Genomic DNA, 72,089 nt, shown 5'->3' on the forward strand with positions numbered 1-72,089 from the left:
AAAATTATCTCAAGGAACTTGGCATCGAACACCAGTTGACCGTACCGTATAATCCACAACAGAACGGAGTTGCGGAACGCAAGAATCGATCCTTGACGGAAATGGCCAAATGCATGCTGTTAGACGCACAACTCGAGAACCGTTACTGGGGTGAAGCTGTCACGACCGCCGCCTATCTTCAAAATCGTCTGCCAACAAGAGCCATTGACGTAACACCTTATGAGCTTTGGAGTGGTTCAAAGCCACGTATTGGACACATCCGTGTATTCGGAAGTAAAGCCTATTCGTACATTCCCAAGGAGAAACGAGTAAAGTTCGAAGACAAAGCTTTTAAAGGAGTCCTGGTCGGATATGGCTTAGCAACGAAAGGCTATCGTATTCTCAATCCTGAGACTGCCAAAGTCCACTTCAGTCGTACTGTCACTTTCGACGAAGGAACAGGAGACAACACCTTTGAAGAAAGCATCATATCAGAGCCAGAAGGGGAAAAAGAGACTAATTCAGCTGACTCCTTGATCACGTCACATCCGAAAAAGGAACAATCAGAATCATCATCTGATGGAGAACAAGAATCTGAAGAAAGACCATCAGTTCCTATTCTTCCAAGACGATCGGAAAGGGATAATAAGGGCATTCCACCAAAGAGATTGACGTACAAGGCAACGGTTCAATATCCTCGCGAACCAAGCTCATGGGAGGAACTCGCCGACTTAAATCCGAGAGAAAGGAAGAACTGGACAGATGCTGCTAAAGAAGAAATATCATCTTTGCATGAAAAAGGCACCTGGGAGTTAACAGACCTACCACCAAATCGAAAGGCCATTGGTTGTCGTTGGGTTTTCAAAGCCAAACATGATCAAAATGGATCACTCAGCAAATATAAAGCCCGATTAGTCGCCAAAGGCTATTCTCAGAAGTTTGGCGAAGATTTTGACGAGACGTTTGCACCTGTCGTGAAGTACGAGACCGTACGACTTCTACTCAGTATCGCCGCAGCCAAGAACTTACCGGTCAAACACTATGACGTCAAAACCGCATTCCTGCATGGAGACATAGTCCAGGACCTGTATATGGAACAGCCTCCGGGTTTCATCCAACCTGGAAATGAAGAGAAGGTCTGCAGACTCAAGCGCAGCTTATACGGATTGAAGCAATCTGCAAGGGCCTGGAACGCCAAAGCCAATCGAATTCTACTTGATGAAGGATTCAATCGTAGCAAAGCCGATCCAGGACTTTACTCGAAATTGGAACAAGACGGTACCTGGACGTATATCCTACTATACGTAGATGATCTGTTGGTGTTGAACGAGAATGAAGCCACCATCAACAATCTGTACGAGAAACTAAATAAGCACTTCGAGCTAAAGGACCTAGGAAACGCCTCGTATTACCTCGGTATCCAGATTGAGCGAGGAACTGACGGAAGCATTACAATCCATCAAGGAACTAAAATAGCGTTCATGCTCGAAGACTTCGGCATGCAAGATGCGAAGATATCCAAAACACCTATGGATCCCTCTTATCCAAAATTGTCTGGAGACGAAGATATTCTACCTAACAACAACCGATATCGAGAAGCAATAGGAATACTTCTACACATCGCTACCGTTTCACGACCAGACATTGCAGTTAGCATCAGCTACCTATGCCGAAGAGTCTCAAAGCCGAGAGAAAGAGATTGGACGGCCGTCAGACGAGTAATGCGTTATCTCAAAGGAACACAAGAGGTCCGCCTTCATTTCCCAGCTTTGAAGGAAACACCAGAACTTGTCGGCTACGTTGATGCAGATTGGGCCGGTGATCATCAAGACCGGAAATCAACGAGCGGATACCTATTCCAATTCGGACAGGGAACGATCGCATGGTCAAGTCGGAAACAATCAACTGTCGCGCTCTCATCGACAGAAGCCGAATACGTCGCAGCAGCTCATGCCGCCCAAGAAGTCATTTGGCTACGACAGCTTCTCGAAGATGTTGGATTTCCGGCTACCACGCCAACCTACTTATTTGAGGACAATCAAGGATGCATCAAGATGAGTCTTTCCGAACGGATCAGCGCTAGGACGAAACACATTGACGTACGATACCACTTCCTCAAGGATATGAGAGAAAACCACATCATCGATATCACCTATTGTCCAACCGAGGAAATGACCGCTGACATGTTAACCAAGCCTTTAACCAAAGAAAAACTAAAGCACTTGATGTCCAAAGCCGGATTATCCGATACTCGTCGAGAAGGGGTGTTGGAGAAAGCGACTCCTATCTACTCGGAACATATTAACTCTGTAATTTAATTAAGGCGATATGTTTTTTAACCGGTTAATATCTTAATACTGTTTTTTTAGTAACTACTATAAATAGCAATGTTATGTTTTAATTTCTATCAGTCTCACTTCACTCACTCACTCGTGTAATAAACAGTTTGTTAAGTTTATTTGGTCTCTCTTCCTTATGGATTATTTCTTTAATATAAGTTAGCTACAGGCTATGAAAATCTATCAGTAATTAATGTATTTCTTGTGTAGTAATTAATGTATTTCTTGTGTAGTAATTAATGTATTTATTTTGTATTTAATGTATTGTTTTGCAACTTAATGTATTTCTTGTATTTGATGTATTTCTGTTGTGACTTAGTTTAAAACTTAATAATTTTGTTAATTTTGTAATTTTGTACGTAAAAAAAAGAAAAAGAAAAAAAGCTTGATCGAGGTCCCTTTGTGAGGGGGAGAGATCGCTGGCGCCAAGATTCCGCGATAGGAGCCACCGCGTTCCTCCGGAATGCACACAGGTGAAGAAAAGGGGTAAAGCCTCAGCGATCTCTCCATGCCCATATAAGGAAATTTTGCCGTAAGTCGTTGGGTTTAGGGGACCATTATTGGTCAGCACTAAACCACGCTTTTTCAATGATAAAAAAAAGAGAAGAGAGACTCTTGCAGTCGCCAATTTTTCAGATCGCTCTTGGCTCCCTATGAGTTAAGACGGCTCACGCAAAATAAAATAAAAAATAAAAAGTAACAAAAAAGAGTACGTTTTACTTAGAAAAAAAAAATAAGTTAACCCTAACATGAGTTTTTCAGTCGGTTCAAGTTAGAAGTGAAAGAAAATAAATTAAAAATTAAGCTCTCCCAACAATAAGAAAAAAGGAACTAAGCTATGCGGTCATTTCAGGCTCCGTTTAGCGAAGCTCAATCGCGTAGCGAACATTCCTAGCATAGAAGCCCTCTCCTCTGAAGTTGTTTCTTATTTGGAATAGTCGAATATGTCTATTTGAAGGGATCTCGTGAAGCGCATACGCCATCATGAATGAGATTTTCTCTAGGCTGCAATGAATCGGGCTGAAGACCTAGACGTAATTAATATGAGTTCTAAATATTATGATATCATGGCCCAAATAACAAAATTTTCAAACCGCTTCTCCTCTTCAAAAGACGCGAGTTTTCTCTTAACGGGAGTGGGAAGTGGAAAATAAAGTGAATTTTTTTAGTGATTCTTCTACCACTATGCATAATGAAAAATTCAGGAAATACCTCCCATTGATTTTAATAATCAAATTAGGTTAAGATTTTAAGAATAATTTCAAAAAAGGAACTCCGACCAATCCCGTAACGCCGTGCCTTTTCGTTAACAAAATTTTCGTGGCACACTCCATGTCTCGCGCCACAATTGTCACATCGTGCAAATTTTTTCAAGTCTCGCGATAAATTTATTCAACACGGAGCGTGCCAAGAGAAAATTGTTGATAAAAAGGCGGGGCGCAACGCGATTGGTCGGAGATCCCAATTTAAAATTATCCATGAAATTTCAAACTAATTGTCGTTTAAAAATCGTTCGGTGTTATTTCCTGGATGTTTCACGATGTAGATTGGTCTTATAGAAGAATTAATAAAAAATTACTTTATTTTCCACTTCACCATCTCTTTAATGAACGTCTGATTTGTTTCAAAGTATTGCGCCAAAAGACCAATCATATATATATGCATAAAGTGTCATAACATCTAACGAGCATTATTACGACAAAGATTCGATACTCGATTATGAATTATCGCCAATCTAACCAAGTTTGCCAGATTTTGAATAAAGGCTGATTACTCGTGACCTATTCATCCGAATTGAATTTGGTGAAAACTTTTCAAATATGAATCGACCCCAAGGAATCCGAAAATCGCATTTATATCCTCGAGAATCCAATATTGATAATTTTGACATTTCCGGTTTCCGGTATAAGTACGCAAAGGACAACTTTGGAACGGGTAAAATATGAAAGAGAAATGCAAAACTTTTATAACGCACTGTGTGGCTAAAAACACTGAATTAGGATAGGCAATAATTGTATACACTGTACATGATTCTGTTGGTTAAAGGTACAATGTGATAATTGCCTCATATTAAATATGGGCAATTTTAACTATGGAGATATTGTAACCAAATATATCTGGAACAAAAAGAGGACCATGCCTATCGAATAAATTGCCAAAAGGTGAGCTCCCCCTTCCCCCAAAAATATATATCGAAACTAGGTCACAACACGCTAAATTTCCCCAGTCCATAATAGCTTAGCATCGAAACTGTGGGGTAGGACGTTTTAGAAAAGGTGTACGGTATTTCGAAATCCAATTTAATTTCTTCGGATTTCACTTGATTTCAAAATTTGATAAAATCCGACGTGATTAAGACGGATTTTGGGATATTTCCCTTGATTTCGTCGGATTTTGTAATGGATTTCGTTTTTTCTTTACTGATTTTATGATTTCTTTACTGATTTTAAGATTTCGTTGCTGATTTCGGATTTTTTTATGGGATTTCGAAATCAGCAATGACCGACCCCTCGATCGAAAACACAGCCAATGCAAAGCACCAACCACGCACTATAGGTTGTGTCCCGAAAAGTGGCTTGGCCCGGCCAATTAAGACCATTAAGTACGCCGTGATTTAATATCGACCCCCCCAACCTTTCCCTGCGTATTAATGACTCCGATATATCTTAATTAGATCTAGAATAGCCTTACGCGTACGTGTACGCCTAAGCACATACACTACACTACAATTCCAATAAATGTACGGAGGAAGAACAGGGTTTATACAACTTTTCGAAGAAAACAAATTTCCCAGAGTTTTCCAGGCTTTTCCCGTATATGGAGTATCCTATGGAGCAAATGTTAACGAACGAGAGTGGTGGGCAAATAGGACTATTACATACTCAGAGGGCATCCCCGTATCTCTATTATAACCAGAGTTATAAGCCTTCAAAGTATAGTGTAATGTTAATCCTATGGAGGGTATGTTTGTTTACGTTTTGCTTAATTACTCGGCCCCTGTTAGTCGTAGCCCTACGTTTTTAGTATGGTTGGATGGGGGTCAAATAGGGCTATAACATAATCAAAGGACATTGACGTATCTCTAGTAGAACCAGAGTTATGAGCCTACAAAGTTTAGTGTAATGTTAATCCTGTGGAGGGGAGTATGTTTACGAACATTTTGCTTAATTACTTGGCCCTTGTTTGACACAAATTTCCCTGATTTCCCTCAATTTTACTAAGAAATTTTAAATTTCCCTGAGTTTTCCCTGAGGTTTTTGTCAACTATTTTTTTCCCTGATTTTTTCCTGGTTTGTATGAACCCTGAGAAAGTATGTTCCAAACACAAAAGGACACGCAATTGCGCTATAGAGAAACTAGGGAAAGTTTCAAGATGATATACCTATAGTTATTGAATATATTCAAGATGGGTTTTATCGTAGAACAGAATTTCAAGTGACTCAAATCAGGGATATTAGATGTTTTAAATTAAGAGGCATTATAATTTTAAAGGGAGAGGGAAATTGTGGAAAGTTATCGGCGTGTGCTCTGTGCCATCGCCTTATTTCACACGCTGGAGGTAAGGGTAAGGTAGAGCATAGCCAACTCAATCACGTAGGGGTAAGAGGTTCTATTCAGCAGACGCCATGCACTAAACCAATGGAGGGTGGTGCAGTAGTCCTTGATTATTTTAAACCCTAATTAAATGTACTAATTATAATTTGTAATAAGAGATCATAATTATTTTAATTTGAATTAGTTTTATGTTTATAATAAGACTGTTCCTTTAAGGTTACTTAAACTATCCCTTTAAGAAAAGACAAAGGGACATTATAAGATGGAGGCTTATAAAACAAAGAGCTACTGAATGAGGAGGTCGTTCAGGTATAGGCTAAAGAATGACGGGCGGTGCAGCTAGGGATTACCGCATTACTGTCTGTGTAATGGTTTTCCATTATTATAGTGAAGGATAAGCTTACGAGCTCACAGGTATGCGACGTTACAGAGAAGACAGTTCTACAGAAGATGCATGCGTCATGGACTCATGGCTGCTGATAAGGATTGCAGTCGTTACCGAGGAGGATTTGCCATCGAACTGTAATGAACATCACTCTTCTTATAAGGAAGGACCAAAGAGGAACTACGTTATACCTTTTACAAAAGGTGCCATGGAATTACAAATACTGAATTATCAGTCTTGAGTTTATTAAAGGTTTAGAGCTTAAATTATTACTTGATCTAAACCCCTCTAATAAAACCACTAAGTCATAATAGAACGTCAGGTCATGATGTAACACCATAAGTTCATGTTCCATAAGTTTGTTTAATTAATCTCTGGTAACTTAGAAACTCAGCTTGTAATTTTGAAGTGAGTGAGTGAGGTCATAAGGTCATAGATTCGAGGATGTAAAGCGAGCGATGGGAGCCTGGTGAGTGGGGCGCTGCTGTCAAAGGCCTAATTAGTAATGCAGATACTAAATAGGAGGACCTAGATGGAACTTGGTCCTGCATGCAAAAAAATTAACCACTTGCACAGAGTGTAGTAAGGACTTCAATTGAGTTCTCGCTTAATTGTCGTTCTCCTTCTCGAACTAGTTATCATCTCGAGCTGCTGTAAGTCTCTCAGTAGCATTACTTAGCATTGAAAGTGACATACTTATGGAAGGAACAAATCACTTATAAACTTATGGTAACACCAATTTAACTAGTGCCCTATAACTAGAACGATCATGTTGAGGATAATATGGAATTAAACTTCCTCTCTCACTTGTTTTTACTTTTGCGCTCCTTGAGAGCTGCAAAACTATTAGCTGGTCACCTTCCGGCTGGGAACCTATACCCCCTTTCTTCCCCAGTTTTTGGTGTGACCTTCTGCACCATATTTAAAGTCCCCCGTATTTCAAATTTCCCGCTCAAAAAACTGCATATAGACCTAGGTGGCTTCACAAATTTTATTTCAAATTAAATTTATGTATCGTGATCCCATCGCAGGTAAAATTTGGGTCTCTGATAAAATACTCGACTCCGTTCAAGATACCAACTCCTTCTTTAACTCTCCAAGGATTTTAAAAACAAATACATCTGGATGAAGACCCGCTCACACGCCATTTAAGAAAGCAGCTTAAACTTTCAGATTCAAATTCCCAGCCTACTTGTTCAATGACCATGTCAAGAGTGCATTATTTGTTAAAAATAATATTGTGTTACAAACAAGTTGATTCTACATTTCGAAAAAATGCTGATTTAACAACGTTTCTGATAACTCGTAAAATCCTTCAAGGTCAGTTTCTACTACGTCACGCCGATCACGCGTACTTTTATAAAACCAGTCTCTTTGGTACGTGCACTGAACGCCCCCTGTGTGACGTCGACAAAAATAGTAAACCAATGAGTAAAACTATCAGCTGCCCAAACAATTCTACGAAGCGCAGCTAGATGGGCAACTCCCGTTTCAATCGAAAAAATTATGCATAAGGGGTTTCATACCGTTTCCCCCTGTGTTGCCAGGCGGTTGGTGAGTCAATAGATTGCATAGTGAAAGGCTAGCAGTTCAGTTTCACTCAGAGCAACCTGACTCGCAGAACTAGGGCCTAACAACACCGCACTGAAGTTTAAACCGAGAGAGGGGGAAGAACTTTCCACAGCCCCTTTATTGAAAACTATCAATGCCGCGCCAAATTGGTAAGTTGCTGTCTGTTCGTGTAACCGCGGCTTAGAAATAAATTCTAGATTTATTGGTTCGTCCAGGGACACCAGCTAAAGGAAATTTGTTGACTCCGTAATTTTTAGCACGGGTGTCATTTATATGGACTCTTTGTTTTAGGCGAGATTGTCACGCCTAGCTTCCTTCCAAAGTAATAATAAATGAAGCATAATTACTTTATAGTATTTTGAAAAAACCGAGGGGACAGACACTGCGAACGCTTAACCCAGTTCACCCTGCAAAACCGCCTTTCAAATCGCTAGCAAATGAACTAATGCCCTATTACTAAGATAGCCAGTGAGAGCTCCTTTTGAGACCCTGTACTTGAACTCGAAACTTAAAGGACAAGCTCAGGTAACATAATATTATAGCCGCGTCAAGCCTATTTTATTCAGATTCGCGCGACATTATTAGTAGACTCGGGAGTCTCGGGCGCTCACGCTTGGCTTCCGTCGTTCTCGAACTAGCTCGAGTAAGCCTCTAGCATTACGAAGTATAGGTAGTGTCATCCTTACGGAACATATCGCTTCTAAACTTAATGGTGTCTACAATCATAGACGGGAAACACTTCCCGGTATTCAGATCCTTATAAGACCGAGTAGACTATCGATAATATGAAAGCGAACGAGAGACAAAAGCGGGGTCCATGACGTACCGCTTGCCAGGCGCAATCGTCACACTCAATTGTTGAAAGTGCAGCTCAATGTCGATATCTTTTCAGGGTGACCTAAACCTTAATCCAATGACCAGATCGTATTTTACCGCAACACACCGTGATGGCACCCCGTATTTTTCGGAGCCAGTTATGTACGTTGACAATTACTTGTGGTCTGAGCGTCACGAGAAGGTTCAACGGGTAACGCCGGGAGCCTTGAACGACCTCGGATTGCTTTCTCCCGTGGTATGTCATGCCTCATCTTGGAGGAAAGAGTTATATGGACCGAGGGTATCTCTAACGTACTTCCATCAATGGCAATCATGTCCTATCCAGAATGCTCGTGGCCCCAACCCCCCGCAAGGTCCTCTGGGAGACGTTCATCACCGCGTTGTCCACCAACGAGTCTACTACGTCCCACTCTTTCCTCCTAGGTCTCACTTGACAAAAAACTAAAGGCTTCCATTCCGCGACCGCAGATCTGGTGGGGTGTCATCGTAGCCTGCTTCGCCATCACGGCCGTTGAGACCATCCAGAGTGGATTAAGAGAACTGAGAATCACTCCTCATCGCATCTTCAACAGTCTATCTCTCTACTTCGGAGCCCTCTTGGCGAAAGGTAGCGTATGGCGTTTAAACGTATCAATCCTCTAACCATGGACCTTGTCGGCAACTTGACCCTCAAAGTATTCGCGGCGTTAAAGGGAGGGTCAAGTAGAAAATCAAGTGATTTTCTCAATGTTAAGGCATTTCCCTATTTTTGCGTCGCTCAGCCTTATCCGGAAGGTGATACAATTAGGCCAATAACAACGCTAGGGTCGACGGTTCTAGCAAACGCAGCCGGGGTCTACGACTATTGGGAGTGCGCGCTGGGGAGATAAACCGGATGTGAGGAAGCGCTTTAGAACCACGAAATAATTCCTCCTTGACGCGTTTTACATTAGCCGCTGACGTCAAGTACTATTAGAGCCTAGTAGGTATAGGTAATAGAATGGCTAGGAGGCAGGTATGCAGGTATAGCGTTTCGGACAGAGGAAATACGGGTTGGACGTGCTCCTTCCTTCTGAACATGCACGGCGTATCAAAAAGCACGAAGAACTTATGTAATGTAGCGAGCGGCGTTGCCGGCAGTTAGATGCATTCATTAGTATATTCATTTCCAACCAAATATTACATATGGACAAACAAAAGCCGCAGTTGGACCAACAGGTTCTTTTCTGCCTTTGTATTTCACTCAAATCTGACTAACAAGTACTAGGCCTACAAAATAAATGGAATTATGATTGTTTATATTCCACAGAATGCTGTCAATAGCCTAGATTTTGAATTACCAGGGATATATTTAATTTGAGAAGTAGGAATGGAGAACAGAGTAATATTTGGACGCGCGTCAAAGTACCGGACCCCCTTCCATGGGACGGAGGGGGGGGCGTATGAAAGAAGAGGCGGAAGGGTCATAGCGATAGAGGAAAGAAGAAATTTCGTCACTATTTTTCGACGTCCCCGTCAGCAACGTCATCAAAACGTACCTGTTTAAGTGAGCCAATAAGATAAAAGATTCTACGAGGAAATCGGCTGTATAACGGGTACTGGGTAGACAGTTTCTTCGATCAGCGGTTTCTGGCAATTCGAGTACGCTGTTGAGACGTAAACGAAAGCCAATTTCTCGTCAAAAGCTTGAAAAAGCTCGAGGACATTTTTCGTCCCGATGAAGTTGATGGCCAGGGCCTTTCTACAATAATTCAAGGGATTAGAGCGCAACACGCTCTCGAGTAATAAGAAGTAACTTGAGCGGTTCGTTGAACTTTGTGGTGGCGGCCAAATGGAAGACGATGGAAGCGTTTCGCCGTAACATCTCCCTGTCCGACTCGGACAATCCGAGTCCCTCTTGCGAGACATCTCCCCAGACGGCAACTACCTTGGACAGGGCTTCCGGTCTTTTCTCTCGAAGACGGTCGTAGACCTAAACGCGAGCAGGCACCACCACCACCACCGTCCGTTATACGCGCGTCTTACAATTAGGGTTGAAAATGCGCCTTCATACCTTCGATTTGAGCAGATTTTTCAGGCGATCTTCACCCACTGGATCGGTGGCTCTGGAACCTTTGGGCCGAATTAGAACGTAGGCGTTCTTGACAAGAGGACACGAATAGAAAATCTTCTCCAAAAAGATCTAATCGAAATGAAAACATCTTTTAATCGAAGTACAATCGATGGTGGCCGAGCGATAACGCGTCACTCTATCGGCATCATCGCGAGTGAAGGGATCAGGTTACCCCGAGTTGGGAAAGATTATGATTTTCTTGGCGAGAAAGCCAGTTACCCCCGTGATGAATACTCCCTTGTTGTCATAAAAATCTAGTACTCCTTGCCTCTGTCCGTTCATAGCGAAACCAAGCGGAGCCGTGACTAGGAAAGGCGATTAATTAATTAACTAATAATTATTTATATTATGGTTAATCGCCATTAAGAAATACGGAGAGTTCCACGCGCAGGACATGATACTACTCGGAAAAAGCCAGATGCTCGGATTCCTCGACGTTATTCTTAAGTTGAAATTTCGAAAAGAACTTTCATCATTTTGGAAATGTATCTTTTACCGCGTTTTCATCAATTGATTTCGACATTTTTACCACCGCGTTGACGCGTTTCTCGGTTTTTGTACTAGGGTAATGGCAGCGCCTGACCGAAGGCCTTACCTTAGACTGCGGGAAGATTACGTCGAGTGTCAAGACGCTTTCTCTCCAAGCTCTCAATCGAAACTGAACTTGTAATATTTTTGGGAGAGAAAGAGATTCGGGGAGAGGGTTCGAACTTCGAAACGCCTTGCAAAAAATGCAAACTACGTTTAAACGTAATTACTAATTTCTTCATACTTTTTGCCAAAAGCGAAAATTCTTTTGTCTGTCAGAAGTCAATCATTCGACGTAAATAACTAAAGTTTCGCTTTAAATTCAACGTTAAAAGTAAATATCTCGAACGAGAAGTATGGCGCGCGCGTTACGTCAGCTTCAACTTTCGAACTAAATTTCTTAAATCTTTTTTAATTTTGAATATAATCATATAATAGATAATAATTAGAAAAAGTTCTAGGAGGAATTAACCTTGAAGGCCTTAGGCGCTCTTTTGTGGCAGCAACAGCCAACCGTAATTAAGCCAAATCCAAATAAACCTTAATTACTGATAATAAGATGGATGGGCGGCGTAATACGGCGTCCAACCTTTGACCCACGATACTTCTTGATATCAACAAAGATATTAAAATTGGAACTAACTGAAATTATAAGTGCCGCGAAGGGCTTGGGAGCAATCTGACGATCACGTAGCCACTCGCGTACCAAGTCGCCAAAGAAAGTACCGGCGATCTGACTGATTCTGGAGGATTACTCGGTTCTATGAAAATAATGGAATGTGGTTTTCCATTACACCGGTCACTTTGAAGCTGTTTATTGTTGGGACACCGATTTTACCTGAAACGTCCCACTCCTCTACCCGTCTCCCATTGTTAGCCCGTCTTAATTTTTCCAAGGTTGGCAATTTCTCGCGAGACCCGCTCTCTATCGCGTATCCGACCCCTCGCTTTGAAAAAAAAAAGAAAGAAATGTTTTGAGAAGAGATTGCAATCTAGTTTAGTCAAAGGTCTTTGTGAAGGGTAAAACCCGAGGGGCCCGTCACTACGCCTCCGTGGTGGTCATCCCCAGACGGGCCCCTCCTCCCATCATACACAAAATGGATAATTTAAACCTCCCCCGGGTTTTTCAGGGGCGAACCCCCAGCAGCATCAGCCAGCGCGTGGCGCCGAAAACAAGATAGAGAGAGACTGAATGTAATAAGTCAGTCAAGGTCCGGGATAAGATTAAAATAGGGGTGGTGGTATTCCCTTTACTGCATGGTTGTTTACCAGGTAGATTTTTGAAAAGACGCTTTACAAGTGGAAAAGTACCCCGCTCCCTCTATACAGAATGTAGCCCGAAATCTTATGTCGCAATGAAATATAAACTGCGAAAGTTGAGGGGTTTGGGGGGGAACTACTTCTCATCGACTATTCATTTGTGATTTTCTCTCGTGTTAGGAAATTCTTCCACGAGACGTGACAGTCATTTCAAAAAGGCGGAAGATTCCTAATTGCAATGCAAATTATATCCAGGATACCTTGAATTAATTAAATAGTAATAATTAGGCTAGGGAATTTAAATATGGACTAAAACGTTAGGAAGTTTGATTTCTCGGGTTGACGAAAACAGCAATCATGAAACTGGTTTAAGCGCGGTGTTCCGCTTTACGAGAAATACCAGGAATACGTATTTCTTGAAGAATCGACTTTGTTCATGACAAATCATATCCTTAAAATCGTTGCCATTTATAACGTTCTTTTGTTATAGGCTTAAAAATATTATGGGAAAATGTAAGGAAATCATCTGAAAATATATAGTTTTAAAAGTAAGCCGCGGGAACTTGAAGATCTGAAAATTGATTTAAGATTTAATTCATCATTGAGTCGCTTTCAATGTTCGCCTATTTATCAAAAAACCCACTGTTTTTTTACAATCTTTCTGGAACAAAGCCGACTTAACGTGACGCAATACTCTAATTCCGAGTACATCCCTTGATGGGAAACTTCCGTTTTCCACCTCCCGGATGTGTCATCCATATCACTCGTACACGAGACGCGAACATTTGTCAGGCTGACGCGATCTATCTAGTTTAAAAGCGGCTGTCTTTCTAAATTTCAACTCATTTTAGACAGTACAATGTTGCATTCCATCATTTGCGTCTTGTTCCTTAGCTCCTTTCAACTCTTAAACGCCTTGAATCAGACGGATAATTATTTCGTAGGTTTCGTTTAGTACACGCTGACGTTGGCGTTTAAATTTAAAGGTACATTTCAGGATGAATCGAAATACGTCGAAGAAGTTCGACGTCACATGCAAGAGGTCAGAGACCAATTTGGTGACGAACTGAAGGACACCTACGAGCGGGACATTACCGATTATATTCGTCGACGCAAAAGATCGAGTAGTACGAGCACTTCGCTTTCCCACGCATTTAATCACGCATAGTTTATCGGTACCAATACCTCAAAGTAGCTATAGTTACCATTTTGAAAAGAATCTACTTCTAGGGATTGGGACCGATCAACGAGTCGTTGTTGCGCGACATAATAATAATCTGGCTAAAGACGAATTTCTTTTGTCAGTTGGCAAAGGTTGCGATTTGCCTAAGCAAATCGGTATTAACGACGCTTGCATGGGTCAATCGGGACCTCACAAAACCATGGTCGAGTTGGAAATGATCAACGGAGATATATCCGGCAACACCGTAAATCAAACGAAAGATAAACTCGGGAAACATATTTTAAATCATTTCATTCATTGATATATAGTTGCAAATACCGTGGTGCATTTCCATCGACAGATGCAGCAGTTCTTGCTCTTTACCCACGCACAAATGCGTCGCCGTCGACAAAGAGATGGTCAAAGTACCGGTAAGTACGCGTCTTCGAGTCGCGACCTTAAAAGGCCCGGAAGGTTTCCATTCTAAGTCCCACCCAAAACTTAGATGGAAGTCAATTAGAGACAAATATGTCCGAGAAAAGAAAATTATGAACGGACAGAAATTGAGCGGCAGTGGTTGTTCGAGCAGAGAGGTATGGGACCTCTACGAAAGCCTTCATTTCCTTAAAGACTCGATTAGCCACAGAAAGTTCGTGAATACAAGAAAAATAAACAGCTAGATTTAACGATTCTTGTTTCCACGCAGAACAATTAACAATATGTCTCAAGCAAATAAAGACGAGGCGGCCGATAAGAATCCTGATAAGCCAGAAGATAGTCATGAGGAAATGGTTTTTGAACATGAAGATGAGGACTTCATTATCGAGGAGCCAATTAATGAGGCGGCAAATGCGCTGTCCGATGCTGACCAAGGAAATAACAGTTTGCCTAAGCCAAGAAAAACCAGCTCTACGTCTAGCTTGAGTGCAAGTGACAGTCGGCCCAGTACGTCTTCAAGCAAACGTGAAAGTGAAGAAACATTTATGAAATCAGCCAAATATAAAAAGCCAAAACAAAAGGTTGATGCCTATGAACAAACGCTCCTAAATATTTGGAAAGAAAATACAGGTAAAATCAATGCTAGCTCCTGCAATGCCATCCCAGAGGATCCGGATCGTTTATTTCTGTTGAGCCTAGAAAAGGATTTTAAATCTTTAAATGATAAAAACAAAAGAAAAGCAAAACATGCACTCATGCAAGTGCTCGATGATTTGCTTGAAGAGGAAGAACGTGACAAATTGGCAGAGCAAATTAATTAATAATCTGTATTTTCATAATAAAATCATTTTTATTAAACGAGTAATCTTTAACGTCCTTGGTATTCCATTTTACCATTAATAGTAAAATATTCCTTATAAGAATCTCTTATCTGTATGGCTCCTCTTCTACCTCCTTGCCGAGGAAGCCCGGTCATATTACTGTTATGGTTAAGTCTCCATTCCCCTTTGACCAAATTTCTATGTTCATCAATATGGTCACCGTACTTGATTGGACAATACAAACGCCTATCAGTTTGTTCTTCCTTCGTCATCAAGAAGTTGTGCAAACATACTGCAGCTTTTACAACAGCCTCAGCATTCACTGGGTCAAGAGGTATAGGGCTTTGCAAACATCTAAATCTAGAACTGAGAATCCCAAATGAATTCTCAATGGTCATCCTAGCACGAGACAATCTATAGTTGAAAGTGTCTTGATCAGCTGAGAGATTTCTGCCAGCATAAGGGCGCATTAAATTGGGTTTAAGAGGAAAGGCAGCATCACCAACAAAACAAAACGGAAGTTCAGGCCCATTTTCTTCAATTTTTCTTGGTTGCGGAAAGAAATTTTCATCTTCAATTGCTTTCCCCAACTCTGAACCACCAAAAACACCTCCATCACTTATTCCACCGAAATTTCCAATGTCTACAAATGTAAATTTATAATATGCGTTGCACACTGCCATCAACACAATACTGTAGGTTCCTTTGTAGTTGAACAAGATGGCCCAAGGGCTGGGCCTTAATAGTAATTTTACACGGCTCACGTGACCCCCCGTATAGTTGATCTCCAATAAATCGTACAACTAAAAACATTTCTGAAACGCAATCGTGTATCCCCTTAATTTCTAATAACGTCACATTTCAAATAATATTAATGAAACTAAATTGTGCACCCCACTAAAGTATAATTTTTTAAAACCATACGAATCAAATAATGTATCTAAAACAAAATCCTGGATCCCCTAAACCAGAAATCACTATGACCGTAAACCGTCCCCTCTATTTTACGAAACCTAACCTAACCATTCAGCATAATCTCTGATGTATCACGCGCACAAAGTGCAGCAGTGCACGAAAATTATCAACTTGTTTCTTTCACTCAAAAAAGCCCGCGAGATTTAAACTACCTTTCTTTCCTCTCTCTCCTCTCCGAGCGGGATGCCCCCTCTCCCTCTTCCCCCTCTCACTAATATACCAGGCAGGCAGCGGAGCTTCGTTTCCCTCCGATCTGGGTTCCATCTCTCTTCGTATCGCCATCGCGTACGCTAGCGATCTCTCTCTCCCCGCACCGTTTTCCCTCTCTCTCTCCCATCGTAAGCGTACGCGAGTAAGCGTACGCGAAACCGGTTTCGCGGACGCGTCCGGCACAGGGGATTGGTGCCAGTCTTGGAAATAAGGATTTTTTTGAAACTAGTCCTCGGGACCAGTGACCCCCAGCGTCTACAATATTAAACTGGTTTTTGGGACCAGTGACCCTATCCCTAATTTATTTTTTACTAATCCTATTAAAAAATTAAGGGAGTATTTCGTTGACGCACAGCCCACTCGATCGGGCTATAGAAGCAAAATTAAGTCAAAAATCAGAGTTAACTCTTAACATTGCCGTCAATAGGAAGAACACCGTTTTTTGGTCCTAATTTTGAAAATACTGGTTGAAATCTCTTAAAATTTTAATGAGATTTGCAAAATAGAGTTTGCTATTTTTGTGCAAAGTTTTTCCCTTGCAAAGCTTTTAGTAAGAACATTAAAACGAAAATTTACCATAATTTAATGGCATAGTCTCAAACAGTTTAAATTTGTTTCCTTCAGTTTCACTGGTTCGAGTCTCTTGAAATTTCAGTGAGAGGCATATTGAAAGGTTTTAAATTATCGTGCAAAATTTCGAAGTTTTAAAACGAATAGTTCTTTTCCTAAAATTTCCCTAAGCGACAAAATAGGTTGTAGGATTATGCACAAACAAAATTTTAATGAATTTTTCGGAAGTGAATTGTTTGTTTAAAAACTTTGAAACTTTGCATCATAATTTAAAACCGTTCAATGTGCCTCTCACTAAAATTTCAAGAGATTCGATCGAGTGAAACGGAAGAAACTTATAAAACGGTTCGAAGACAAAGCCCTTTAATTAGAGCTTATTTTCGTTCTAATATTTATGCAAAAAACTATAAAAGGGAAACTTTTGAAAATTTCCAAAAAATAGCAAACGTTGTTTTGCACATCTCTTTAAAATTTCAAGAGATTTGAACCAGCAGTTTCAAAATTAGGGCTAAATAACTGTGTTCCTCCCATAGCCGGTCATCTTAAAAGCTGGCTCCTTGGATTTGTCGAGCGAAAAAGCCCCAAATTACCAACAGTCCAACACGCGCTTTTACATAGGAAAAACATTGCGTGGAAGGGCTTCTATAGCGTGTGAAGCCAAAGCGTGATCGAGTGAGCTGTGGTTGTAGCAAGGAAGGCAAGAATGAGATCCAGTCAAGGCTAGGAGTCTATATCCGTGGAGTAGAAATTTATAATGACTAGAATTTTTAAACTGGTCCCTCCTGAAATTTCATAAATATTCTCAATTAATAAACTGGTCCCAAGGACCAGCAACCCCCGGATTTCGAATAAAAAAACTGGTCCGAGCAATTAATAAACTGGTTTTTGACCTGTGGACATGTGCTATTTCCAAGACTGATTGGTGCCCTTTCTTAAATTTTAACGGAATAAAATTCCGTGTAAAATTAAAAACATAGAGCCAGAATTAGGAGGTGCGACCAATTCAATTTGTTTTCCGTCCAAGGAGCCAACACAATTAGGGAAATTCCACTTTTGAAAATAATTTAACGCGGATGTCATCATTGCTTTTTTAGTCATTGGTGGAAGATATATTGGCTGAACTGCATTCCATATGACGTTACAAGTCTTTGGTACAATTTTAGCAACGGTTGATTTACCAATTTGATACGCTAATGACAAAGTTCGATAGCTATCTCTAGTTGTCAAATACCTATAGAAAAGCTAGTAAATTTACAACCAATTCAAATAATTAAACATAATACAAATATTACCTCAATGTGATGTAAAGTCTTTCTTTAGCAGATATGGCTTTTCGGTAATGGGTGTCTTGTTTAGTTAAATTATCTTTAACGAGACTCAATAAATAATCAAATTGGCTGGGTGTGACTCGAAACACTTCTCTGTACATATTGTCATTATGATATTCATAGCAAATTCTCATTTTCGGTATTAAATTGTGGAAGTCACCATCTACAGGTCGGTCCTGAAACACTTCTCGTACCCATATTCTTCTCTTTTTTTATTCGATTACGGTGATTTAATATCAGAAGAGAAGCTATTACATTATTATTGAAACTTAAAATATTCTTCTGTTTGGAACACACAGGTGCCATGTTTAATTCCTACAGGAAAGAAGCAACCTCGATGACGAAATCATTTATGACGTCAAAATATAAGCGTACGTTATGTGTTGATCCTTTGCGAACAACGCAAAACTTGCAAAAATCTTTGGCACGCCAAAGAATTTTGCTCTCTTCGCAAGCCTCGCTTAGTAGACGTTTTTTCTGGTGTGAACGAAACGCGACGGATGAAAGCGAACAATGCGAATGCGGCGAACGTGGCGAAAGACGCGAAAACGGTTGGTGTGGACGGGCTATAAGTCCCACCCAAAACATGCAAGACGAATGCAGAGTCATCGAAGTTGAAAAACACAAGAAATGCGATTGCGTTTGCGCTCTCAGCGAAGCCAACTGTAAAGAGTTCGAAGTAATTGGTCTAGTCCTAACCTTTTCTCGCGAGTATTTTAGCTAACTAGTTCCCGGTGTCGTCTCTCTCAGATTTTTAACAAGAACACTTGTAAATGCGCCTGCAAGATTAATCCTAGCATGTGCGGACCGAAAATGAGACCGAATTACCGAGAATGCAGATGCGACTGCAAAAACAACAAAGAATGTTCCAGCGGTTCCCTATTCAACACCGATACTTGCGAGTAAGTTAATTTTAATATCGGGCACGCCCATAAATAGACCGAACAACTTAAGCGTGGATTTATATCATGGCAGATGCGAAGAAGAAACTTACGAAGACTATAACAGCGTTTAAATTGCAGCCTTCTTAATAAAAGGAGGCTTTCTATTTGTTTGCCTCAAAATTTCTATGGGGGGTGGGGGAAGGGTCCTTTTCCGATAAAAATATTTTGGGACAAAACTTGCGCGAGAATCGCGTGTTGTAAATGCTGGAAAACATCTCGAAAAGAATAAAAAATTGATTGGAAAATTTAATAGAAATGTATTTTTCTGTTTACTACGCTGCATCCCACGGGAAAAAGGCAAGGTGCGCTCCTCTAGATCCGCCTACAAATACAAAGTTCGCCCTCCTTTAAACTAGAGTTTATAGCTAGAAACGTTAATCCTCTGGCAAACGACTAAAAGCTTTTCGACGATTCAGGTTATTTTTAATCGTTTGGCTTATTGTTTCTGTGAGTGCTTTAAGTGGCACGTCATGCTACTTAACGCGTGCCTACAGAGTAAACCTTATTCCGATAATAAAGCAGTAGCTCCGATTGTCGAATCAAACTTAGGTTTTAACGAATGAATGGTCGATGTCACAATCTGACTCTGTCGGTAGCCGCTATCGATGTTAGTCAATTAAGTAATCGAATCTGTCCAATTTCTCGCAAGGTAAGACTAATAATTAGGTACTGTAGCCGTGCGCGTGGTTAACTGTCGCGGACATGGGGGTTATAGGTACTAACTACAAAAATGAGTCCTCGTTTGTAAAATAAAACAAAACTTAAGTTTATTGGCAAAAGATTGAATTTAAAGTATCTCCATTGAGGAGTTAAAGAAGAAGCGAACTGCACTGCTTCTTTACTAAACAAGAACTGCCTTTCTCAAGCGAGAAAAACTAGCCCCTCTACTTTAAGGGGATTTCCCTTTTTACAAACAGGTTTTGGGGTCTCTTGGCCACCAACAGCGCCAGCCCGCCTTATATAGAGGCTTGGTCGAAAAGTAAAAAGGGGTACAGCAAGGATACATATGTGATAAATATGTTGACAGAGAATGGACAAAATCTGGCCGTTACAGTACTATCCCCGAATGAAGCACAACGCCTTCAAACTGCGCCACGTCCTTTCAACGGAAGGCAATTCGACGGTAGTCGGCCTGAAATCCTCGAAGCTCTGTCGCGAAAATTGCGATTCCAGTGAGGATATAAGCTCCGTTATCCGAGGGACTAGTCATTCCGCGTAATAGGTGGACGGACGCAATTTCAGAGCATTTGACTAGTCGCTCACTCGCTAACTTTGAACACTTAACGAAAACTTATGTTTATAACGCAGGTACCGGCTTTCAACGTCGTCCAACGGACAGTGGGGTTTCTGCGACCAAAACATGCCGGGAAACCAGTGCTCGGGACTGATAGGAATGGTGGCCCGAAACGTAAGATGACTTAGATAGATGTCCCCCCACCCCCTTTATGACCACGCATATCGCTTTAAACGCTGAATAGGAGGTTAACGTGGGCATTTCAACGGTGACCCCGACTCCGGAACGCGGTCGCTTCGTGGACTTTTCCTTCCCGTACGCCTACGACGAAATTACCTTCGTCACCAAAGAACCGGAGTCGCGCGATTTGGTCAACGACCTCCTTTTCACCAAACCCTTTCAAGTTCAAGTACAGACTGTTAAAGAAGTCTTTGCGCGTTGCGTTTTTCGCACATATTTTACTATATTTCAAAAACTATTAGAGCTAGCGCTCTGGAATAAAGTGCGTTATAAAAGTTTTGCATTCCTCTTTCATATTTTACCCGTTCCAAAGTTGTCCTTTGCATACTTATACCGGAAACCAGAAATGTCAAAATTATCAATATTGGATTCTCGAGGATATAAATGCGATTTTCGGATTCCTTGGGGTCGATTCATATTTGAAAAGTTTTCACCAAATTCAATTCGGATCAATAGGTCACGAGTAATCAGCCTTTATTCAAAATCTGGCAACTTTGGTTGGATTGGCGATAATTCATAATCGAGTATCGAATCTTTGTCGTAATAATGCTTGTTATATGTTATGGCACCTTATGCGTATATATATGATTGGTCTTGTGGCGCAATACTTCGAAACAAATCAGACGTTGATTAAAGGGATGGTGAAGTGGAAAATAAAGTAATTTTTTATTGATTTTTCCATAAGACAGTGAAACATCCAAGAAATAACACCGAACGATTTTAAAACTACGATTAGTTTGAAATTTCATGAATAATTTCCAATAAGGACCTCCGACCAATCGCGTAGCGCCCTGCCTTTTTATGAACAATTTTCTCTTGGCACGCTGCGTGTTGAATAAATTTATCGCGAGACTTGAAAAACTTTGCGCGATGTGACAATTGTGGCGCGAGACATGGAGCGTGCCACGAGAATTTTGTTAACAAAAAGGCACGGCGTTACGCGATTGGTCGGTGTTCCTTTTTTGAAACTATTCTTAAAATCTTAGCCTAATTTGAATATTAAAATAAATGGGAGGTATTTCCTGAATTTTTCATTATGCATACTTGTCTCAGGATTAATTTCCTTTTCCCCTCCCTTTAAGAGAAAACCTGCGTCTTTTGAAGGAGAGAAGCGATTAGAAAATATTGTTATTTGGGCCATGATATCATAATATTTAGAACTCACATTAATTACGTTTGGGCCTTCAGCCCGACTCATTGCAGCCCAGTGAAAAACTCATTCGTGATGGCGTATGCGCTTCACGAGATCCCTTCAAATAGACATATTCGACTATTCCATATAAGAAACAACTTCAGAGGAGATGGCTTCTATGCAAGGAATTTTCGCTACGCGATTGAGCTTCTCTAAACGGAGCCTGAGGTTGGGCTATAGCCTCCCGCGTTTACTGCAAATGTGAGACCAGGGATAGATTTAGTTTTAGAAGTGGAAATAGAGAATAGAGTAATCTAGGGGCGCGTCAAATTCCACGGAAAGGAAGGGTATGAAAGGAGAGGCGTGTCAAAGCAACAAAGGTAAAAAGGAATAACGTATTTTTCGCCGATCCCGTCAACAACGTCAGCAAAACGTAGCTTAAGTGGGCAATCAGAAAATTTAAACTTTTCATCACTCGTTAGAGGGAGGGCTCTATACTGGGCAATGAGTCGGACTGAATTAAACGCTAACCGTTCTCCAATCCTACTTCTAAAATGAAATCTATCTCTGTTGAGGCTTAATAATAAAGCCGACCGCAACCAAAGCATAGGCAAAGGCGTATTTCACAACTGACGTTCAAAGCTACCGATGGAAAAACCTAAAAATTAAATAAAAAAAATGAATGCCGGTAAGAATGATCACAACTGAAAATAACAGCAAACAGCTAAAACGAACCCGAACGGTAAACACTTGAAGTTGGTCTCTCTGCGCTGCTGGTCTGCTACTCCTTTCGTTTATTTTCTATGGTAAAAATACTAACTTTGGGAGGTATTGGGATATTAGGCCATTTTGTGTTTTAAGACTTTTATTGTGTAGGAAAGATAACTAGCCTTTTTAAAGAAATTTTGGATAACCACTAATATCATTATTGATAACTAGTTAAAAGTTGAAAAATATTTATAAAATTTGGAGGAAAATTTTCAAATAACAAGACTTCCTTCGAGTTTCAAACTGAAGAATGCTCGTGTGCTTTATTGAACTATTTTATACAAACAAGACAGTCACTTTCAGCTTGAATTTTTGCTTGATATTTTATTGGACATACCCTAGCCCTTAAAGGGAGGATGAAGAGGAAAATAAAGTGATTTTTTATCGATTCTTTTTCTAATTATAAGACCATTTTTGCATAGTGAAACATCCAGGAAATACCGTCTGCGTTCTTGAACAATTTATTACAAACAAGACTGTCACTTCCAGTTTCAATTGTATTTTACTTATCCTCCCTTAGCCCTTAAACACATTTTTAATCTTTTATTAAATGACAGACATAAACGCTAACTCGGGATCAAGTCGGGCGAGAGAGCGGGTCAATTTAAAGCTTCAATTTCTTCGTTCTCCAGAAATCTTGCAACCAGTCGGGACGGGCAATTGTCCTGCTGAGCCTGAAACCATACACTAAAACAGTGTTTTAAGTTAGTCAAGAATAATAATCAGGTTATTAATATTAATACCGGTCACGACGTGGGCTGGTTACTCATACGGAGAAAAAAATACCAGCGAACAGGGCGGATCTCTATTTTTAATATTACAATGCTTCACCTCCTAATTTCATTAGAGTTTTTGTCTGTCTTTTAGAATACGATTAAGAATGTGTTTAATGGGAGGGTGAAATGAAAATTCAAATAATTTTTTTATCGATTCTTCTACAAATTATAAGACCATTCTGCATAGTGAAACATCTAGGAAATATCTCCGAATGATTTTGAAATTCCAATGAGTTTCAGATTTTATGGATAATTTGAAATAATGACCTCCGACCCATGGCGTAACGCCCTGCCTTCCTATTGACAAAATTCTCGTGGCACGCTCCATGCCGAATGAAGTTTATCGCGAATTTTGTTTTCATTTAATTTTTAGGCTTTTCCATTTGAACGTCAGTTGTGAAATATGCCTTTGCCCATGCTTTGGTTGTGGTCGGCTTTACCATTAAGCCTCACCAGAGCTAGATTTAATTTTAGCATAAGTGGATCATATTACAGCTCCCTATAAGTACTGGACGTAGGTTATGCTTTTGTAAACAGCGTTTTCTTCCAAGACATCCAAGCCCGCCATCTATAGCTCAGTTTTACAAGTATAGTTTGCCCCGTTTGCCCACTAACCCGGATCTGGAGTTTCTTTAGACTACGGAAGTTCCGGTTGATGGTAGCCTAATGGCTGTCAAACCGCCGTCAGTGTTGTGATTAGAGTGAAGCTTGTTATCGCGCTATAATTTTGATTTAGAATGGCATATGTTTCTTTGCTAATTAGGAAAAACGTCTAGGACCAATGTAACTAATTACAATCGTCGCATGCCCAAATGAAAGACACATCTGAACACAATTTATATGTGATATTAAAGTCACATAGCCGTAAGCGACTAAAACGTTTTGTAAACCTGAAAAATATTGACCAGCGCATCTTTCGCGAACGGAAAAAGTTAAAGCATTGAAAAAATTTGTCAGACTTAAAAAAGGAAAACAAATTTCTATGTCGACGCACATAACCTATAATTCGTAATAAGTCGGTCCAACTATCCCCGCTAAAAACCTATAAATCGGTGGAAACTCAGTGCTGTATTAGGGATGCACTAAAAATGTTCTAGCATGATGAATTTTATTTTGAACATTTGAATTCATATTAATTTCCTTTTCAACACAAGCGTTTAAAAATTGAGCGAAATACCTATAGACCGCCAATTATTTTTAAAAATCGTAAAAACAAAGTGGACTTCTAGTATTATATTTACAACGCAACACTATGTATGGAATAACTTGTTTCCTTCCGCGCTCTTCTCTCTCAAACCTTTTCTCGTTGGCTACTACGTACTTCCGTTTTCTTGCCCCGCTTTTTAAAAATTTCTTTCGCGCCAAAATCATTCCTCTGGTTTAGTTCACAAATTCGCCGCTGCGTTTCGCATATACCCTCTTCATTTCAGCGCTGGGAGACAATGCTGATGCACAGCGATAATATATCGTCCAGTACTTCTAGGGAGCTGTAATATGATCTACTTCTGATTTTAGAAGTAGGAATACAGAACGGTTAGTGTTTAATTCAGTCCGACTCAGAGCCCAGTATAGAGCCCCTCCCTCCAACACGTAATGAAAAGTTTAAAATTTCAGATTGGCTCACTTAAACTAGGTTTTTATGACGTTGCTGACTGGGACGGCGAAAATACGTAATTCCTTTTTACCTCTGTCGCTATGACCCGCCTCTTCTTTCATATCCCACCGTCCCGAGGAAGGGGTCCGGCACTTTGACGGGCGCCCAGATTACTATTTTCCTTATTTCTGCTTCTAAAATAAATATCTTTCAATGGATTCACATTTGCGCTAAACGCGGGAGGCTATGGGCAACCCCAGGCTCCGTTTAGCGAAGATCAATCGCGTAGCGAAAGTTCCTAGCATAGAAGCCCTCCCCTCTGAAGTTGTTTCATAGTCGAACATGTCTATTTGAAGGGATCTCGTGAAGCGCATATGCCATCATGAATGAGATTTTCACTGGGCTACAATGAATCGGGCTGAAGACCTAGACGTAATTAAAATGAGTTCTAAATATTATGATATCATGGCCCAAATAACAAAATTTTCAAACCGCTTCTCTCCTTCAAAAGACGCGGGTTTTCTCTTAAAGGGAGGAGGAAGTGGAAATTAAAGTGATTTTTTATTGATTCTTCTACTAATTATAAGACCAGTCAAAGAAAAATTTAGCAAATACCTCCCATTGATTTTAATATTCAAATTAGGCAAAGATTTTAAGAATAGTATTAAATAAGGAACTCCGACCAATCCCGTAACGCCGTGCCTTTTTGTTAACAAAATTTTCGTGGCACACTCCATGTCTCGCGCCACAATTGTCACATCGTGCAAATTTTTTCAAGTCTCTCGATAAATTTATTCAACACGTCCAAGCGTGCCAAGAGAAAATTGTTGATAAAAAGGCGGGACGCTACGCGATTGGTCGGAGGTCCTTATTGGAAATTATTCATGAAATTTCAAACTAATCGTAGTTTTAAAATCGTTCGGTGTTATTTCTTGGATGTTTCACTGTCTTATGGAAAAATCAATAAAAAATTACTTTATTTTCCACTTCACCATCTCTTTAATGAACGTCTGATTTGTTTCAAAGTATTGCGCCAAAAGACCAATCATATATATATGCATAAAGTGTCATAACATCTAACGAGCATTATTACGACAAAGATTCGATACTCGATTATGAATTATCGCCACTCTAACCAAGTTTGCCAGATTTTGAAAAAAAGGTGATTACTCGTGACCTATTCATCCGAATTGAATTTGGTGAACACTTTTCAAATATGAATCGACCCCAAGAAATCCGAAAATCGCATTTATATCCTCGAGAATCCAATATTTTCAAAGTTCATAATTTTGACATTTCCGGTGTCCGGTATAAGTATGCAAAGGACAACTGTGAAACGGGTAAAATATGAAAAAGAAGTGCAAAACTTTTATAACGCACATTGTTCCAGAGCGCTAGCTTGAATAGTTTTTGAAATATAGTAAAATATGTGCGAAAAAGGCAACGCGCAAAGACTTTTTTAACAGTCTGTACCTTGTCACTTGCATTAAATAAAAAAATTCTTTCCAAACATTTATAGTTATAGTTTATTATAATGACGTCATCCTTTGGCAGTATTAGAGGCTGTTCACAAAGGGAGGTGTTGGTCTGATCTCGACCACACTGTATATATACAGAAACATTTCGCTTCGTGAGTTACATTTAGTAATTTAGATCATTTAAATTTTTTTCGGAAACGGATAAATAAAAGGGCCTTTAACTCTGATGACGTTTTAGAAGTCGAAAAGATCTTTAGCTCGGTCGTGATCGTGTTAACGGTTGACTTTATACCTTAACATATAAATTGAAGATGTTGTTGTAGATTAAAGATGATTTTAATTCCATTTCATTCTCTCTTTGAGGACCGAATACACATCACTGTTAATTTTAATAAGGAAATGTAAAACGTTTACTAGATCATTATAACACAGTATGGGCACTGTTATTAAAATAATGCTCAAAATTTATCATAAAATATTTTTCGCTAATGACAATTTAGTGGAATAAATGTTGAATAATTGTTTCAAATTACTGATGTTTTATAATCAAGCCTTCAAAAATAAAAATAAAAATACAATATTGGTTTTAATTAACTTTGCCCACTTTACACTTCCTTTTTCACGTTTTCGTCAATTACTATATTCTGGAATCTTTAATTCCCTGTTGAATCTGCCTGACGGAAAACGGATACAAAATAGGTTATTTATGATCAGTGGTATGACCAAACAATTAACGTAATTACGTTCTTAATAAAATATAGCGCAACTTTACTCTGGTCAATCTCGATAAGTTGAATAATTTAGTAGAAAGTACTTACCACTAACACTAAGACTTTCATTATATTTCTGGGATCCATGACGTAGACTATAATATATAATTATATATCAATATATATATTATATATCAAAGATGTTTCGAAAAACGCGAGTATGACAGACACACTAAATTTGGAAATGGAAAATTGGAAGAAAAACACACACTAGTTTTAAGGCTTCGTAGACAATTTCTGAAAGCTTCGGGACACTAAACAAAATGGACGAGGCACATCGTTTCATTTTTGCTCACCTAACAAATTTATAGGGAGTGACCCCCATAGGTTTCTCAAAGTTATCTTATTTCCGCCCCTGCTTAGAAGATTGCCGACACAATATCTCACTCAGTAAAACAAACCTAACGAAAAGAGACAAAATTGGAAAGCGGGAAGAGGTAGCAACCCTTTTTCAGCCCTTCATTCTCATTTACGTGCATTCTCTTTTTCTCTACACTCGGGATTGAGACGCAACCTTCTCATTGTTTCTTTAGTTGTCTCTTTGGCATTAGAAGCCATTTCATTACTATAAACTTGGTTAGATCATACGAAAATTTGAAAACTTGCAATAATTAGTTTAAATTAATGTTGGTTCAATTTGGAAACGGTGCATAAAACCGTATTATCTTATTTCTCTAACCCAAATTCAAATCGAAATTTGAATCTCCCGTCAAACATTTACCCATCACAAGGCAATAAATTGATTATCACCGATAAATTAATGAGGAATATATTTATAATTAGAATTTAACTAATTTAAAAACTAAGATTTTCCTAAAGGGTTTGAACCGTTTAATTAAAATTATCTAGTTAAACAATTTACCAATATCGTTACTAATTTTTTTTAAAATCAAGGAAACTGAAATATCAATATTAATTATTAAACAAATTATCTACTGGAAAGATATTAAGTTGTGCTTTAATTAATTTTTTCCATGTTAAGTTTCAAAGAAGATAAAATTTATTATTTTCTGGCACAAAAATTGGCAGCTTCTTCGCTAATTCCCGAATTTTTTTCTGCTCTAAAACAGAAAGATTAACGTTTTGTGATATTAAAGGAGAAATATAATTATAGTTTTCGTTTCTTTTGAAATAGTTTCTATATAGAAACTTTTATAAAATGGCCACTTCCGATAATTGATTTTACTAATCGAGACGATTACATTGCGTTATTGTATTAATATTTTATAAACATAACATGATCATTTTTTAAATATTAAGGATAATATTGATATTTGAGATTCATTGAATTTAAAAAAAATTGAACAAGTATTTCAGTTAAGCTTTGATATTGAGATCGGTTAATTTATTATATCGGCTAACGATGCTAGTCTTTATACAAGTTTAAATCGGAACTTCCAGTGTCACTAGACAGTATATAACTTCAAAATCGAGAGTAAGCAACTTTAAAACAATCTAAGCAGGATGTCCGAGGTTTTATTTATCATTGCATGTGATAATGTCAGATAATGTGACGAAGCGGCTCAGTCAACGTGGGGCAAATGCATCATTCAGTTTTGCTTGGCCATAGGCGTCAGTGGTCAAGCTAGAATTCCTCTTAAAGCAGTGTATAAGCAACACTTGACGCAATGCTTTTGAAGCGAACGAGGTCGATCACCGTTAGAGTTAGCAGGAAAACCTGAGGCTTTGTCAATTTTATTTTAAAAATATTTTTACTGGAAATTTTAAAAAAACAAACACCATTAGCATTAACCACACTCATAGCAATGTTTAGTAAATAATGAAATGAAATGCGGGTTTATTGTGTATACAAGTTGGGAAAGCCAAAATATTACCTCTCCGAGTGGAGATGACTATCACTACCCCTTAAACAACCTAAATATATGCATCTATCGCTTTTTTTAATTCTTTGCAAGTGCAGGAATTGAATTTTAAAATAGTCTATTGTTCAAGCCTTTTCAATATCTCTCAATTGCTGTGGAAACTCTACTCTCTCGCTATACCTCAACCGCATTCTTAGTCTACCAGTATGATTTGTAACATTTGTCCATATCAAAGCTGAATCATACCTCGCCACACAAAAAGCAAATGTCCCCAAAACATGGAAGCCACAACCCAATCACACATAAGCTAGGCTCCCACTTAACCAAAATAATTAGTAAACAGTTAAATACTCACAAAGGTTGGCAAAATCAATCTCCTTCAGTAATACGTAAGGCTTAATTATATTATTTGCCGAACAAAATTAATCGAGCAAATCTAACACTTAACTTCTTCCTTCGAAATTCTATCAAAGAATGATTCAACTGTTTAAAAAAAGGTTTTTTTCGCAAATAGGGCGCTATCATATCAACCGCAATTCCGTCATATTTAAAAAATATACATGGCCAACACTTTTTTAGACACAATAGTGGAAGTTTTAGTCTCATTTAAAACATGTAAAACAATTATCTCATCTACAAATAGCTTACACATGTCTTTTTTAACCAATATCTAGCCGTTTGGATTTTTCTAAAGCAATCTTACCACCAAAATATTTTTTGATATAGAATAAATGTTCTATGTTCTTCATTTTTGAAAATATATTTTTTAGCGTTTGTAATGATTACTCTCTACACCTACACTAATCTAACAAGGAGTATAAATCCACTAGTGGAAGCGGTGTTTTTATTGAAAATATATTTTTTAAGCATTAAATCTAACTGGGAGTAATATGAAAGGAGTAGAAGCTTATCTGTCTTAGGAAATATGAAATTTTATCTTAACAGTTCGTTAAATCATAAGTTTATAACGAAAAAACGCGGAAGGGGAAAACGAGCAGACAACAACGATTTTTGGGGGTAGAAGTTTAAGAGCGCCATCTGTCGTTTGTGCCAAAGTTGAACTTCCACTCGAAGGCAATGGGAAAGTGGATAAAATAATGCCATCAGCTATTTAACTGCGTCGATATATTTAACGACTTGACCCATGACATGCCCTTAACACTGGCTTCTATGAATCCTATTTATTCTTGGATGCTAGGAAACTTGGTAGACGTAACAGTCTGTACCAAGTACCCAAGCATCCTTCAATAAACGCCTGGCAACATTGTGGTACGCATGGTACAACTAAAAAATAGGATGTGTATTTATCTTTCGACTCACTCCAAGCCTTTAAGCCCTCAATACAGAGGATTTGAAACACTATCGTAATTCCTAGTGTCTCGAATCTCTACGTTCCTGTCCATTATGAACAGTGCTGAGAGAATGATACATCAGAAAGAGCCATTCAAATCGAATTGCCGAAAATATTATCCATATTTTCATTTCATATAACTGAGAAAACAAATTATTATGGTTCTGAGAGGAGCTTCCCATTTTGGTTGTTGTTCTCAAAAATATATCGCAATGCACGGGCCTCGATAGATATTGGAGGCAATGAAGGAAATATATCACAATGCATGGGCCTTGATAGATACAGGAGGCAATGTAGGAAATATAACGCAATGCACGGGCCTTGATAGATATAGGAGGCAATGATTTAACGACTTCGGTACTTGGGTTTATCTTTAATATTTAAATAAATATAATTATTTTTAATTATTTTAATCGCCAGTAAATAACTTTAAAAATAGTTAAATCGTTTAAAATAAAGTTGTTCCTATTATCTTTCGAAACTTTGCTAATATTGACGTTTAAAGTGAAGGGTACCCCTCTTGCCCGCTTTTTTCAAATTTTGGGGTATATATACGTTTCGTTTCCATTATAATAATAGATAAAAACGCATTCGCGTGAACCTTTGGTGGAAGCCCTGCCATTGGGAGGCTAGACGTTTCTCGTAACCCTAGCTGATCGCCGCGTATATCTTAAAACCAAATAATAGATAAAAACGCATTCGCGTGAACCGATGGTGGAAGCCCTGCCATTGGGAGGCTAGACGTTTCTCGTAACCCTAGCCGCTCGCCGCGTATATCTTGAAACCAAACGATGACGGTGGAAAAGAAGCCAGAATGTACTGACCGGCGTCCATGTGGAATGGACAAAAGACCTGAAGATGGTGGTGCATAGAAGCTGGTGTCAATGTGGAATTGACGAAGAACAGAAGATGGTGGTGCATAGAAGCTGGTGTCAATGTGGAATTGACGAAGAACAGAAGATGGTGGTGCATAGAAGCTGGAGTCAAAGTGAAATTGACGAAGAACAGAAGTTGGTGGTGCTTGGAAGCAAGCACGTACAGACTAGTGTCCATGTGGGATGGACAAAGACTAGCAGATTGTGGTCCTTAGAAGCCAGTTAGTAAAGACTGGTGTTGGTAGATGAATGACCAAATTTCCGTGAACCGCGAACGCGTTCCGGAAATCGGGTATTTGTTTGCTCCGATTTGTAAACTGCGAACGCGGTCACGTGGGGTCTGACAGACAGACAGACACACAGACACACAGACAGACACACAGACACACAGACAGACAGACACGGCCGGTGTAATACCTCTCCGTGACATACGTCACTCGGAGAGGTAAAAAATAACTACAGAGAGTTAACGGGATTATACACATAAATAAAGAAAAAAAAGAAAAGCACATAGATTAATACACCATAAAACAATGAAAGTCAGTGAAATTTTAACATAGTATTATATCAGTAGAGCGGGAGTGATTGCTTTATCGCAATGCTTAGTAAATAATACCATTAATCGCAAAGTTTAGGGTGTGGCGTAGTTTATGAACGGTTAATTAGAATTGAAATTTATATTTTTGAAAGCAAAATCCTGTGATAATTTGATTTTAGTGATTTTCTTGCAATTAAATCGTTTTCTTAAATTTCAAAGTTTTCAATATTAGAAATAATAGCCAACCCACTAAGAAGGGGCATGCGATTTGTGTGCGGAAAACTTGAAAATTTTCATTCTGAATTCGCCCACAGTTCTTTAAGATAATCGGTAACACCCTGCCCTTCCGTAAAATTAAAGAGAGTTATTTTGATCAAAAAATCTGTTCCATTGATCAACCTTGGGAAATTGAAATTTTAAATGAAAGATATTTCCACTTACTTAAATCCTGGTGGTTCAATTTGGTTGTCAAAAAGTGGTACCAAGATCTCTCACAGAAAATTTGCTTTGATTAAAATTAATAATCGAAATTCTAGTTCTATAATATATCGACGAAATACTTTTTATCAGTTTTCACATCTACGTTTAAGCTCTGAACTGTTACACTCGACTGTAAAATATTCCTATTCGCGACTTAAACTCGAATTGGGTAGTTACACGTATGCGTTAAAATATCAAGTGTCGGAAAGATAGCAATCAGCTTTTAAGTGCTATATATATATATATAACACGCGATTTAACATTGCCACCTTTAAGCAAGCCCGCATCTCATGAATGTTTTCAGGCTTCGTGTTTTTCTTCTATAGTATTCTCACTTTAATTAATTATGAGATTTTGACATTATTGTTTTTTTAGTAAAATAAAACTTCTTGAAGTTGCTAAATTCACAGTTTTGTTATGCCATAAGAGGATTCTTTTTACCCCTTTATAACCTTTCATTTTTTAATCTTAACTTTTTCATCTTTTACTTCTTTGGCATAATCGTTTAATGAAGGTCTTCGGAAATTTTCTACAACATTTTCTTACTATCCGCGACCTCGGCTTCACCGCCACTCTTGCCATAATAATAGCAGTCGACGGGGTGAAGAGGCTGAACTTATTTCATTATACGATACTAAAACCACCACCAAGCGAGAAAACACGGCGAACTAAATTAGTTAAAAAAATATTCTCGCTTCGCGATTGGCACGGGCCTAGATAATTTCGGAGGCTCCAAAAGAACAATCAATATTCATGATGCAAATGACTTTATTCATTACTCAACAAATGAAACTTATCGGAACTCGTGTTATTCTACTTTTGAAGTAACCCTTTTAAAACACGGAGTCCTCAAGGGATTTCGTAAACATTACCTAGTACATTAAACGAATACAATGGATCGTTTCCCTTCTAGTAGCAGAAAAACAAGTTGGGGATACGAAAATTTTACCTCACCGAGTCAAAATAAGAACTATCAAACTTCTTATTTACCTATTTGAAATATTGATAAGCAACTGCTTTCGCAAAGGTAAAAAAATAAAAAAAATAATTATTCAAGTGTTATGAAAAGTTTTATTCACAATTCGGATACCATGTTAACACTTTCCTCTCATTATACCTCAATAATAGACAGAATAATTGCCAATTTTTCTGAATAGTTAAGTTAAAATGTCTCTCGCCACACAAAACGACACTATGAACAAAAGAGTGAAATTATTGCGCGATCAAACCTTTAACTTCAGCGAACAATTAAGTTGTGGTCGTGCCCATTGATTCTATTAGTGAACCTAAAACTATTAATTTAACAGTAAATTTAATTCTCGGCTCACTCTGAACCATGAAGACCGCTCTAGAGAGGTTAATAGAGAACTCAAAACACGACGCCAATTATAATCGTATTTCTTTTAGCTCAGTCGTTGGGTGTCTTAACTTTTAGGTCCAGACCGAACCAATTAGACATCAAGGGAAGGAATATAAGAATGGCTAGATTTTTCTTAACAGTCATTATAAGATCACATGATTTTCTTGGAATATCGAAATTAAACAGAGTTTTTCATTTCGATATTCCAAGAACACCTTATGATCTTATAATGACTGTTAAGAAAAATCTAGCTATACTACGTTTATATCAGGGAGCACAAATAGACAAGAGAATCAAAGATAGAAGTGGAAAGTGTAACGGCCCGCCAACATAATTTAAATAAAAATAAGCTTGGTGTATGAAGCAAGAAGAAATTCCTTACTACTCTAACCGATAAAATTGAACCTGGTCAAGACGTCAAGGCAAGACATTATTCATTAAATTCGCCTAACGATGATGGGGCGAAATGTTCCTTAAGAGTATACTGTGCGCGCCCATTAGGATCGTGTTGTCGAATCAATGTTAACACGATAACAAGGAAAAGAGATCTGTGACAAATTTCATACGAATTTGTTTCCATCTTGGGCGATTAGTATGATGAATTCCGCGAAAATGATCACATTTAAGTTAAAATATCAAGAAATGAACTTATGATTTTGATCTTGTTGGTATCAAAAAATTCTCGGTTAAACATTAAACAATCCCAATAGTTGCACCGATTGTAGATCTTTCAAATTTTGCAAAAATAATGTAAGAATTGGCAACAGGTGTTTCAAGGTTTTATTTGAAAAGCTACCCAATATATTTGACATATATTAAACACAATTTGTTCTACTTCGTTTCTAGTTGGTGAGGAGAATAAACAAACCTTCAACATTCCACTTTATTTGATATGTTCTAACGTTAATGTATCGGAATCAAAAATACTTATCGCTGTTACAAGGAAATAAAAGACATTGATTTAACCGAAATAGAAATCCTATTCCATATCTTTGAGAGCCTGCTCTACCCTTGAATTCTTCCGCGCATACCAGATTTCGGCAAAAAGGATCGAAATAGTTTGAACATAATGCTGATATCATGAAAGGACGTCTTCGAGAATTCCATGCTTTGTTCTTTCTTCATATGCTTTGAGCACCCATTCCCATTCATTATATAATTCCGTCGGATATCATGTCCAGTTTCCCAATAATTCTGAACTCTGCAATTAGGATTTAAAGCAAAACTCAATAATGCATTACGTACATCGGTGGAATATGAAAAGACACGTTTGTTTAAACAAGATAAAAACTATTTACTAGGCTAAGATACCGACATAAAGAAAATTGTAAGGAAATCCACAAGAGGGTAATTTATAGCTCGTTGCTGGGGTTAAAGAACAGACCGTCCATGTCAAGCACGTACGAGAGAGAGCAAGACGAAGCCCCGAGTTTTGGCAAACGCGTACCTTCTTTCAAAATCGAGGAATGTCTCTTTTAAACTAGAAGAATACGTTACCTTATGTTAATGACATTTTTGATGAAATTTGTTGCGTTAGTTGACATAAAAAAATATCCAAAGGTCGGTAAGAAACTGTCTTTTCCGTAATGTAATGGCTTTCCCAAACTGTAGAACCGATGACAAATAATTTCAAAATTAACATTCATGCCCAAATAGACCAAGTTGCCTTTGTTGAAAACGGTAAGTGAAGTTAGTCCCCTACACAGAAAAAAAAGTGTTTAGGTTTGCAACATCTGAACATGTTATAAAGTTAAACATTGGTGTGAGGTAATGTTTATTTCTTCAATGTTGATGTCTTATTGCATCTCTGTTTCTCTAAGGATCCTTAAAACGTGTTCCAAATAGAAACACTTCTTATTTTGTCACGTTTAAGAGGTAAACACAGAATAATCTTAACACTAAGCTAAACATCAACGCTTGCCAGGTGTTTTTTAATGTAACATGTTTTTGATACGTTGGTATATAGCTTAAATTTTTTAAATCTTTATTTTAAGAAGAATTATAATATTTTAGAAAGACAATGAAATAGTGGAGGTATATTTTACCACAAGGTGAATAATCTAACACCTTGTGGCTATATTCATAATGTAAGCCGCAATGACTATAATTTTATATTGAGAAAAGGACTTCCTTTACTCAAATTTTGGGCAAAATATATGTTTAAAGTGATGGTTTGACATGAAGAAAAAATAAGCTTTCTTGGCTTTAATACTAGAACAACATTTCCAACAGGTCGGCTAGATTTGTTTAAATAGGTATATTCCCATTGCGCAGAATTCCATTAGACCGAATCCCGCCAAAGTTTCTAATGAATTTAGCCCAACCGCGGGTTTGGTATTTACAATTCAAACGACGATATTTGTCGAATTAAGCGACCCCAAAAGTGCTAGCGTTTTCAATACATTCGTACTACCTTGGAAGCGCCACTATTTGACGACTATGCAACAAGATGATAATAAAAACGACCTCGGGAAGTTTACAACACCGTGTGTTCTAAATATAATGCAATAGTATACAGAAAAAGTGAAAATTGGACTTGGGTTAAGCATTTATCAAAAACACTTTCGTCCAATAAAACCTTTTTGTTCAAAACTAGGTTAGATTCGTAATATTTTATAAATCATTTAACATTGTTAAGCCTTTTCCAAAATATTGATGTTTATCTTCATTGACTTCTCAAATAATATGCCTTTTTCAAAAGTTACTGTTCGGTTAGGTTTGGTTTGGTTAGGACGTCTCTTCCTCTTTGGGTTGGTTATACACTTCAAGTAAAGTGAAACGGCTGGCTTAAAATATTTTCATAATGAATATAACATAAAAAAATAAAGCAATATTAGCAACTGATTTTATTATTTCGTATATTGCTGATTTATTACTATTTCGTTCTTATAATCCTTAGTTCTAATAATAATTTAGAAAATGTTTGGATCAAGTGTTCATTTTACGTAGGCCGTAAATTGTTTTAAGTTAATTTAATTTAAATTCCATCGGGAAAACCCGAAGTGAGGGTTTTTCGGTGCAATCGGATTGTCCCATTCTACAGCATCGTAAATCCTCCGAAGTGAGAGTTTTTCAGTCGAATGGGGTTGGTTCGGTTGAATGGGACTCGGCACAATGTTACTAAAGTGTTTAAATTAAGCTAAGTTGAAGTTCAACGGATATTGTGTTTTCCCACAAGGAGCGGCACGGGTTTTTCTGAAAACAATGTATCTTATTTCGCAGCAATTATTTCAACCTATGTATTTAAAGCGACGCAGGTCGTAACACCATTCAAGATATTTCAAGATAAACCTGCAAATATCTTTAAAACTAAGCTTATAAACCCTTCAACATGATAGGAAGCTATGCTTATAAACCTAAACATATAATCCTGAAAACATGTTATTCAACTAGGCATATAATCGTGTAAACACGTTTTGTTACTAAGCATTATAGCACAATAACATGACATATACAACCTTAAACATGTTTAAATACTAGATATGACAAGCGATCAACACATTTTGAACCTAAACATAAGGTGTTGCAAACCTAAACACCATTCTTTTTTGAACATGAGTGTTTTTAAACTTGATAAAATATCTATTGCATTTTCGTGTTTAGGCAAGTGTTTAGTTTCTAAACACTTTTTGTTCTGTGTACTTGGCTCACTATGCGTTTTTGTGTTGGGGATGGCTTAAGCCAACAAGAAAAACGGTAACCTTGCCTACTCTTTACCGTTACCTTTTCGGCCTGTTATCCGACCTTTTACCATCCCTGACCTTTACTTTGATTGAAGGGCTTTAAAAAATTAGGGGTTAACGCAAATGCTTCATCGCCTATGAAAGCGTAAGGAAGGACTGTATTAGAATTAGGTAGCTGTTCCGGTTCAGGAACGCGCAACGAATGATCGTTCAATTTGTGATGGAATATTGTGTGCTCAATGACACCTACGTCTGAGATTTGTCCATTTACACCAAATTCGACGATTGTGAACTCATAATTCGCATTCACTACTGCCATCAACACCATGCTATGAAGCCTTTATAATTATAAAAGTAGGACCCGCTTTTTGGTGGCGGAATAATCTTGACATGCTTGCCATCCACAGCACCCAGGCAATGTGGAAAATTCCCCTTCCTTTTGAAGTCCTGCGCTACCTCTTTCCATTCTTCCTGTGATGTAGGCACCTACGAAATAACAATATCATTTCAGGGTGACAACTCCATCGAGTCAGTCAGCTCTCCTCAAGACCAAGAGCACCGCTCGTTATCACATTGTTCAAACAGCAGTTCTCTAACTGATCAGTCGGCTCTAGACCAGGACGTGTTCCCTCCTACCCCAAGTAGTGAAAGCTCATCGGCTCCACCCAGACGTCCTATTAATAAGAAAAGGGGGCTAGAGATCGACAGTGTTATTGCTTCTGTAGGGCAAAAGCTGAACGAAATCACAAATGAGGACCAACATGACGCGTTTGGGCGCAATGTAACTGCTAAGTTGCGACGTTTGCCCAATGTCCAGCGTATTTACGTCGAAAAACTCATTAACGACGCATTGTATGAAAGGGAATTAGGAACTCTGTCGCGAAGTTGTTTCATCAGCATTCCAAGTAGCGACGCTTTACCATTACCCACCCCTCCACAGCCTACCATAATCAACACCCTACTACCCAACTGGCATATTCAGGAATTACCCAACGATACCAAAACCACGATAACTGTCAATAACCCTGACGATAATGTGCCTTCTCATGAAAACATTTCTTCACATGTAACTACTTCCACCCCATGTGAATAGATACGCAAGACGTATATTTATGTATATTGGATGTAATAAATATTGGTTCGACAATCATAAAGCTTTGTATTACTTTCATGTATTGCTTACGCAACACCATATAGATGGCTCGACAGTTGTCAGGGATAATTGCGGGTAAAGATTGATGGGACATGACAGTTGAAAATCGTAAATCTCGGTATGATCGCCCGGTAGCTAGAAAGCGCAATGTACTGCTCAATCGTTCATGCGGCGATATAGCTTGACGCCTCGCAGTATCTTGACGTTTTATAATAGGTGTCACCAAAAGCAGTCATTGGGTTTTGGTGGTTTCGTCCATTCGGAGATAACACCGCCACTTATCGGGATCGTTTCGTAAATCGTTCAATAAATGTAATAATGTCTCTTTCGTTGTAACAACCATGTTTTAAACCATTTTGTTCTCGTTTTTCTCTTGTTCTTGCGTTTCCATAGTAAACAAGTTGGAAAAAACCAAAATACTACCTCTCCGAGTCAAGAGGAAGACTTCATACAAAATTATTTACCTAGATATTGAAATATTTCTCATTTTTTAAGTAAAAATTTACGAATTATTAAAGCAGTATTCGAAGCATAGCGTATATACTGTAATTCAGTAGAATAAATAATAATACAAAAAATATTATTGGAACATCAAAATGAAACGGATCTTCATAGCTACAAAACTACTTAAGGCATCGAAATTACGAAAAACATTTCCACATATTCACTTTATACTATGAAAAATGGAATAATTAAAATTTTTGTTGGATTTCTTCACACAAGGTGAACTGCTAACGCGGTGCACTAGTGTAACTACGGACGGACACACACAGACAATCACATAACCTGCTGTTTAACTCTTTTTGTATTAATTTTTAGTTGAGAAACAAGATTATCTTAAATACTAAAATAAATGTAAATAAGCGTTACATAGTTTTAAAAAAGAATAACGAGATACTCTTGGGAGACTTGACTAATATTGACGTTTGAAATGAAGGATACGCCTGTTGTTTCGCCCTACTCAAATCGGAAGTATATAAACGTTTCAAATCTTACCTATGAATAATAACAGCGCAATTGCGTGAACCTTTTGGTGGAAGCCCCACCATTGGGAGGCCAGACGTTTCTCGTAACCCTAGCCGATCGCCGCGAATGTCTTAACCTTAACGATGATGATGGAGATAGAAGCCAGTCCATGTGGGATGGACAAAAAGACCAGATGATGGTGGTGTATAGAAGCCAGTAAAGGGAACATAACGTTTATTAGCCTTTTGAGCCTTAGAAAAATTAGATTACCTCCCCTTATATGCCCCGATATGCTGAGTGTTATCTACCCCCCCCCTTTCACACCTCAAAAGTTGCAAAATAATGGGTTACAAAAACGTGTTCAGAATTAATTCTATGTTTTATTCGGTTTCACCTATATATATATAAAAAAGAAATAAAGCAAAATCATTATCTCTGATAAAGGAATTTTAAAAACTTAATTATTCACCATTAACCTATTCCAATAGGTTCAAACATTGTTCATAACCAATTACCAGTAATTATTTTGCCTTATGAAAACCAGGCAGTGAGAGCGCTGACTGGGTGGGCGATGGCTGGGTGCCTGCTGGCTAGGTGACCACTGGCTGGGTGACCACTGGCTGAGTGGGCGCAGGTTGAGTGGGCGCTGACTGGGTGGGCGCTAACTGGGTGGGCGCAGGTTGAGTGGGCGCTGACTGGGTGGGCGCTAACTGGGTGGGCGCTGGCTGAGTGGGCGCTTGCTGTTGTATATCTATTGACCATATATTAATGATTAAAAATATTATTAGTTTTCCCATATTACACTAACCTATCGCTAATAAAATCTATAAAAACAATAGTCGTTACCTCTTAACAGCGGACAGTTGGCAGCCTTATGGCCAAACTGCCTACAAGCGTAGCACAGTCGTGTGCCATGCCTACGATTTCCACCACCACCACGCCTTCCTCCTCGCCTTCCCCCTCGACGGCCACGCGTAATTCCTTCAATGAAGTTGATGGAAACTTTAACCATTTTTAAATGTTCACTCCTAATAAGATATTTCCAGAATGATACCAAATACCCCTCGCATTCAGCTTTATACCCTTTATGGGTATGGTGTTAAAAAACGCAGCCCTTTCAAGAACATTTTTTAGTAATAGATTCATTGTTGTATAGATTAGAGTATATGTAGACCGAGTAGCGTCAATAGGCCTAAAATGCTTTCAAAGCTATTATTTTTTTGGGAGAGTAAATGAGGAACGCATTATTTTCTATGGTGCCTCCAACCTCAGATTCAGGACTCAATTATCTACTGGATATCGTTTATTCCACTTGCACACTAATATGTACACAATGGCTTCTATCGTGTCATCTGTTTACGGCTTTGTACGCATTTTTGCGCGGGTACGTCGTGAATATTAAATCATAAAACGAAAAGAACTCGTAGTCCAAGTAGCGACAATAGGTGAGATATAAGGTAAAGAAAATTTTCACTCCCATCTAGCTATACTAGAGCATCTTTAGTCCGAATAGAGGCAATAGGCCTAAATTGACGAAAAAATTAAAGTTTTTGGTAAAGGAAATGGGAAACCCATCAAATCATGTTTCCTCTTATTGTCTATAGCCTGGATCTGCAATAGTGCCTTTGGATTTAATACTGACGTTCGAGAAAGTCGTTATTTACATCCTTGTAACTAACCGGATATGATGTTAATGGAAACGAAAAATGAGAATAGCTTTTCTAGTCATGTGATGGTCCACGTTCGTTTTCACATAGCCCACTTCATCACGCGCTCGACTACTCAAACTAATCGCGCCATAGAGCTCGTTCAATAGGCCAAAAAGTGCGAATTTTGGGATTACCGGCGGAAAGTTCGAAGGAAATCAAAATTAACATTAAGTTCAATGAGAGGAGGTAGAGCTTTTGGTCAGATCTTCTGTCCCATTGATTCTTTTGACCTGATATTTTAATGAGACGTTTGTTAAAATCTATTATTTCTAAAAATGGTTAAAAATGTTCAAAATGAATAAGCTTTGTCAAAATGATAATTTTAGTACTTTCACCCCCTTTCCGATAACAAACGTATTGCTTACACATGACACTAAATATCTTATAATTAAACAAAATTCTAGTCCCAAAAGCCTAAAACACACCTGTTCTGGGGATTAAGAAACTAACTGAACGTTGGGGAAAAGTATCACAATAATAGTTCCTGTTGATAAAAGCACAAAGATTTAGTCGGGATATTATAATTAGTTGTCTAGGACAGCCAAGAATAGAAATGCTTCCTCGAAGCCGTCCTCGGCTTGTTCGATGACAATTAGAAGCTTCTTGTGTGGTAGACTTTACATTAGCATTACTGTTTTATCAGTATCATTAGCAATTACTGATACCTATTTCGCTAGTGCTTAACGTTCTCAATGAAAGACTTCATTTTCTGAGTAATTCAACTGCTCTGGTGTTGATGAAATAGTTTGATTATGGACAGAATGGCTTGCAATGTAGTCAGGGCATCACCAAAAAGGCTTTCGAGACATCTGGCCCTCTGGACGTTTACAACTGTTAGAAAATTGGTTCAACAGGTCTAGGTTTTTTAATATATTTCTCTCTAAAAGCCATGTTTTTGGACGAGGAGGATGGGGATCGGTTTCTTTTACCTTGGAAAACGGTTGTAAGTACTGAATTTAAAATTTTGACATTGAAAATTAATGTTTATTAAAAAAACCGTATCCACTTTATGAAATTGATTCTTATTTATTTAATAGACCAGATTGTTACACCCCTCATTCAAGTTTCAAGACCTTGGGATTAGTAGATCCGAAAATACTCAATTAGCACTGAATCCATGATTTGACTTTGGAAAATAATTTTCTTAAAAAAAACAATCAACCCTAGAAGCTTGAATCCTTTTTAATATAATATAACCTTGTTATTATAATAAAATTATACTTGGGCAAAAATAATTTTACATTACTCCGTGTGGTTTCCAATGTGCTAATAATATAGTAAATAATCGAGTTGAAACACTTAGTACAGAAATGTATGCATTAGACTTAATAACAAGGGTCCCAAGAGGACCATTACAATTTTGCGCCACATCTCGTATAAATTAAGCACAGATTATGAGTCCTATCTCCCATTATAATAAAGCAATAAATATGAAATAAAATTAAAAATTAGGTTATCTCGCTGGACTAATTAATGTAGAAATCGCATTAAGAAGAGTAGCTCCACAGTCAATAATTCACAGACTCGATTTTCGCCAAAAACGGACCTTTTCGCCGCAAAGTAGAAACACTGGCGGCATCTCGCATATTTTAGCGAAATCAACACCTGACATTTTCCAAAATATATTTAAAATTATATTTCAAATTACTATTTAAAATATTATTCTTTCATATTATTTAAAATAAATAATTTATATAATTTAAAATAATATTTTGTAAATGAATTAAATAGCTAAAAATAAATAAAAAATTTTAACCAAAATTTCAAGGCAGGCTCGAACGCGCTAGCGTGGGTTTTAAAACAATCCACGAGGAAAAAACGGTCGAGCGCTTTACCTCTGGGCTACGGCTAGCTCTGCTATTGTCCTTCTGTTTGCGTACTGTATACATATTCTAAAGCTAGAGTTGACTGACATCTGAGGGTGAAAATTAAGGCGGGGTATTCGACGCCGTCCAATAAGCGGTGTGACGAAGACGAAACGAAGGAGGAGTTAAGCTCTCCGTTTATGCTCCCCAATATTTTGCGCTCATCGCTATATGGCGCAAAATAGAAACGACAAGTGCAAATCATTCTATAATCTTTAATAACAGGTCAAACAGTTTTTAGTTGAAATAATTTTTCCGTTAATTTCCGCTGGAAAAAACATCTTCATCTTCATCATCATCTTCTTCGTTTACCGAAGTTATATTTGGTGTGCTGATTACACCAGCCTTTTCCGCTCCTTTACAAGGAGTGTTTGGTTGGTAAACTGAATTATCCTCAGTTTTTTCAGGTGACTCAGCGCCACCAGCAGCCACATCAAACATTTCTTCGTTACTTGAAAATTAAGAAAGGAATAGAATATTAATTTTTAAACTTTAACGCTGTTTAAGGCGTATCTAAAAATAACTATTCCAAACATTGTACTTTATGAACGGTTTGACAATATATAAAATTCAAACAAACATCTATCGCCACCAAAATTACTTACTTTTTGATGAAAGAGCCTTATTGGAGTTCATTTGCCTCGTCAATTTCATCTGAATCCTAAACTATTACACGTGCCGGCGAGCTTCGATTTCTGTTCAATAAGGTACATGTAAAATAAAAATTAACTATAGAGCAATGAAGCCATTTAGTGGTAGCGAATACATCCGTCGTCCCTTTAAGTGAACAGCAATAAGCTTGCCCAATGATATTATTTGGTTAAGGGAATCCCATAAAAGAAATTAAGTGTCAAAGTAACTTAAGTAGGCGACGGATCTATAGGCATAAAAGTGAAATTGAAAACATTACATTTCAGATGATTTAGGTAAATCTGTCTCGTAAATGCCCAGCAAACGAGCGTTTTTCTCCAAGTCATCAGAAGGAATTCTATTAAAAAAATAGTAAATAGTTAAATTACGTGGTCTTAACACATTAGTTACAAAAAATTGACCTCTTGCCATTTAAAAAACAAAAATTATTATTTCGCAAGGAGTAGCTCCCGATAGACTTTTTAACGTCAGAGCTGTTGTCCCACAGCTGGTACAATAAAACTAATGTTTTATTGGGGTTGTCATAAATATGAGCAACTTTATTGAATTCCAGTGCATCGCAAATTATTTGTGGTGGAATCCCGTTCAAGTAACCAAACGCGCCTATCACTGATATCTGGTTTGGATAGATGATGCTTTGTTTAAAAAATAAACTTGAAATGTATCTTGGCCACTTTTGTGCTGGACATCCAGCAACCCTTTGAATGATGTTCCACGGGTGATATTTCGCCGCAAACGTTTTTTCAGCCATTTTAAAAACTATGTAGAAAAACGTTAAATGTAAGGATAAATTAATCAAAAAATTCGTATTACCCTACTGTAACCCTCTGTATGATAACTTAACCAAGGGAGAAATCCCCCCGAGGGCCATAAAAAAGAATCAAGACAACTTACTTTAATTATCCAAATTAAGAAGACAATTCTTCTTTAGTTTATTAACGAAATAACAAAGGGATAACAATCCCGTAACCCAACTTGGTTAATACAGAATAACTCCGTTTTAGAATACTTTAGTTCAACAAAGGAGAGAACTGGTCTCTTCAACCGTCAACAGAAAACTGATAACAGCATTCTAAATTAATCTATATTACAACTGTGGAAGGGGGAGTGGCTTGTAACATGGAGTTTAGATATGCCCTGCTAGAACCAAGGAGTGGAAGCTCCAAAGATTCTGGCAGCCATGTTACATCCCCCCTCTTTAGGAACTTGTTTATAAAACAAAAATATAGAATAGAAATTTTTATTTCAGTTTAGGGTTACCCCGAGGAACCCTTATATTCATTAGCAGGGGTATAGGAAATGATTTTATCTTCATTGGTGATGAATGAGTTTCTGTTCAATCTTTACACTCGAAGGGCTTCCCTTTTACCGTGATATTAGGCTCTCCTTTCGGAGGATCAAAGTATGTGGGTAGTGGACGTCCTCCTTCGGTCATCTAAAATTAGAGATATTAGTAATTTCTTTTTGTTGCTTGGGAGATAAATTCCCAAGGGAAAGCAGAGATTGGCTCTCTGGTAAAACAGAAGTATTCCCTTTTTAAGTTCGTGACGTTATTAATGTTAAGGTAAACTTGAACCTCATAGGGTGACCTTAACCTTTTATCATCAGGAGGTCGGTAGTAGATATCTACTTCATTACCTCCTGGCTAAACCGTCGCCCTCTTACATACCTCTCGGCGCCATCCCAATTTAAAAGGTTCTAAATAAATGTCGGGTAATGTAGCCCTATTTAGACGAGGAGTTCTCATTGAATCCGACAACGTGGTTGATGAACTGTCAGACGCACGCTGTAAATGGGATGTCGATTGAGGTATCTGTTCAGGGTTAGATATGTCCTCCGAAGGAGTAGAAATCGGTTTAGGAGGTACTATTTCTTCCGAAAAACCAGACGAGGGAGAATGCTGTAACACCGGTTCCGTGACTGATTGTTCAGAAGACGTTAATTTGTCTTCCGGTGTTCGAATTTCTTCTGAAAAACTGGCCGTTGACTTATGTAGCTCTGGTTCCTCGACTGATTCTTGATCAGACGGGGAAGCCTCCCCTGCCGCAGAAGGCGGACTATCGTTTGAGGTATAATCAAGCTGAAAAGCCCTCATATCGTGATAGGTAAAAAGGAGGAGAGGAGGGTCTTCAAAAAGGGCCATGCCCGGTTCACTGTCAGAATCTGTAGGGCGATGTGAATCATCCCGAACTGCAGGAGGGATCGGTTAATCCGCTGCTTGATTTTCTACTGTACTTGATGTCGAGGGTTGAGGGACATCTGGAATACCAGGAATAATCGGTTGATTGCTTTCTTGACCGTCCTGCGGTGACGGAGACGTAGAAGATGATGATGATTCGGATGAAGAGGTTGAAGAAGTCTATTCAGGCTGGTGGAGCGCTCTATCACCATCCGTAGAAGGACTAGGTTCAATTTCTTCTGCAACGTCCGATTGAGAAGTGGGGGCATTTCCGGCCTGGTCGAAGACAGCTACGTTTGTCCAGTAGAGTTTCAGATGTTCGAGATTAACCTTCCCTACATTCTGCCTTGAGTTAGCATCATCTAACTCATAGACAACGGGGGAATGTTTTGCAACTATCTTAAAGGGACCTGCCCATTTAGGACTAAGCTTTTTCATAAGCTGACCTGTCGTACTGGATAAAGGATGTGTTTCCATCCAAACTAAAGTTCCAACCTCAAATTCTAGAGGGTCATGACGAAGGTCATAATACTTCTTTTGGTGAGCTTTAGCTAACTTAGACAATTCATTACTGAATGCTAATTGTTCCTTAAGAACCATCAAAGCCTTATCACGACTGGGGTCATCATTGTCCTGAATGGGTTCTTCAATTTCTAAATCCCAAGGGAGACGTGGCTCCCGCCCTAAGTTCAAAAAGAAAGGGGATCTTCCCGTGGTTTCATGGGGTGCGGAATTTATAGCGAACTGAAGAAGGTCAAGGGATTCATCCCATCTATCATGGTGATTCCCTACATAAAATGATATTAACTCGCCTATTACTCTATTGACTCTTTCAGTGGGGTTTCCCTTAGGAGTATAGGGGGTGGTAAACTTTGGGTTAATTCGAAATGCTCTGCAAGTCTGCAGCCAAAGCTTTGAAGTAAACTGTACCCCTCTATCACTAAGAATAGCTTTCGGTGCTCCCTACCTAGTAATAATAGACTTAAAAGCCTGTACACAGGTCTTAGCAGTAATAGTTTTTAGTGGAATCATTTCCACAAATTTAGTCATGTAATCGACAAAGACTATTAAATATTTATAGTGGTGTCTACTGGAAGGGAAAGGTCCCATTATGTCGACACTGATCTGGTCCCAAGGACTTGTTATTTCTGAGGGTTGCATTAGCCCTGGCTTTTTCCTGTTTCTAGCCTTAAATTGTTGGCATAAAGAGCATCCTCGAACATAATCCTGGACGTCACTAATTATAGAGGGCCACCAATATCTATATGTAACTTTACTAAGGGTCTTATCTTTGCCCCTGTGAGCTGATAAAGGGTGGTCGTGTAATAACCTCATAGCTTCTAGCGTTAAACAGGGTTAGGTCCTTGCAAGGAATTAATAATAGGGGAAGCAAATGGGTCTTCCCTTTGAGACTTTCTTACGTCTTCTATGGTAAAGACTGAATATAAAGCTCTAGGACCTGGAGGGCGTATCCGACCTTCAACAGAATCACTAGAGGAAGTTGAATTACTACTACAGGTAGAATTTTGACTAGTACTACTACTAGTTGGATCCAAATTACTAGTAGAATTAGAAGTAGCAGAGCTAAGGTTTATGCTAAGGACGTTTATCGGAGCTCTCGATAAAGCGTCGGCCACTACATTTTCTACTCCTTTTTTATGCTTAATTGTAAAGTCAAAGGTCTGAAGGTACATTGCCCATTTAACTAGTCGAGAATTTGGTTCCCTAATATTAAATAACCATTGTAGAGCCTGCTGGTCAGTGAGGACAGTGAATTTACGACCTTCTAGAAATGGCCAGTAGTAGGGACTATACAGATAGACATGGATCCAAGATGGCCGCCCTCCACCAAACTTTTCAGACAAGTCAGGACTAGCCCGAGCTCCTCCCTGTTAGTTTCAACCCCCATGACATCATCTTCTTAACTTAAACTGAAACTAAAAGCTATATTCAACCTTGACGTCATCCTGGTCCGAACCAGCTTTCTGTAGGCCTAAAGTTAATAAAAACACAGATTTTAAGACATCAAATATTTACTTTTTATAAGATGTACAGATATGCGTAATAAATAAATACAGAATATATATTACAAAATAATCAACAACCAGCAAGGATAAACAAACATGTTTTAAAGAGTTCATTTTTCACGTTGACCCTGTATCGTTATTTGACTCGGAAATGCAATCGGCGGAGGGACGTTTGGGTTTATTTTCTAATTGTTTTCTACTTCGCCGCTCAATTTCGTAAAGAGTTAACAAAACGTTGATTATTAACCCGTAAACAAAATAGAAAATGAGACACAGCATATTGGGAGGGCTACGATAGCAAATGATATTTAAATAGCTAGTACGTGCTATATGTAACATACTAGCGAGTTAAGCGGCAGTTCTAATTGGTTCCTACTTGTCCTATTAGGCAGCGAGTAAGTAAAGAGATAATTTCATTGGATAGGCTAATTAGGGCGGAGTTAGAAAATAAGCCTATAATTATAAGTCTGAAAAGAATAACAAATATACGAATAAAGTTTTTTATTAACATATGATATATACAATGTAATATAAAATAACAAATATTTATATACAAAAAAACCCCACCACCATTAAAAAAGACTAAACACCGGTCGAACCGAACCCCCCCACTGCCACGTGACGTCGGGGTCAGAGTCTAGAAACAACATAAAAAATGTGTTACATATTGAACCCTAAATTTGAAAACTTAAAAAATATTTACCGCCGTTTCCACCGGTCTTAATAATAGAACCGGCGTAACAATCAATTGGGCTACTCTATCCCCCCGCCGAACAGAGTAGGGTGTCCCCCCGACATTGGCTATGACCACTTTTAGGGGTCCCCGATAGTCGGCCTCTATTATTGTTAAGAAATATTATATTTTTGGGCATTATAAAATAACTAATAAACATACCTATCGTCCCCTCGGCAACAAACAGCCCTTGGGCCGTTAAGATGCTACGGCCAACAATGCGGCCGTAGCTGTCCGCCGGCAGCATAACGCCTAACCCAGTCGATACAATTTTGATACCGTGAGGGTCAATTACGGTATCGACTGGACAATATAAGTCCAGTCCGGCCGACTGGGGAGTGGCACGACGGGGAATAATCGCTGCCGGATGGATTTTGATGACTGGCAGGCAGGGCAAACGAGAGGCGTTAGAAAAAGACATCTTGAAGTAAGCGGGACTGGTTATTCAGAAACAGAAGTTAAACAACTGATAACTTTCATTCTGAAATGCTGAGTTTATATACTAAATCATCGAGGTCAAATCTAATAGTGTCTAGCCTATACTTTCAAGATTCTAAAATTCAATAAATAGCAAAAAGTTAATTAGGCATAAAATTAGAAATCTCTCCAAGGTCTAAGTTACTTTTTTGTATGCAAAAAAAATTGTCTAGGCATAATTTAAATAATTTAAATGGCATTAAATTTGAATAATTTGCATGAGATCGCTTTATATAAGAAAAAACAATTTATTAGTGAAGGTTAAAAGTAATTACTTTAGGAGGAAAAGAAATTGTTTTTTTTAACATGAGTTAAATCTAAATAAATATATTTAAATAATTTAAATGACATTAAATTTGAATAATTTGCATGAGATCGCTTTATATAAGAAAAAACAATTTATTAGTGAAGGTTAAAAGTAATTACTTTAGGAGGAACAGAAATAGTTTTTTTAACATGAGTTAAATCTAAATAAATATATTTAAATAATTTAAATGACATTAAGTTTGAATAATTTGCATGAGATCGCTTTATATAAGAAAAAACTATTTATTAGTGAAGGTTAAAAGTAATACTTTAGGAGGAACAGAAATTGTTTTTTTAACATGAGTTAAATCTAAATAAATATATATTAATATTGAAATATTAGAGTTTTTTTTATATAGTTACATATACTAACACCCTTTATAATCTTTAGTATCAACTCCACAATAAAAAATGTATTTTAGGTTAAATTAAAAAATCGCTTATCGGTACATAATTATATTTTTTAAACTTTTAATAAAAGTAAAAAGCTATTGTGTTATAAAAAACCATGTCTGGGCCTGTGTTCTAAAAAAATGGCCCTGAGATTTTGGGTATAAAAGCTCGAGCATCGGCATTGGATTGTCACAATCAAACTAGCAGTCATGAGTCAATTTCCTCAAAGCCAATCTTTATTCGACTCGCCACCATCGTCGCCCGGTGCTCGACAAGGATCCAGTAGCGGCCACCATAAAATACCTCAGTTCTTAAAACCGGAACCTGTAGAAGTGCTGATCGATTCCGACGACGAGACGTTCGTCCAAGACGTACTGCAAAAGCACGTCGTCGGAATCCACGGAATTGAGGGGTCGTACCGGCTGAGGAGCGACGGCCAGTACTTCGAGACAAAAATCCCAGCGCGAAAGGGCGATTACTTTGTAGACGTTAGCGTCTACAAATTCAAAGACATAAAGGACGCCCATGCCGACAAGCTCTGGGAGTGTTCCCATAAGCGACTCAAGCGAGTCGTTGACGCTAAAAGCCGGGACGGCGTTAAGCTGCTGAACGCTTTCCACCGTTTGGTGGAAGACTTAAAGGGTGACGCTGAGGCCACGCAGCAGCCGCCCAGCAAAGTATGTATCTATTTAACAATGAATCTGTAAACCAAAACTTTTTTCCAATTGCTTTTTATTTTTGATAGAGATTTAAAAAATGAACAACAGCAGCAGCAGCAGCGGGAGTGACTCGGAGGGTAGTGAGGGAGAGGAACACGCGCAGGTAAACCGGTACTACACAATTGAGCGGCAGATTGACAAAACGAGTCGCAAGTGGCATTGTAAACAAATCGATTTGCGTATAGCTTTTAAAAATTTGAATGACATTCCAACGCGAGATTTTTTTCGAATTTTTCGAAAAATTCTCGAGGAAGTTATACGTAAATTAGTAACCGAGAACCGTGGGTATAATCGGGTTCGATTTGTTTTAAGCTCCCCCGGATTGACGACCCCCGTTAATATTAAATTTATAAAAATTGACAAATTCACCAGTAAGCGAACTATGCGCACCATCTATAGAGTAACGCAATCTAGTCCAGACTTTTTCTTTAATGGGGAAGATTTTCAGTTTGACATTATTTTTCTAAACTTGGATGCAAATATAGGGACTTATTATAAATCCATAAAAAATAGAACTTTGGTTAATTTGGATTATTTCGTTAAACAAAATAACCAATTTATTTTTATGGAGAACAATGATAACCTTTGTTTTGCTCGGAGTTTAGTTCTGGGTAAAGAGCTGGCCGAACGCAATTTTTATCAACAAAATAAGCAAAGCCCGCCCTTTAACCTGGAAAATTTCCTCAAACTGAAACGCAATAGCACCGTCAAGGTAATATTGCCAAAATCTTGCACCGAAAGGTCGGCGTCCCCGAAGGTTTCGTTACTCTAGAAGATATTCAAAAATTTCAAAATTATTTAGCTCCCCATTATCGGATCGTAATAGTTGATGCTGCGAACAATTTTACCATATTTTTCAAAGGACCCCAAGCTCCTAAATTTATCTATCTCTTAAAAATTGGCGACCATATCCACCCCAAGAAAACTTGGCATGGTATGATGGGGGGGTTGTATCTCTTGCGATTTATGCTTGAAATCTTTTTACAAATACGAATTGTTAAAAGAGCATAAATGCCCCGAGGATACAAAACCCTATATATGCTTTCGGTGCCAAGGAGAAGCTTTTCATTTAACCAAGGAAGACGTTTTAAAACGTTGCAACGAATGCCATCGCTACTTTTTCCCGGGCCCATGCTTTGACACTCATTTACTTAATGGCACCTGCGCTAGTCAAAAACGATGTTTAGAATGCGGGCGGCTGATGGGTGACGATCACGACTGTAATCCCGAATGCTCTCAGTGTAAAATAGTTCATCCGCCAGGTGAACATTTTGTTATGCCTTTGGAAACCAAAATGAAAGCCTCGCGGTTTATTTATTACGACATTGAGACTATTCTCAGAAATAATATCCACGTCCCCATTTTATTAGTTTGCGACGTCGAGACTGAAGCTGGCTTTGAAACCAAAATTTTTTACGGCGCCAATTGCGTCGAGCAATTTCTAAATTATTTATTTAGCGTAGAGCAGGTCGTTTTGACTGGACAAAAACGTAAAACGTACCAACCGCGCTTTACTAACACTCAAGTCGTAGCTCATTACGCGAAAGCTTTTGATAACTTTCTAATTCTTATCGCTTTAGTTCATAGACACGTCACCCCTGCTGTTATCTTAGACGGCAGTAAAATTTTAATGATTCATCTTGAGCGACCGCAAATTAGATTTCTCGATAGCTTTAATTACATTAGTCAACCTCTGCGTAATTTCACCAGCATGTTAACCTCGGCGATGTGGCAAAAGGATTCTTTCCATTTGATTTTCATCCCGAGGAAAATCTCAATTACTTTGGCGTCATCCCTGAAGCTTCGTACTTTAACGTAGCTCAAATGAAAGCCAATGATTATCGAGATTTTCAAACTTGGTACGCGTCAATGGAAGGATCTATTTACAACATCAAAGAGGAGCTTATTAAATATTGCATTCAAGATGTCCGAGTCTTAAGACAAGGCGTCGAAGCTTTTAGAAAAATTTACTTAGATCTAACAAAATTAGACCCTTTTTGCTTAAAAAATATCACTTTGGCGGGTGCTTTAACCACTATATATCTTAATAATTACTATAAACCTTACAGCATGGGCATTGTTCCTTCTAACGGCTATAACGCAAAATTTAATCACAGTCAGATTAGCTTAAAATATCTCGCTTGGGTGGAGAAAACGGAAGATATAAAATTGCGAACGGCTTTAAGCTATGGCGGTGAATATCGCGTGGGGCGCTATTTAGTCGATGGTTATAGCCAAACTCCACCCAAAATCTACGATTTTCACGGTTGCTACTTTCACGGATGTCCATGCCAAAAACTTAATGCCTACAATACCCAACTTAAAGCCAGCAACAGATTTTTGTACGAGCGGACGCTAGATAGAGAGCTGTTTATTAAAGAGAAGATGGTTGGGTATGAATATACCTCCATCTTTGAGTGTCAATTTGCGAAGCTTTTAAAAGAAAACGCCGAAGCTAAGGCTTTCTGCAAAAGTTTAACTTTTCGACCTCAAATATCAGCCCGTAGCGCTCTCTATGGGGGACGAACGGAAAATTTTGTTCTTAACTGCCACGTGCAAGGTAAGGAGAAAATTTTCTACAAGGATATTACTTCTTTGTACCCGAAAGTTTGTCGCGATTGTCCGTACCCTAGCGGCCACCCCATAATCTATAACAGAGATTTTGACAAATCGCCAGGGTGGTATTTTGGCGTTATGAGTTGTCGTCTGCTGGCCCCTCAAGATCTCCACATCCCCTTAATTCCCTTTCGCAGCGGTGGTAAATTAGCCTACGCCCTCTGTCGCACGTGTCTAGAATTGCGAGCGAAAATTTGCGATCACACTGTCAATGAACGGGCTTTCGAATCAGCTTGGCGTGACGGTGTGTACTTGGTGCATATTGACGGGCGACTGATATTGTATTTATAAAGTTTTAGTCTTTTATACCTTGGGGTGATTATAAATAATTTCTCTGTTTTTAGATATAATTAATTGGTTGTTTGGAAATTCGGCCATGGCAATGCACGTGACGTTTTCGGTTAGCGGAGAGCTAAATCTTAACGATAATCTCAAGTTACCAGTCTGTGGCATGGAATTTAGACCTAACGAAGCGAGATGTTCTCTACTCAAATCAAAAACAACGACAAAAAAGCCTTTCTTATATAAATCGTAAGAAATTATATTTCCCCGGTCAAGCCCTAATATCTCGAGCCCCTCGAATAAAGAATTGTAACATCTAACGTATTGATTGTCGTCAAAATTAGGCGTAAACGGGATATCGGAATAATTTTGAGAATTTAAAGAGAATTGCATGAAATCGAGTTTGAAGTGTTGGAGATCCAGGGGGTTGGAAGTTGCTTCCCCTACAAATTTTTTATTAGTAACGAAAGCCACGACAGTTCGCGAGGGTAATTGCCCCGTAAACAAGCTGTCCCTAGTAAAATCTTGCGTTCCGGTGGTTATTAAGAAATTTTTCATAACAATAGAGTTTACTTCGTAGCGAGCGTTTATTTCCGAATTTAACATCTGGGCGTGAGCTAGTTGCAGTTCGTGATTAACCTCAATTTCGCACGTAAACAAGGTGCATTCTGTTAAATCAATCTTATACTTTTTGCCCGCTTCATTGTGAATAATAGCGAAATCCGTGGAGCTTCGATGAAGTCTAATTCGCACCTCGATATTATCTAGTAAGAATTTGGGCGTTTTGAACATATCCAAAAATAATTCGCCAATTACATCGCACGTCTTTGATTTTGCCACGCGTTTAGCGCGACGACCAATACCATTATCTTCCTTGTTAATATTGGCGTCTTCTAAGCAAATGAAAACCACCATTAGCAACTTTATTTTCTATAAGAAAAACTATTTCAAGGATCTCTTTGAAATGTTAACCACATATTAAGGTTCTGAATTGTAGTTCAGAGAAATGTTTTCAAAAGAGTAAACATAATACGAAAAACATTACAGCCAATCAAAAAAACCACTCTTATACATTAAAGTCAGTATCAAGTCTAATCTAAGAGAGCTACCGCTGCCTTTTTAATCATTGCAGAAATAGCCACTCAACTGTGGGCCGTCTATTTCAGCCCGTGGTAGAAATTTCTTAAACCAGGGCATATATGGCTTTATATAGATTAATCCGTATTTATGCATTTTTTGCATATATAGTGAACCTTAGTTAAAGTGCTAAAGAAATAGACACTCCGTAGGAGGATGAACCATTTTAGAGTACATAGCAGATTAAACTATGACACTCACCAAGGTAAAGCGGTTTTGCCTTATCGAAATTTAAACGAGAATGTTTAACGACGTTGTTTGAATTAGACGAGGAGATTCAATGCACCGTGTCCCCCTGTGTTCAACTAAATGGTTATAACTGAAATGATATTCTGCTGTGCCAAGTCCAAAAACCATTACGATATTGTAAGACAATTGCATTTTTAAAATAAACCCGAGAAAAACATAATAATGATCTTCGGAAATGACTTTCATTTTGTTTTTAAAGCTGAGTAAATTGGTATTAAATGTAGGGCTTATAAAGGAAGGTTTGGTTAAATCTACGCACACAACACGAAAACGATAGCGATATTAAGTTGTTTTCTAACCATTATATGGGTCCTTGACGCCTCATTCGTAGTTGCAAAGGAAAAGGCTCAAGATGAAATTTGTAAAAATACATTTGTAGACGCTGCCACTAGTACCAAAGATGGAAGTTTACTTGTTTAAAGGTAAGTCTACGTTGAGGAGAACTTAGATTTTAGAAAGTATTTGTCAAGCTTGTCAGAATTGTAACAAGATGACATATCCCACATTTAAGCATCCATTCTTATTATGGAACAAGAAATATCTTATAATAAATTTTCTTTAACTACATCGAATCATACTATATTAACTATAGCTAATTTCTGACACTTAATTTGATGTAGGTGATTATACGTGGAAAATAGGTGAAAATGGTATACATCATGGCTATCCTAAACTTATAGTGGAAGAATGGAAAGGTATGGAAGCCGGACCAATTGACGCTGCATTCACATGGCTTGATGACAGAACTTTCTTCTTTAAGGTTGGTTGTTTTGATGTAAAACACCCTTCCAATACACCCTTTTCAGAAGTTGTTGGTGAAAGAGAGTAGGGAGTTTGACCCCCATTTTTGTTAATGACATATATCGAGGCTAACAATTCGCGCGTCTAGAAATAGCTATAATTTTCGGCACCCAAATTGGATAACTATAGGAGAACAAAGGCGGGGACCAGTCCAGGGACCATTTTATTATTTCGGACACTAGGGGGACACTGGTTCCAAGTACTATTTTAAAAAATGTGCTTATTTCCCAGAAGGAAAAGTACCATATAACTTAAAAGTAAGAATAGAAAATTCGACGTAATAAAGCAAACACTTCAACATTAACAGATGGAAACCATCAATCGGGATAAAAAGATGCTATATGTTAAGGAGGTCCTACTATAGGCATGCTATATTTTAAATAAAGGAAAGGACCACCACTTTTGCATGTTAATTTTAAATCATAGGCCATGCATGATATGAGGGTCTAAAATCTGCTATTAGTTTGTGTTTTTTTAATTAATCTTAGTTTTTTATAAATTTAAAACCAAATTAGAAATGGAAATATATGTAGCGTCATGGCCGTTTTATTTAAAACTGTGACGTTATTCGCAATTAGAGTTTCACTCGACAACATCCTTTCGCGGCCACGTGATGGCGCTATAGCTGCATTATTGATCTTTTAACAATACACGTCCCATACTATAAGATTTGAGATGATTTTCGAAGCAGCATTACCCGCATGGGTCTGTTATTTAAAAAAACCAACTAGACGAGACAAAAAACATTAATTTAAATTGAGGTAGGAGAGTACAGGAATAGAAATTTGAACCGGAGTAAACACCATATAAGCTTGTAACATCGGGGTATCCGCGTAAACAACCGAGGCTTAGCGGCTTGGTCCTGATGCGACGCCGCTAGATGGCGATTGCGGGACCTGTCAGAGAGAACCCGGCTGTTCGCTTCTTTCCTGTATTTGGACGAAGTGCTAACGGATCTAAACGCTACATGCGTTTGACATCACAGTCTCTTTAAATTATTAATAAAAACTTTTGAAGACATGATTTTAAAACATTAAATATTAGAAAAAAATTCTTATCTTATTTTTTTTCATCAAAATTCCTTTAGTAAAATATTTTATTATGAAATATCTGGTTCATTTTAAAAATATTACGCATACGCATTTTACTTTCTATTAAAAATTTACAGTTAGGTTTGAGTATTCGTCTCAATAAGGATAATAAAATATGCAGAAAATCGTTGAAAGCTGAAATCAGTATTAAAACCTAACAAAATATGTTAGTTAACTTTTAAGTTTTCGAACTTTCAAACATAAACGTGTTGTAAAGCTCTCAAAAGATCACGACCAAGGTACAGATCTTTTCGACTATAATGACTACATCACAGTAAAACGGCCTATGTAATTTTCCGCTTCGCATTATTTTTAATTGTAAAATATTAAAATTTAAAATCATCATGTTCAATTTTCCAGATATCCAAGTATTTCAATCTCCTTAAATCAAATGTTAGTCGAAAATCAACACTGATATCAAGCTAGTATCCTTGAAACTATTCTTGAAAATTGTATATTTTTTCAAGAACAATTATTAAGAGCAAAATACTTGTTTAAATAATATTGAAAAGTATTTTCGGTTGATGAAATTTTGGTGAAAAAACTAAGATAAGAATTTTTTTTAAATATTTAATGTTTGTAATCCGGTACGCGACAATTTAGTCTCGCCGTTATGGTCATGCCGATTTGGTCTTGGGACAAATTGGTCTAGGGAAAAATTGCTCTCAGGACAATTGGGTCTTGGGCAGTAGGGTCTCGGGACTCTTTGATCTCGAGACAAATTGGCCGCGGTACAATAGGGTCTCGGGACAAATTGGTCCCGGAACAATTGGGTCTCGGAGACACATTGGTCCCGGAACAATTGGATCTCGGGGCAAATTAGTCTCTGGACACGAAAATCTCGTTTAAAAAAAATATCACCCTTCAGCATTTTTTAACCAGCGAATTTTAACCGAACCAAACCCAAACTTATTTGGAGGTAAAAATATATTTTTATGAGTATTAAAAGCCCGCCTCTTAGCACGAACAATTTATTAGCAATAATATAAATATTTTGGAAAAGATGGCAGCTAATTAATTGGAGAATATTTTGGAAAAGGTGGCAGCTAATTAATGGGAGAATATTTTGGAAAAGGTGGCAGCTAATTAATGGGAGAATATTTTGGAAAAGGTGTCAGCTATTTAATAGGAGAATATTTTGGAAAAAGTGGGAGCTATTTAATAGGAGAATATTTTGGAAAAAGTGGCAGCTATTTAATAGGAGAATATTTTGGAAAAGGAGGCAGCTAATTAATAGGAGAATATTTTGGGATAGGTGGCAACTAATTAATAGGAGAATACTTTGAAAAAGGTGGCAGCTAATTAATAGGAGAATATTTTGGAAATTGCGGCAACGAATAATTGGGACCATTGTTTCACGTAACCAAATAATCACTAGACCAAAACGTCCCGAGACCAAATAATCACTTTACCAAATAGTCTCGAGACCAAATAATCACGATACCAAATAGTCCCGAGACCAAAAAGCACAAGACGTAATAGTGCCGAGAATGTAAAATCACGAGACCAAATGGTTGCGAGACCAAAAAGTCACGGGACTAAAAAACCACGAGACCAAATGGTCACAAAGCCAAATCGCTGTGACCAATTAGTCCCGCGACCAAATCAGCGAGACCAAAAGGGCGATACCAATTCTACGAGACCATATTTTCCTTTTCCGTTTATAATAATGTCTTTAAAAATGAAAATTTGAATATCTCTCACTTCAGGCAATTATTTTATTTACTTATCTCTTACTTTTTCGCATCTTTGTACGCAAAGATAGTTGTTATTAATATCTGTGACTTTAGTCTTAATAATAATTAAAATTGTTTAGAAACTATCGTTTTAAACCTTAGGATTGAAAAGCAGGCGCTCTTTTTAAGTCTTAGGGCTTTGCGCGGCCATTATTTAAAGGGTTTTAACTAACTAACCTTCGATTATATAACTGTCAATCATGACTTGTCGACATAACAATCAACGCCTAGTCCAACTAAAATTGCTTTCAATTCGTTTTCACAGTGGAAACGGTATACCACAAAAAAATCAGTAGACCTAAACAACAAAAGAATCTTTAAATCTGTGCACAATCAGATTCCTTAGACTTTCGCACAAAGAGATATCATAGACTTGTGCACAAAGAGATATCATAGACTTGTGCACAAAGAGATATCATAGACTTGTGCACAAAGAGATGTAATACTCTTGTGCACAAAGAGATGTGATAGTCATGTGCACAGTGAGATGTGATAGTCTTGTGCACAGACAAATGTCATAGACCTGTGCACAAACACAAACAGATGTCAAAGACCTGTGCACAAACAGATATTATAGACCTGTGCACAAACAGATATCATAGACCTGTGCACAAACAGATATCATAGACCTGTGCACAAACAGATATCATAGACATGTGCACAAAAAGATGTCATAGACCTGTGCACAAACAGATATCATAGACATGTGCACAAAAAGATGTCATAGACCTGTGCACAAAAAGATGTCATAGACCTGTGCACAAACAGATATCATAGACCTGTGCACAAACAGATATCATAGACTTGTGCACAAACAGATATCATAGACCTGTGCACAAACAGATATCATAGACCTGTGCACAAACATGTCATAGACCTGTGCACAAACAGATCCCATAGACCTGTGCTTAGATGTCAGAGAGTTGTGCACATGATATCTAACCTAATAAATAACCCTCACCTTTTTTCGCACGCTTAACAAGATGCCCATGTCAATACTACACTTTTGCGCGGCTACCACTCTGCTGACAATAATTTTTCCGGCGAACTATGGATGTTAGTTCCGTTTCGAATGTTGAAAACTTAAAGCTAGATTCCCACTCGACCGAAAAAACCCGGCGGTAATTACGCAGCCGACGGAAGAAATTTTAACTTACGCCGGAACCCGGCGGTAGACCGTTCACACAACGACTGAATTTTGAGTTTGGCGGTAGATACTTTTGGGTGACGTGATAGATTTGAGTTGTTTTCACAACATCTATTTTGCACTCAGATTTGATATATTTGTCCCCTTGTCGCTTAAATCGTAGTACAAGAAGGGATATTTCCTAGCCTCCTCCATAAAGTCTTCCTTATTAACATCTTATCTTTTTTACTCCATTAGTTTCATTTTTCTTTCTTGGTGGCATGTTTCCGATAAGCCTTGGTCAACCACCAAAAATAGCTAAAAAAATCTATCTCGCGTATGCGTGCGCTCTTGCAATTTATGACGTAATCAGTATGACAATTTCATTCGCTGAGACACCGGCGTAACGCCGAACACGACCAAAAAATAGAACACAACTTCCGCCCGGCCGAACGGTAATTCCGTCGGGCTCGGCGTAAAGATTTTTCGGTCAAGCCGCTTTCTGCCGGGTTTCCGTCGTGTTTTCCGTTGAGTGGGAATCTAGCTTTATCCAGCAAATGAAGCTATGTTAATTTCTGGCCATAAATTGTTGTCAAATATGGTGTTGGTTTTTAACAAGTCTTTTTAACGACTTTTCGGAAATACATTGAAAGTGGTTGGTGCTTCAAGTGAGTCTCGTTTTATAGATCAACTCCCGATTATCAAGGGCCAAAATAGGGAAATTGAAAAAAAGGCCGAAAAAGTCAGGGTAAAATGAGCAAACTTGAAATGGATAAGTATATTCTATGTAGAGTACTGTTAAATCCGAAAATCGCAGAGCTCTCTTTATTCACTCCCTATTTTTATGTTATGTATGAAAATAAATAAATTCATATTTTTACAATAACATTTTTAGTGTTGGTTTAATTCTAATTGTTTGTTTGATATGATAATAGTTAAAATAATCCATAATTGTCAAAAAATATGATTAAATAACCTTCTGAAGGTCTTTAATAATGGTGGTCCTATCCTTTAAAGGAATACCGAACTGATTTAAAAATTATCTCAAATCTAAAAAAAACTTACTTTTTTGAGAGTTTAAACATTTCTGATTCCAAAAATATACCTAATAAATATTTTAATATGAGGGAAAACACAGAAAAAACACTTCGAAAACTTGAAATTTGGGGGCAAAAGCAAATTTGCGGAGAAGATTTTTGGCGGGTTTTTCTCCTTGCTACGTCACTCACGGCATCTCGCGGAAAAGCCAAGCGCGCGCGCCCGAGACTCCCGAGTATACAAATGCCGCGCGAATCTGAATAAAATAGGCTTAACGCGAAGCGGAGACACTAAAAGGCGTCACGTGAGAGACATCAAGAGAGAAAATTTCTCCTTACTACGTCATCAAACGAAACAAAATTTAGCTAAGCCTTTTCCAAACACAAAACTTTGATTGCAATTTTATAAATTTCTACGAAACCAAATACAAAAGTAAACATATCATAATAAACTAGATTTTTCAAGGATTTTTTTGTATTTTAAGTTTGTGGATGACGAAAATTATGGCAGTAACTCTTTAAATCAGTATAATCGGCCTTTCCTTTAAATCAATATAATCGTTATTGAGTAACAAACATCCAAACTCTAAAATATTCGCATTTATATTGTTAGTAAGATGATTTTATTACAACATATTTTTGAGGCATCGACTTGAAAATAGCATGCAGACAATTAAAAGAGTGGATAAGCGCAACCTTTGTTAAAACACATATTGTGGGCAATTCTTTAACTTTTTATGCGAATTTTTGCAAGTGAAAACTATCACCTAATGGGTTGGTGTCAACTTCGTGCGTTCTATGATAGTGCGATATCTAAATATATCTAAATATCAATGGTTGATGACACCTAAGACTAATTACCTATTTAGATATCACGATTTAGACGGCACGAGGTTGGCACCAACCCTTGATACGATAGTTATCACTTGCGAAAACTCGCTTAAAAAGTTGGAGAATTGTCCCAATTGCAAGGCTATAATTGCTTTAAAAATTAATTGGTGTGAAACAGTATGACATTTTGCTAGGGCGAAAATTATTGGAAATTCGAAAACAAAGAGACTGGAGCACCTTATCCCAAAAAGATTGAAAATGGATTTCCAGGAATACCCAACGACTTAGATGCAGCCATGTCTTGGAAAGACGACGGATAGATATATTTTTTCAAGGGCGACAACTATTGTAGATATAGGCCCGAAGTTGCATTTCCAATTAGCGTATACTACCCTCTGAAACTGTCTAAATGGTTTGGGGCTGGTGTTCCGAATAATATCAGCGCCGCAACTCGTTGGGAATGGAGTCCTAGCTATTTGTTCAAAGGCTCTCATTATTACTCTTATGTTAATAAGGTAATCAAAAATTCTTCTTGTCTTGTCAATCCTACAGTGACGTAAATATAATTTGCGATAGAAGCCGTTCAAATTCCTTGTGTCCCATTCGACGGAGCGCGTTTCCCATTCAACCTAACTATTAGGAGAATATTTTAGAAAAGGTGGCAGCTAATTAATAGGAGAATATTAAGAAAAAAGTGGCATCTTATTAATAGGAGAATATTTTGGAAAAGGTGGCAACTAATTAATAGGAGAATATTTTGGAAAAGGTGGCAGCTAATTAGTAGGATATTAACCTAACCTAACCGAACCGAACCTAACCAAACTTACAATTTCCTTCTCTGGGTTTGAACCCGAGCCTCTGAATTAAAACCCTGATATTCTACCATGCTGCTGCAGTGATTCGAAATCCTAACAGACATTTAATTAAGTAATTCTTTCAAATAAATTCCCATTCAGCAGAAACCCGCCATTGGGCTGGAAATTTAAATATATTCTCCATAAAAAACCAAAAAGCGGTTTCGGTCCAATGGGACTTTACCTTCAAATTCGTGTAATTAGATTTCTTTATTTATTTAAAGAAAACTAAAGTTATCAAAAAACGTACAGCAGAATCATGGTTTAAATGTGCAAATGGCACTGATAACATCCCCAATACATTCAAACGTGAATTTTTCAGTAGAAATAAGAAGTTCGAAAAATCTAGTAACGTATTTCCAAATATTGAGACGCTTCGTGGATCCATTCGAAAACTGTGGCACGGACAAAAAATTGGTAAAATTTAGTGGGCTTAAACAAATTTCAAATATTAATTGCAACATTATTCTCACCAACCTGACAGATCACAATAATTTGATGATAAATAATGAAAACAAAGAATAATTCTGTAATTTCGAATTTGACGAAAAACCAATTATGTACTAATATCAATATTAAACTTTGGATTAAGTTATTTTCTAGTTTATAAGAAAACGTACCTTAGCGCAGTACTTTCATGGCCACCTTAGCTGGGTGCAAAAAAAACTTTATTTATTGAATCCAATCTTTAGGGTGGCCTTTTGTAGAATTTTCAAACCTTTCAGATAATCTAATTTCTAAATTAGTCCTAATCATTTTTAAAGACTCAATCTCAAATCATATTGGAAGCACTTCTTACCTTGCAACTCAATGTGTGCCCTGTAACTGTAGATCTCGAAATAACAATCATGGTTCCATAACAACAGCGATGTAATTCTTAACTACTCACTACTGTATTAGAAATAGCAGTTTTAATACTACAGATAACCTAATCTTAGCTTATAAGTACAAACATACCACCTTACTTATCCTATCAAGTACAACCTAACATAAGCCACCAATTACAACGTAATATTTTTAGGTTCTTATTCTTTTTTAAATTTCAAATGGTATTCTGGTATCAAGAAAGTAATATTGATGGTGACACAAGTGACTTCTACTTTTCCAAAGTTAATATTGAAACAAAAAGTATTATTTTTGTTCATTTAAATCGAAAACATCAAAATTATAGAAGTGCGTATGAGACAAATCATACCTTGAGTAGTTTTTATTGAAAGATGCATCTAAAAATTTTATTCTAACAAACACAAGTTTTTACTGATTCGTTCAGCGTTAGCCTATACAAAATGTTCCGTAATTTGACAAAACAATTGCATTCTGAGAGAACCGTAGATCTCTTAGATAAGACTTCATAATGCGTTTAATCAAAAGTACTATAATAAACCTCCCTTCGGGAAGAAAGTATACAATAGCTAACATTTCGCGACACATCCTAGAATCGTGAATGTCCTCGCGGACTTACACACTCTGAATGTATACGTAACTAGGTCGAAAAATAGCGCCGCGTAACCGCCTTACCCCGCGTAGGAATTCAATCCCTGAGATTTCGTCGTCTGCTATCTTTTCTGTTAGGTAGATTAAGAACTTCAACTTGTCAAGTTGTCATTGATTATGAGGTTTCAGTAGTCAAGCATATAAATCAATCTATAATAGATTGATTGGGAATAATGGAAGAACTATTTGATAAAGCAAAAAATAAATGTATTTTGGAAATTTCTAAACCGGAATTTCTGTATAAAATTCCAAATACGAGGATAAAGGATCTTCATTTGTCTTTCATTCGTAAGTCTAGTCAAGATGATGTTTCTCAGTCTCATTCTCAAGAAATAGAAGAAACTCCGAGGCTAATTAAGTTGGTGGAAATATTTGGCCATATGTTTATAGATATTTATAAAAACAAATCAAAATTCAGATAGCTAAAGTGGTCAAAAAGGGAAAAAAAAGGTTGAAAAGTAACGTCGAAAAGTGTGCTGTCTTTATTTTGGAAAGGTATGGTGTAATTCGCCAGAAGTTCGAATATCTCAAATCAGATTTTTGTGAAGTTCAACCATCGCCCTTGAATGATGATTTATTACAATTGCTTCATATTTACGCTTTTGAGGCCTTCAAGTTTTTCAAAGATGGCATTGACAATCGTCAAACAGGAAACTTGGCAAAATTACAGTTCGTGGAACAACAAAATGAAGAAATTTTTCTTCGTTCACTGTTTTCCATTGGAGGAGGTTGCATTGGCGAAATATGGCGAGTGGCCAAGCGGCAAGTTATTTTTCGAAAGAAATCAAGACTATCAGAAAAACTAATCCAAAGGGCAAGGCTATTGTATTTTTATTGCATGAACCTGCGAATGACAGTTGACGACAAAAGAAAATTAAAATTAGCGGGAATGAAAGTGCGTGAAATTGGGGGTATGTTTATTCCTAACATAAAGCTGCTCCCCTTCTTGAAAACTTTTAACAATACAATAAGAGAGGAATTAAACGAGACAGCAGTCAAAGTGCATGGATGAAATATAATCCAAGTGACTTATGATTATGTGATGGATCAAGGAAAAAATATCGAGCTTTTTTACGCAGCCTTCAATCAAATTTTAAAAACAAGAAGACCAAATTCAGATCATCAATTTTTTCTTGAGGAATGGCTTAGAAAAATGACCCATGCTTTGATTAACGAATTCATAACTACCAGAGATTTGCAATTATCAGAAAAAAAGTTCCATCCAAGGGCAGCAACTCTTTGAGAGATAAACGTTTTGTACAGTCAATGGCTGGTGATGCAAATGCTGGAAATTCAGGGAAACGTCCTAAAATATCAAAAACCGTGAAGAAAAAACTATTTCACAACCAAATGAGCAACCACTTCCTAAAATTTCCAAAACCTCGATAAATAAAACTGTTCCACAGCCAAATGATCAACCACTTCCTAAAATACCAAGAAACTTGAAAAAATAGTTTCACTGCCAGAAGGTGAACCAGACCCTAAAATGCCAAAAACCTTGAAGAAAAAATCGGCTTCGCCACTAAATGATCAACCACTTCCTAAAATTCCAAAAACCTTGAAGAACAAAAGGGCTTCACCCCCAAAAGATCAACCACTTCCTAAGATTCCAAAAACCATGAAGAAAAAACGGCATCACCCCAAATGATCAACCACTTCCTAAAATACCAAACACCTCGATTAAAAAACTATTTCACCGCCAAATGATCAACAACTTCCTAAAATACCGAAAAAATCGAAAAAAAGAGTTTCACGGCCTGTTGCACCAAAGGTCAATTCGCAATTTAAAGAAAAAAGGCAATCGAGTATTCCTAGTCCTTTATGTGATAAAAATAGTGATACTGAAGCTAAATCTGTTCCTAAAAGAAAAGTAAAAATTCGCTTCCACAAACTGTTAACAAGTTGAAATCTGAAAGACTTAAATTTATTACTCCCGTTTCATCCTGTGATAATGATAATGTTAAGTTTTCTAGAAAGAGAATTATTTCAAAGCCAAAACATTTAAGTGATTATGTTGTTTAATAAAAACTTTTGAAAAAAAAGTATTGAGTCTTTTGTTAATTCTTATAAATTTCACTACTTAATATTCTTTTTAATAATTTCATGACAGTTGAAATTAACTTATAATCTTCCGAATAGTTGTGTTAAATATGTTGCCACTGCTCTCTGGGAACCAATGAGAGCTTAGTTTCCAATTTTTTCCTCACAAAATTCATGACCATTCTTACACAGTAGTTTGAGGGACTCGTTTCGGTAACTAGCGCCTGAGTGGTGGCGTCCATGCACATCCAGTTTGGTTAGAAGTGATTTGCGTGCGTAAGCAAAGTTAACACTTGTTAACTTCCCATTGGCATTAAATTTATATTGAGAAAATAAACTTTCTACTCCACTGCCATTTAATCTGATTGGGACCATGCCCCGGATATTTCATGAAAAAGTTTTTGGCCAAAACTTCCATTCCATAAATCATTATACGCAAAAGATCCAAAGTCTGTAAACGAACCATGTATATAAATTAAATTTGCTTGCAAATGTAGAGCGATAGGTAGAGAATTATTTACCTGCCACGAAATGAATTCTTTGCCTGGGTACAAGCAATTATAATTTGTATTTCTTTCTAAAAGAAATATGTGTGGTTAAAGAGAAAATTCTTTTCAAAACTCTGAAAATGTAATGTACCTTTCAAGTTCTTGAGTCAGTTTTTGAAATACACCAAGCCTTCACGAATGTTGATTAAAGAAATGACATTCACATGCTGAATCTTGTTTTTCGACAGCATAGCATTTTCAAAAATCTTGTTGAGAGCCTTTAAATAATCGTATGTTGCCATGGTTTCATTGTGGTCCAAAGGTGAATTGCCATCAGGTGGATTAGCATATTCATACAATTCAGACAATACATCATTTTGCTAAATGTCCTCGGGGATAAATATGTTTTACTTCTAAATGTAATATCACATAACAAGTTGTATAATACCTGCATTATCTTCGCAGGTTTAACATTTAACTTTGTCCAAGAATCACGATCAATATAACTTTGTAGAAGCTTTGGCACCAATCTAGGAACTCCTTTATCTCTTCTTTCATCTTCCCTCGCTTTCATGGCTATTATTTGATTCCAGCCAAATTTTACCCCATTTAAGGTAAAGTCACGCGCTCCAGTTTTTTTCGACGCAAACAAGGCATTAATTAGGTTTTTCATTTATGGAAAAATATTTCATCGATTTAAGAAACTGAGTTATTGCAAAATAATATATGCTAACCTCGTGTGAGGGGCAAATGAGCCAATATATTGTATCTCCAGTTGAAAAAGGATTATCAAACCATGGTTTCACGGAAACGTCAATGTCACCATCAGTAGTTACCTTAACACCATAAGCTCTGAAGCACTTTTGGGTCAGCCTGATTAGGCTTAGATTTGAGCTTGCTCCATCACAAAGTTGAGCGGAAACTTTAAAGCCCACTAAATGAAACGCCCTTAAAGTCTCCATCATACAAGCTGCGATGTAATGGGAATCAGTAGACTTCTCCGCAGCAAAATACGGACCAACAATATCATAGCTAGATGTTAACTCTCTCCAAAGAAACTGCAGCATGTACGAATTTTTAGGAATGTCTTTGTCCTCAAATTGTTCATATATGTCATCAAGAGTAGGTAACTGTTTCTCTGACGTTGCGAGTCCAATTAGTTTGTGGTTTTTGCTATTCCAAACCACCTTTGATGTTACATTGACCTCATCGAAAATGAGTACTCCATCGCCTTTTGGTTCTTTCAAACCATTAGAAAGCTGGTCTGCAACGAAGTGATCATAAAGTTCCTTTTGCTTCTTTAAATAATCTAGATTAATTCCAGGCTCTTCCAAGTGTTGTGAAATTTCATTTTGGATACTTCTCCAACTTGGTAGCTGTAAAACTTTGAAGCTTTGCAAGGCTATGCATGCAGATTTGCTTCGGCAGGCAACAGCTTGGGCTTAGTTAAAAATGAGATTAAGAACAAGTTTGTTCAAGCAATAAAAAATAGGAAAGCTGTAAAAATTATTACCAATTCGATATGAAATTGCACTCCAATTATTTGTTCTATCACCAATAGCTAAATAAATAAATCTTGCGTTAACAACTTAACTCACATAAGATAGTCTCATGATTCTTAATGACTTACAGTTTTGTTGCTGATCTTTAGCAAAATCCAAAACGTCTTTTGCGTGATGTATTTCACAATCCTTTAACCACGCACTACGTACGGTTTCTTTGATTGAAATGTCGACATCTGTATAAGCTGTCATAACATCTTCCAGCTCTAGTTTAAATTTCTGACTTATTATAGAAGTAGCTTTAACCATTTCGTCACTCTCCTTTTTGGATAACTTGATTGTGAGATCCTGGCATTTGTCTTTTAGTTTCTCATTACACAAAAAGAGTCTACGCTTTCTCTATCTGGCTATATTCCGTCTTATTTTAGTTGAACGCGGTGACACAAATTTGAAATTTACGTGAGAAGGCGGCGATCGTTTACATTTCAAATTAAGCTCCTTGACTAATTTATTCGCATACCGGGATGCATACCTACAATGGCTGCAAGAATATTTACCGCTGGTAACTTCCGCAATGGGAGCTTTCGATGAAACTTTCAGCCAAAGTGAACATTTTTTAGAACAAACGTGATTTATCGGATAACAATACTCTATTATGTTCCTTGGCATTATTCGCCGTGATTTTACAATAGCCTTAGCTTCTTTTGTCAATCCGGGGCAAAGAATAAAACCATCAGATAATAGGCCTTCAAAAATAATTTCTGCTTCATTCTCCAAAAATGTTTCATTGCCAAACAATTGTTTCATCATGACACATCCTTTGAAAACGACCATCAATCTTGCTTCCCCTTCTTTATCAATAAGAACTCTTGCTGGTTCCGTAGCTATCTGGGGCACGAAAATATCACTCCTTGTCACTTCCAAGTAAGGCTATGAAAAGTATTTAAATATTAAAATATTAAAACTAAATTGTTTTATGTGCTATCCTAACTTTATTCAATTCGCTGGGGAATGTGTCATTTGGTTTAGAAGTAGCAAATTTATCCAAGTAAGTAATTGCTGGAGCATTCCTCGATTTTGATGACAACCAATCAATAATAATTTGAAACTTATGTGGCCGTGATGATGGGGTGACAGAATCTTCGCAAGGAATTATATTAGTCTGTGAAAAGATTTTTCATTTAAGTGAAACTATATTTAAGAATGGTTAAGCTTAAATTCGATCGAAATATTATTTAACTCGACATAAACATGAAAACCAAGGCCCACATACAAAAGTGGATATAAAATGCTGACCTGTCTCAATTTTTTCCTCTTTGGTTCAGAATCTTCATCTTCTTGGATTATTAGGACACTAGATTTTCGTTTTGTAATAACCGTTTGTGTAGATTTATTTGATAAATCTCGTACATAAAAATTACATTGCGATTCGGCATTCTCCATCTTGGGCCTAGCGCTAGCAGAAGTCTTTCATTTCCCCGCCGGCCCGCCTGAACTATTTTCCAACGACCATATCAAGGAACTAAATTTTACATTGGCTTGTCCGCGCCCGATATTGTGTATATATTGTATTTGGCCGATCGACGATATTGCGCGAGTTTTATCATTATGCCTATGGGCTGATGTATACTTTCCTCCCGAAGGGAGGTTTATTATACTACTTTTGGTAAAACTGTTTTCCCTTTGTTTAGTACCTGTTGCTCTCTCACTTGTCAAAATTATGGACTATATTGGAAATGGCAAGAATTTCTTAATACAAGAAGAACAAAAACTAGAAAAAATCAAATTAATAGCTTTGGCGTTTCTGGAAAATCAAAAGAATTTTTAACTAAGTTATATTGAAGTGCTAGTTTTTCAAAATTCAGGATTATTGGGAAGAGCCGCACAAGGTTAAATTGGACCTGAGTGACAGCAATGAATTCGTGGTAGTTTAATCTTGCCCAGCTGGAGGAGGAGGGTTTTGCTAGCATTGCATAGCTTTTCTACTAGGCTACTACTCGTAAACAGGGAAGATAGTCTTCCGACGCTATCCTGCACTGACATAAAACAAACTTGGGGCAAACTAAAAAAATCAGTTCAAGAAATGCACAAGGGCGTTTTTTTTGATTCTTTCAAGTGACGAGCTAGGGCTGAAATAGCCTTACAGATCCAAAAATATATAATCTCATTGATAAACTGTGTTGCATTACAGCTCCCAAGTATAAACTAATGCATTTTGATTAAACAAAACAAGACCAAATCCTCAGATCACTAATGGGAAGTACAAATTACGGATCAGCCTTACCCAGTGAAAATAACTTAAGTCACGTCTGGAAAACGCAACGGGAAGAAGAAAGCAAGGAAAAACTGTGAACTGAAAGCCCTATCAAGAATGATAAAAATAGATTTCAAAGTGGTAAGAGGGACAGCGTGATGTTGTTCTTCAATATTATGGTGGACAGAGTGGATTTCACGCAGCTCAATTTAGATGCAAAAATTGCAATTAGTTTAAATTCACTAACCAGCGAAGAGAGAGATTTCTGATAGAGATGTGAATGAAATGCCAAGTTTTAGTGGGAAAATGTCAAGCCCCGCGCATTGAGTTGTTAATGCTCATTCCTTGTAGTAGTAACACAGAAATGGATTTATATTTGTTCTATTTCCCAAATAATTCCAACGTTAGGAAAAATGGTTCAAATTTGTTAGTTGACCGAGCGAAAATACCTGAACTTTTTTTGCAAGGAAATGTATTGTTTTTTTCAATGAAAGACTAACATTTTTCTAGTAGCTACTTTGTTGTAAAATAAACTCCAATCATAACTTGTAAACGGTAACCATTAGGATAAAATGTCATAGAACATTTTCCACACAAAACCGTCCATAGAACATACTGTACTTCGATACTAAGACCTTTTTTGGAAGATGATGCATTATAATACTTCATGAACTATAATCATAAGTTGATAAGATATGTTCCATAAGTATAACACTTCCTATACATCGAAATGCTATAGACTTAGAGCTCGAGCTAGTTCGAGAACGACAAGCGAGAATTGACTACACTTGGTTAATTTTGCAGGACTTCCATCTTCCAAATTAGTCTGAACTAAGCCTTTGACAGTGCCTCACCTGGCGTCGCTTTACGAGAATCTATGACCTACGTCACTTCATGACAAGCTCCAGTTTGTAACCAATGACAAACTTATGGAACATTTGTCTCTGAATTTTTGCAGTTAATTACAGGATGATGATAGTAGTCTTTGTAAAGTGCGGTGCTTGGAGTCAATTTTGGTACCAAAAATGTAAATAATCATGATAATGAAACAGACGGAATGCTTGTTAAACTAGTTTTATTATGGTCTTAATTTAGCATTAAAATGACCAAAGTAAAACAAGTTTAACATACATTCACTGTATTTCATAATCGTGATTATTTACATTTTTGTTTTCGTGCTTGCAGACAAAAGGTATAAGCTTATAAACGGACAATATCTTTTCCCTCTTTTCTCCCTTTTCGCCCCTCTTTTTTCCCCTTTTTTGTCGTGCAAAAGGCCCGCCTTTTTTGGTGTTTATGCGTTTTCCCGCTATAGCGCCCAGCACCATAAGAATCTGTAAAAGAGACCCACATTAGGCTTGGGATCCTAGAAAAAGAGACCCACATTAGGCTTGGGATCCTAGAAAAAGAGACCCACATTAGGCTTGGGATCCTAGAAAAACAGACCCACATTAGGCTTGGGATGCTAGAAAAAGAGACCCATATTAGGCTTGGGATCCTAGAAAAAGAGACCCACATTAGGCTTGGGATCCTAGAAAAAGAGACCCACATTAGGCTTGGGATCCTAGAAAAACAGACCCACATTAGGCTTGGGATGCTAGAAAAAGAGACCCATATTAGGCTTGGGATCCTAGAAAAAGAGACCCACATTAGGCTTAAGATCCTATATAAAGAGACCCACATTAGGCTTAAGATCCTAGATAAAGAGACCCATATTCGACTTGGAGCCCTCCATAAAAAGTGTTCCAGATGAAACTACAAGATCAACACTAAGTTACTTTACTTATAGTAAAGCACCGACAATGCAATTGGAATTTTCATGAAAGGACGCAAGGCCCCCAGTCCACTGATGGACTTTAAAGAAAGTCGTTCAAACTTCATTTGTTTCAAAGTGAATTTTACAACGTATAGTTCTCCCTTTATATCTATTGTATCAACTCTGAAGTAAAAATATTGCTGTGGGGCTAATTCTAGGCGTTAGTTGTATATTTGTATATGAGTACCATCATTGAATAATAAACGACATGTAATTTGGGGCAAAACGGAGGGAATCGCTGTAGGGAACAAAATTGTGTCTCACTAAAGCCATAGCCTTCTTCCGTTATAGGAACACAGTCACTGCTAGTAATTGCTAACGTTCGGCACACATCAGCGACGCATTCTCCCAGACATTTCCAAGGGTTTCTTGGGCCATTTTTTGACAATTCTCTTGGTAGGCAACGATATGTATTTGTTGGTTACGATGAAGTGAATGACGAGCAAAAGCGACAGAAGAA

General features: G+C 37.7%; 5 protein-coding genes across 6 annotated transcripts; 3 read left to right on the top strand and 2 right to left on the bottom strand.

The window, feature by feature from the left end:
• The first annotated feature begins 8,644 nt into the window (after window positions 1–8,644).
• Window positions 8,645–9,536, top strand: LOC149657609 (uncharacterized). The gene is made up of 3 exons (XM_089844720.1): window positions 8,645–8,902; window positions 9,136–9,279; window positions 9,360–9,536. Exons 1-3 carry the CDS (start codon window positions 8,705–8,707, stop codon window positions 9,534–9,536), a joined length of 519 nt encoding a protein of 172 aa, XP_089700846.1. The 5' UTR covers window positions 8,645–8,704.
• A 664-nt stretch (window positions 9,537–10,200) lies between these two features.
• LOC149657610 (fatty acyl-CoA reductase 1-like) lies at window positions 10,201–11,063 on the bottom strand. Of its 2 annotated transcripts, XM_089844807.1 has the most exons (4): window positions 10,932–11,063; window positions 10,700–10,828; window positions 10,443–10,618; window positions 10,201–10,387 (listed from the first exon to the last, which is right to left on the bottom strand). In XM_089844807.1, the coding sequence occupies exons 3-4, from the start codon at window positions 10,508–10,510 to the stop codon at window positions 10,216–10,218; spliced, it is 240 nt and encodes a 79-aa protein (XP_089700933.1). In that variant the 5' UTR covers window positions 10,511–10,618; window positions 10,700–10,828; window positions 10,932–11,063; the 3' UTR covers window positions 10,201–10,215. The 2 variants fall into 2 exon arrangements, with proteins under 2 accessions (XP_089700933.1, XP_089700932.1); XM_089844806.1 differs by having other exon boundaries at window positions 10,700–11,022.
• Window positions 11,064–14,161: 3,098 nt separating this feature from the next.
• On the top strand, window positions 14,162–15,019 carry LOC149657611 (uncharacterized). Its single transcript, XM_089844808.1, has 2 exons — window positions 14,162–14,358; window positions 14,416–15,019. Exons 1-2 carry the CDS (start codon window positions 14,258–14,260, stop codon window positions 14,966–14,968), a joined length of 654 nt encoding a protein of 217 aa, XP_089700934.1. The 5' UTR covers window positions 14,162–14,257; the 3' UTR covers window positions 14,969–15,019.
• A 2,957-nt stretch (window positions 15,020–17,976) lies between these two features.
• Window positions 17,977–19,078, top strand: LOC149657612 (uncharacterized). The gene is made up of 4 exons (XM_089844809.1): window positions 17,977–18,220; window positions 18,351–18,730; window positions 18,802–18,953; window positions 19,027–19,078. Exons 2-4 carry the CDS (start codon window positions 18,356–18,358, stop codon window positions 19,064–19,066), a joined length of 567 nt encoding a protein of 188 aa, XP_089700935.1. The 5' UTR covers window positions 17,977–18,220; window positions 18,351–18,355; the 3' UTR covers window positions 19,067–19,078.
• Window positions 19,079–66,051: 46,973 nt separating this feature from the next.
• LOC149657613 (uncharacterized) lies at window positions 66,052–67,388 on the bottom strand. Its single transcript, XM_089844589.1, has 2 exons — window positions 66,506–67,388; window positions 66,052–66,437 (listed from the first exon to the last, which is right to left on the bottom strand). The coding sequence occupies exons 1-2, from the start codon at window positions 66,728–66,730 to the stop codon at window positions 66,225–66,227; spliced, it is 438 nt and encodes a 145-aa protein (XP_089700715.1). The 5' UTR covers window positions 66,731–67,388; the 3' UTR covers window positions 66,052–66,224.
• Between the last annotated feature and the right edge of the window lie 4,701 nt (window positions 67,389–72,089).

This window comes from Phalangium opilio, unplaced genomic scaffold (assembly GCF_054372755.1).
Source record: "Phalangium opilio isolate 3A_F unplaced genomic scaffold, DU_Popi_V2 ptg000077l_1, whole genome shotgun sequence".
NCBI classification, from domain to species: domain Eukaryota; kingdom Metazoa; phylum Arthropoda; class Arachnida; order Opiliones; family Phalangiidae; genus Phalangium; species Phalangium opilio.

Bases quoted from the DNA above. Each gene is read 5' to 3' on its own strand.
- LOC149657609 (XM_089844720.1), top strand. From the start codon at position 8,705: ATGTCGATATCTTTTCAGGGTGACCTAAACCTTAATCCAATGACCAGA. The intron at 8,903-9,135 runs GTATGTCATGCC...CCGCGACCGCAG, and splicing joins TCGGATTGCTTTCTCCCGTG to ATCTGGTGGGGTGTCATCGT. The intron at 9,280-9,359 runs GTATGGCGTTTA...GCGGCGTTAAAG, and splicing joins CCCTCTTGGCGAAAGGTAGC to GGAGGGTCAAGTAGAAAATC.
- LOC149657610 (XM_089844807.1), bottom strand. From the start codon at position 10,510: ATGTTACGGCGAAACGCTTCCATCGTCTTCCATTTGGCCGCCACCACA. The intron at 10,388-10,442 runs GTTACTTCTTAT...GAATTATTGTAG, and splicing joins AAGTTCAACGAACCGCTCAA to AAAGGCCCTGGCCATCAACT.
- LOC149657611 (XM_089844808.1), top strand. From the start codon at position 14,258: ATGAACGGACAGAAATTGAGCGGCAGTGGTTGTTCGAGCAGAGAGGTA. The intron at 14,359-14,415 runs GTTCGTGAATAC...GTTTCCACGCAG, and splicing joins GACTCGATTAGCCACAGAAA to AACAATTAACAATATGTCTC.
- LOC149657612 (XM_089844809.1), top strand. From the start codon at position 18,356: ATGTTTAATTCCTACAGGAAAGAAGCAACCTCGATGACGAAATCATTT. The intron at 18,731-18,801 runs GTAATTGGTCTA...CGTCTCTCTCAG, and splicing joins CCAACTGTAAAGAGTTCGAA to ATTTTTAACAAGAACACTTG. The intron at 18,954-19,026 runs GTAAGTTAATTT...ATATCATGGCAG, and splicing joins TTCAACACCGATACTTGCGA to ATGCGAAGAAGAAACTTACG.
- LOC149657613 (XM_089844589.1), bottom strand. From the start codon at position 66,730: ATGAAAAACCTAATTAATGCCTTGTTTGCGTCGAAAAAAACTGGAGCG. The intron at 66,438-66,505 runs GTATTATACAAC...GAGGACATTTAG, and splicing joins AACCTGCGAAGATAATGCAG to CAAAATGATGTATTGTCTGA.